We start from the raw sequence: 72,089 nt of genomic DNA on the forward strand, positions 1-72,089 counted from the left end.
GCGTAAAAACAACCCTTTTTTGGTACTAATGTTGGAAAAAACTTGTTTCTTTGTTCCTTTTTTATTTCAGGGTCAAAAGAGCTTAAACGCACAAAAGGAGCAAAATAACATAAAAAACCAACATAAAATACAAAAAAGGAGGATTGGCGCAACTCGCCAAGCCCTCATCCACACCCAAACCAAGAAAATGGCAAGATCAGAATATCTGACACGGGGCCGTGCCCACCAGACACAGGCCGTGTCCAAGACTGGATTCTCTACAAAAGAAAAGACAACAGCAAATGACAAAACAGACATCCAACACGGTGCCGTGCTAAGGCAACACGGGGCATGCTCAACTCTAAGATTCGTAGAATCTGAGATAGTATAGCAAGTACATTGGCCATGGGCTGTGCCGTTGACACACGGGGTCGTGTTAGTACAAGACCTTACACAGCAGTTAATGAGGAAGAGAGAGAGAGATGGCCACAGGATCATGCCAGGCTGGCACGGTCCGTGTTGAGCGTCTTTCTTCGACTATAAATAGGGGTGCTTGGTTCCATTCCAATCTATCCCTTGGCAAACCACTTCTCTCACACTTGCCACCACTCCACCACCACTAAAACACCATCACCCACCACCATCATCCATCTTCCATCATTTAGAGTGTGTAGTAGTCTCATGATCCAAGATCGATTGTAAGAGTTCTTGTAAAACAAAGTCCATGCTTGGCTAAACTCTTACATCACTTGGTGAAGACAAATCTTTATGTATTTCTTTTTTATTTAAAATCTTTGGCCCCTTTTTATTTGAGTATGTATTAATGACTTTAATAACTAGTTTTTTTTATATTGAAGGCGAATTTATCTAACCATTCTTCATATGTTGTTGATTCATATATTCGTGTCTTTACGGTCTATATAAAGCGCGTTAACTACTTGGAAGAGAGTTAGAAGGGTGGTTGGGTAATTCTATGTCTCGTTCATTGTATAGATCATGTGAGAACCTGGTTCAAGCTTAGTACTACTCCATGGATTGGCTAGGAATGACTGGGCCGAATGACAGTAAGAAACCGCTTGAATCCCTTATTTATAAACTACTATTAAAACATTAAACCAACCCTGCGAGGACTGTATCCCTACTATTATATTTTATTTTTGCTTTTTAATTTATCTTTTTATAGCTTTAAAACCTTTTCTATCAAATTTTGATTAGATTAGACGTTAACGATAAGCCGCTATTAAAAGCTCTTGTGTCCTTGGACGACCTCGGTATCTTGCCATTACTATACTACATCCGCGGTGGGTGCACTTGCCCTAACGTGTGTAGAGTGATAGTAGTATATCGTGTTTTATAAATTTAAAACTTGAATTTGCGAGTAAAAGGAGCTAAAATATATCTTAAAAATATAACCACACGCACGCACGTCAGTCGGGTTGATGTCAATAACGCTTTCTTACATGGGGATCTTTCTGAGACTATGTATATGACACAACCCCCAAATTTTGTTGACGCATCCAAACCTCATTATGTATGTCGTCTGCGGAAGGCTCTTTATGGCCTGAAGCAGGCTCATAGAGCTTGGTTTTCCAAGCTATCCACCACTCTGCTTGCTGGTGGTTTCTCTCATTGCCTTTTAGACGTATCCCTCTTTGTTTACAGTCAGGATTCGATACTCTGTTATGTCTTAATGTATATTGATGACATCATTATTACTGGAAGCTATTCTAATTTCTTTACTAATTGATTGGGTGCTTACATTCTCAGTTAGCGCTCAAGGATTTGGGACAGTTATCATATTTTTTGGGTATTCACGCTACATTTTCTGAGGATGTGTTGCACTTATCTTAGCAACAGTACTTAATGTATCTATTACAACGTACTGGTCTTGCCAATTGTCGGTCTTTATCTACTCTTGTCTCTTCAAGTAGACAGTTTTCTCGGCACACTAGTGATCCGTTATCTGATCCTACTGTGTATCCGAAATCTGTTGGTATATCACAGTATCTTGTGTTGACAATTATCTCAGCAACTCTATTTATTTATGCGGTTAGTAGGGTGTCATTGTTTCTTTAGACACCTACTGATCGACACTGGGTTGCTGTCAAACGGATTTTGCGGTCTCTTAAGGGTACCATTTCTCATGGGTTATATATATGCTGGTCTACTTGTGTTGATTTGCATGCTTATAGTGATGTGGACTGGTCTGGGTGTCTCGATGATCGACATTCTACCACAGGTTATTGTGTTTTTCTTGGGCCCAACCTCATTAGTTGGAGTTCCAAGAAACAACATACAGTTGTTATGTTGAATACTGAGGCTGAGTATCGATCTCTTGTTCGTACATTTGCTGAGTTACGATGGATTATATCTGTATTGCATGAGTTGCAGATTACGATGACTTCTCCACCATCTCTTTTGTGTGACAATATTGGAGCTACATATCTTGCGGTCAACCCGATGTTTCATCAGTGCACCAAACACTTAGAGAATGATTTGTATTTTATGGTTTTGGCAGGTTTTTACATGTTTGGTATGTTTCTACTACACTTCATATTACAGATCTTTTAACCAAAGGCTTGTCTGGTGCTCCTTTTGACAGCCTGCAGTCTAAGCTCCACGTGGATGCTCCCATTCAGTTTGAAGGGGCATATTTGTAAGTATTTATATATATGAGAGTTGTATATATAGTTAGTTATGCCAGTTGTATTAGTTAGTCATTATTGTAAAGAGTTGATTTGGGTTGTTCATGAGTCGAACTGAACTGATCGGACCTTTGCTCGTGCTTAGTTCATTTACAAACCGAACATAATCGAACCAAGTGGTTTTTCAATCGAGCCAACGTCGAACGAGCGCCTTTCGATCCGAGTATTTTTGGAACGAAAGTCGAGCGGGTATCGAGCGTCGCATAACAAATGGAAAATTGACAATGGGGTTGTTAGTTTTTGGAGCAATATGCAGTTTTTGTCCCTAAGGTTTCGTCCAATTAGAACACAGATATATATATATTTACGAAATAACAAGGAATAGAAAAAACATTCAACCGGTTCTACAGATATCATCTGAGTGGAAAGATGAATCGTCAATCAACTGAAGCAGGCCTTTGATCTATGACAAGTCTGAAATCGAATGAATCAATTGAAGCAAAGCCTTAGGGAGTTGGTGTCTTGGCGACGGAGAATTCGAATAATGATGGTGGATGCGGGGTTTTAATTAGGATTATGTAGTCCTGAAGTGAATGGCGGGTTGACACTAGTATCGATCGACGGTTCACATTTTGGTATTTTGACATGTTTACTCAACTACTTAGGATTATTAGACAATTTACTATTGGTATCGGCCTTCAATTCTATAATTAAATGGGCTCTAGTTAGATCTTGGGCCAAACATTATTAATATGCGCCTCTAGTTATTTTATTAATATATATATATATATATATCTATACAATATTAATAAGCATATCCAAAGCACTTCTTAAGGTCATATAAATTCCCTTAAAACACCCCTAAAGCATGATGTACAAGTCTTTTAAGCATCAGAAATATTCACTTTCCACTTATACCCTTCCCCTGAACTAAACACGCGGACACACACAAACTAGGGTTTCAGATTTCAAAACATTTCAAAACGCCGCTTCCCTGCTCCTCTCTCTCTCTCTCTGGCGATTCAACGATTTCACCAGATCTGCTCCTCTCTTTCTGGCGATTCAGGAACGATTTCACCAGATCTATGAAGTTTCAATAGATCGATAAAGATTCTGACCTCCTGGTTCCGTTTTCCAGCTTTTATTGGCGTTTTGCAACATTCGTCAAGGGTAACTGACACCATCCTTTTGATTCTGAACACTATTTCTTCATGTATTCACTGGATTTTACTTACGTTTGTGTTTTAAGATGGATTTTCGTTTTTTGTAGGCCATGGTTTGAAGACTAGATCTGGTGAAGAATAATAAGAATACTCAGAAGGAGACAACAAAATCATGGAGAAGAATCAGATCTCGGTGGTTGGAGTTCCAGATGCGATTCCCGTCAAGTATATTGAGGTGACCGAGGTTTTCGACTACTGATCTATTTCTGCACGTATGTTCTTCAGACAATCAAGGTAAGGTTCTTTCATTTTGAGTTCGTATTTCTGGTGATTTTGTGGTTTGGGGCACAGATCTAGCAAAGGCAGATTCATGTTATTTGGGTTTTAAGGTTGTTGAGGACTAATGAGGCGATTCCATGTGATGGTATGGTAGAGAAGTAATACATCTGCTACAGGTACAGTTTCTGATTTTAGTTAGGGCATTTTAATTAATTTTTATCTTCTTCATGTGGTTTTTTTGTTTGTACACTTTTTACAGGGTATGGAAAGGCTACTTTGTTAAGAAGGGTCTTAATTATGCCCCAAAAAGAAGGAAGCCTGCCACCGGTTTAAGAAGAGAAAATCTGCAAAGGTATTATAATGTCTTATTTTAATCAATTAAGTGATTGATGCTCTTATTATTGAAGGAAAAACAAGATGCTCAAATGCTTATGATACTTGCATTTTCTATTTTGTTTTTCAAGTGGCGAGTTGAAGATCCTGTGTTATCCTTACTTCTGATTGTTGTGATGCTGTGTGGGGTTCTCCTAATTCATTTAGTGACATGTTAATCACTACTTTATGTTCTTTTCAGTTAACCTTTGTGGTATTGGAGGCATTATACGTTTGATGTAGTCCACAATTAATTTTGCTTAGTTTTTTTCGAGTTTTTTTTTGTTTTGGTAATGGATTTGTCCTCTGTTGATTGAGTTTTAAGTGTCCACTCAGCAATCGACCTGCTACAAGTGGATTAATATCACCACTTCTGGTGAGTTTAATGACCTTTCCTGTTTTCATGTCATTTGATGATTAAATTTTATTCGTTATGATTTACATGTGGTTTATCATTTGTTGTTCTTGTATTTATTTGTTTTGCAATGATCTGGTAATCTCATGATTCATGTTTTACCTTTGTCCCAATTTTGGTGGTTTCTGGACCTGATCATGTCTTGACTTGGTCCCATATGACCTTCCCTTCACTGAATTTTGTTCCCCAGTTTACCATACCTGTTACCTTGATTCCATGGTTCAGTATGTTCATATTATCATTGTATGTATGGTAGTTTCTGGTGTAGCCTATGGCTAGAAAGATAGTCGCCTTTTTCTTCCTGTGCTATCGCCTAATTTTGGATTCTGGAATTACATACAAGAATGGGTTGACAAGCTAGGAAAAGATATTTCTAGCTTTTTTGTGCTATCTGTTAATAACTCTTTTCACCATCTGTTCTTTTTTAGAAGCTAATTTGGAGTTTTATTGCATTGTTCAGTTTTGTTTATTTTTAATCTTCTTGTTTAGATTGTGGAGATTCTTAAAGATCGTACATCTTGGTTCGAGACTGCCAGAATCTTGAAGTTTTGACGATGTTACCTGCTGGAAATGGTGGAACTATTGAACTTGTTTATATGCAGGTGAATTTCCATCGTTTCTACATTTATTTTATTTTTCGGTTAAAACGGATTAACTGATCTTCGAATTTGCATTCAGGTCTATGCTCCAACCACACTGGCTCCAGCACGGGATTTCTGGACTCTCAGATATACTACAAGTTTAGAAAACGGTAGTCTTGTGGTAAGTTTATTCAACCATTCGGCATTCACTGTAATCATCTTTTAGAATCTAATTCTAATGCATAAGTTGTTCTTTAAGGTGTGTGAGAGGTCCCTTTCTGGCTCTCTTTGGTCCGGTTAACAGTTTGAATGTCGATGGGAATCTTGGAGGTGATCAGAATCAACGAATTGGATGTGTGGCACTTTTTGGGTGTGTTTGGTTGCAGGCTTTTGTAGTCACATTAGAAACTAAGTAAGTCACCACCACATTTTGTGCTCATTTCAACTTTTTTTATTCTAATTATCTGTTTTTGCATGCTGCATAATGATGTCACCACTTGTCTAATGTGATGTGTGCAGCTCATTTACAATATTGCAACACATTGCCATATGGGGGAATTTAGTAGTTTACAATTGGATTGTGAGCGCATTGCCACGGTCTGGGATGTACACCATCATGTATCGCCTGTGTAGACAGCCGGCTTACTGGAACACCATGTTTGTAAGTAATCCACCCTTTATTATTTGTTATATTGTTTGGTAATCATTATTTTTTTATTAACATATTTTCGACATCTACATTGCGTGAGACGCTGCCAAATCATGAATCCGTATGCAAAAAACCAAGTGAATTCAAGAAAAACTGCAATTCTGCTGACGTGTCGCATCTGAAGCTGACCTGGCGTAACTCGATGACATGGAAACAAACTGGAAGTAGACTCAAATGCAGGGTACTAGATGTTAAAAACACCGATGCTTTCTTGAAAGGGCGATTGTTTTAGCTTGATGATGTGATTGAAGCACAACAGTTTGATAGAGAGATCTTGAATGCTATATTCGAAGTGGCACGTGAAATGGAAACGATTGAGAAAAAGTCATGTGGGAATCAAATCTTAAAAGTCTTTTTAATGGCTACTCTTTTTTACGAGCCTTCGACGAGAACCAGGCTTTCGTTTGAGTCAGCGATGAAGCAGTTGGGTGGTGAAGTTTTGACAACAGAAAATGCGCGTGAATTTTCATCTGCTGCAAAAGGAGACACTTGAAGGTAATTATTAGTGGTGTTTGGGTCGGGTGATGGGTCAAAACAGGTTTGGGTTGTAATGGGTCATTTTTAGTACGGGTCAAAACATGTTGGGTTGACTGGTACACAGCTTTTCTTCATTCTTTGGTGTTTTTTATAAATAATTAGTGCGCGTAAATCAACCCACTAGTGAGTAAATGGGACGAAATTGCCACCTTCATATCATTAGTAAATGGGACTAAATCAACACACTAATGAGTAAATGGTTTGTGGGTTGGGCTGGCCCGGCCCGTTTTGACGAGCAATGTGATTTTGGTGCAGTTTTGATGGATATAGAGCAATGGTTGAAACGTTTATAGATGTGGAGGTAACGGGCTTGGACTGATACGGTCAGCCTATAAAGGTGAGTGGTTCGGGCTGGCAGGCCTGAATATTACAGCACGAGTGTGATCATCTAGCAGGGACTTTGTATGTTGACAAGATGGTTAAACAGACGTTTATGACTACAGTTGCCTTTAGCTAATGGTTGCCCTAAGCCTGACGTTCGATAGCATTATAGTTGGATGTTCTTGCCCGATGTACTGCAATTTATGCAGATTTTGTAGAGGATGAATTGTATTTCTTCTGGATCGTTATTTTAATTGTGTCTAAGATCATATCTATAAGATTATTAATTTAGTTAATTCCAAGTAAAGGAAAATACATGTTCATGTGTATTCAATCCGACAACCCGACCCAACCAGTTTCACCCGTCCTAAAAATCACTCGTGCTGATTTGCTAGAAATAAATAACAATCTTTTTAAATGGTCGTAGATTGCTGTTGATGTATTTTCAAAAATTAAAATAATGAACTATTTAAAAAATCAATGCTATAAAATATGCTTCAAACAAGAAGACTAACAGAAATGCTATAAAATACATTACGAGTAATTTGTTATCGCCGCCGCATCGTGCGGGTTTTCTACTAGAAAATACCTACTGGGGGCACACTGTTCAGCACTAGAATACATCCTTTTAAAACTCTTTAAATCCCCATGATCGGTTTTGAAATTACTTAACTGAAAATTTAGATTTTAGTTATGACCCAACTGAACTGAACCTTCTCATGCACACCCTTAGAATTACTAACAAGAGAATTAGCGATGCAAAGGAAAATACAACCTTGTTAGTAATTCTAAGGGTGTGCATGGGAAGGTTCAGTTCAGTTTCAGTTGGGTCATAACTAAAATCTAAATTTTCAGTTAAGTAATTTCAAAACCGATCATGGGGATTTAAAGAGTTTTAAAAGGATGTATTCTAGTGCTGAACAGTGTGCCCCCAGTAGGTATTTTCTAGTAGAAAACCCGTACGATGCGGCGGCGATAACAACTTACTCGTAATGTATTTTATAGCATTTCTGTTAGTCTTCTTGTTTGAAGCATATTTTATAGCACTGATTTTTTAAATAGTTCATTATTTTAATTTTTGAAAATACATCAACAGCAATCTACGACCATTTAAAAAGATTGTTATTTATTTCTAGCAAATCAACACGAGTGATTTTTAGGACGGGTGAAACTGGTTGGGTCGGGTTGTCGGATTGAAAACACATGAACATGTATTTTCCTTTACTTGGAATTAACTAAATTAATAATCTTATAGATATGATTTTAGACACAATTAAAATAACGATCCAGAAGAAATACAATTCATCCTACAAAATCTGCATAAATTGCAGTACATCGGGCAAGAACATCCAACTATAATGCTATCAAACGTCAGGCTTAGGGCAGCCATTAGCTAAAGGCAACTGTAGTCATAAACGTCTGTTTAACCATCTTGTCAACATACAAAGTCCCTGCTAGATGATCACACTCGTGCTATAATATTCAGGCCTGCCAGCCCGAACCACTCACCTTTATAGGCTGACCGTATCAGTCCAAGCCCGTTACCTCCACATCTAGAAACGTTTCAACCATTGCTCTATATCCATCAAAACTGCACCAAAATCACATTGCTCGTCAAAACGGGCCGGACCAGCCCAACCCACAAACCATTTACTCATTAGTGTGTTGATTTAGTCCCATTTACTAATGATATGAAGGTGGCAATTTCGTCCCATTTACTCACTAGTGGGTTGATTTACGCGCATTAATTATTTATAAAAAACACCAAAGAATGAAGAAAAGTTGTGTACCAGTCAACCCAACATGTTTTGACCCGTACTAAAAATGACCCATTACAACCCAAACCTGTTTTGACTCATCACCCGACCCAAACACCACTAATAATTACCTTCTAGTGTCTCCTTTTGCAGCAGATGAAAATTCACGCGCATTTTCTGTTGTCAAAACTTCACCACCCAACTGCTTCATCGCTGACTCAAACGAAAGCCTGGTTCTCGTCGAAGGCTCGTAAAAAAGAGTAGCCATTAAAAAGACTTTTAAGATTTGATTCCCACATGACTTTTTCTCAATCGTTTCCATTTCACGTGCCACTTCGAATATAGCATTCAAGATCTCTCTATCAAACTGTTGTGCTTCAATCACATCATCAAGCTAAAACAATCGCCATTTCAAGAAAGCATCGGTGTTTTTAACATCTAGTACCCTGCATTTGAGTCTACTTCCAGTTTGTTTCCATGTCATCGAGTTACGCCAGGTCAGCTTCAGATGCGACACGTCAGCAGAATTGCAGTTTTTCTTGAATTCACTTGGTTTTTTGCATACGGATTCATGATTTGGCAGCGTCTCACGCAATGTAGATGTCGAAAATATGTTAATAAAAAAATAATGATTACCAAACAATATAACAAATAATAAAGGGTGGATTACTTACAAACATGGTGTTCCAGTAAGTCGGCTGTCTACACAGGCGATACATGATGGTGTACATCCCAGACCGTGGCAATGCGCTCACAATCCAGTTGTAAACTACTAAATTCCCCCATATGGCAATGTGTTGCAATATTGTAAATGAGCTGCACACATCACATTAGACAAGTGGTGACATCATTATGCAGCATGCAAAAACAGATAATTAGAATAAAAAAAGTTGAAATGAGCACAAAATGTGGTGGTGACTTACTTGGTTTCTAATGTGACTACAAAAGCCTGCAACCAAACACACCCAAAAAGTGCCACACATCCAATTCGTTGATTCTGATCACCTCCAAGATTCCCATCGACATTCAAACTGTTAACCGGACCAAAGAGAGCCAGAAAGGGACCTCTCTCACACCTTAAAGAACAACTTATGCATTAGAATTAGATTCTAAAAGATGATTACAGTGAATGCCGAATGGTTGAATAAACTTACCACAAGACTACCGTTTTCTAAACTTGTAGTATATCTGAGAGTCCAGAAATCCCGTGCTGGAGCCAGTGTGGTTGGAGCATAGACCTGAATGCAAATTCGAAGATCAATTAATCCGTTTTAACCGAAAAATAAAATAAATGTAGAAACGATGGAAATTCACCTGCATATAAACAAGTTCAATAGTTCCACCATTTCCAGCAGGTAACATCGTCAAAACTTCAAGATTCTGGCAGTCTCGAAACCAAGATGTATGATCTTTAAGAATCTCCACAATCTAAACAAGAAGATTAAAAATAAACAAAACTGAACAATGCAATAAAACTCCAAATTAGCTTCTAAAAAAGAACAGATGGTGAAAAGAGTTATTAACAGATAGCACAAAAAAAAAGCTAGAAATATCTTTTCCTAGCTTGTCAACCCATTCTTGTATGTAATTCCAGAATCCAAAATTAGGCGATAGCACAGGAAGAAAAAGGCGACTATCTTTCTAGCCATAGGCTACACCAGAAACTACCATACATACAATGATAATATGAACATACTGAACCATGGAATCAAGGTAACAGGTATGGTAAACTGGGGAACAAAATTCAGTGAAGGGAAGGTCATATGGGACCAAGTCAAGACATGATCAGGTCCAGAAACCACCAAAATTGGGACAAAGGTAAAACATGAATCATGAGATTACCAGATCATTGCAAAACAAATAAATACAAGAACAGCAAATGATAAACCACATGTAAATCATAACGAATAAAATTTAATCATCAAATGACATGAAAACAGGAAAGGTCATTAAACTCGCCAGAAGTGGTGATATTAATCCACTTGTAGCAGGCCGATTGCTGAGTGGACACTTAAAACTCAATCAACAGAGGACAAATCCATTACCAAAACAAAAAAACTCGAAAAAAACTAAGCAAAATTGATTGTGGACTACATCAAACGTATAATGCCTCCAATACCACAAAGGTTAACTGAAAAGAACATAAAGTAGTGATTAACATGTCACTAAATGAATTAGGAGAACCCCACACAGCATCACAACAATCAGAAGTAAGGATAACACAGGATCTTCAACTCGCCACTTGAAAAACAAAATAGAAAATGCAAGTATCATAAGCATTTGAGCATCTTGTTTTTCCTTCAATAATAAGAGCATCAATCACTTAATTGATTAAAATAAGACATTATAATACCTTTGCAGATTTTCTCTTCTTAAACCGGTGGCAGGCTTCCTTCTTTTTGGGGCATAATTAAGACCCTTCTTAACAAAGTAGCCTTTCCATACCCTGTAAAAAGTGTACAAACAAAAAAACCACATGAAGAAGATAAAAATTAATTAAAATGCCCTAACTAAAATCAAAAACTGTACCTGTAGCAGATGTATTACTTCTCTACCATACCATCACATGGAATCGCCTCATTAGTCCTCAACAACCTTAAAACCCAAATAACATGAATCTGCCTTTGCTAGATCTGTGCCCCAAACCACAAAATCACCAGAAATACGAACTCAAAATGAAAGAACCTTACCTTGATTGTCTGAAGAACATACGTGCAGAAATAGATCAGTAGTCGAAAACCTCGGTCACCTCAATATACTTGACGGGAATCGCATCTGGAACTCCAACCACCGAGATCTGATTCTTCTCCATGATTTTGTTGTCTCCTTCCGAGTATTCTTATTATTCTTCACCAGATCTAGTCTTCAAACCATGACCTACAAAAAACGAAAATCCATCTTAAAACACAAACGTAAGTAAAATCCAGTGAATACATGAAGAAATAGTGTTCAGAATCAAAAGGACGGTGTCAGTTACCCTTGACGAATGTTGCAAAACGCCAATAAAAGCTGGAAAACGGAACCAGGAGGTCAGAATCTTTATCGATCTGTTGAAACTTCATAGATCTGGTGAAATCGTTCCTGAATCGCCAGAAAGAGAGGAGCAGATCTGGTGAAATCGTTGAATCGCCAGAGAGAGAGAGAGAGGAGTAGGGAAGCGGCGTTTTGAAATGTTTTGAAATCTGAAACCCTAGTTTGTGTGTGTCCGCGTGTTTAGTTCAGGGGAAAGGGTATAAGTGGAAAGTGAATATTTCTGATGCTTAAAAGACTTGTACATCATGCTTTAGGGGTGTTTTAAGGGAATTTATATGACCTTAAGAAGTGCTTTGGATATGCTTATTAATATAGTATAGATATATATATATATATATATATATATATATATATATATATTAAAAAATAATTCGAGCCAATCGAGTCGAACCGAACTGAGCGGACCTTTGCTCATGCTTGGATCGTTTCAAACCGAACCGAGCGCCTTTTCAATCGAGCAGAATCGAACGAGCAAATTCCGAACATTTTTCGATCGAGCATCGAACGAGTCTCTACCGTCGAGCAATTTGAACATCCCTAGAGTTGATTGGGACTATATATAGAGGACTGATGTATACCTTCATGTTGTGTTATGAGATTGAGATTAGTGAGCCAGATATTAACCTTTATTCGTAATGGGAGTTTTTTATCAACTATGAAAGAGTGTGTGAGCTAACACCTGACGGTTATTTTAACGCCAATATTGACAATTGATGCCCGAGTTTAAATCAGTTAATGTTAAATATTAGACATGTTACATATATATATATATATATATATATATATATATATATATATATATATATATGGGGCTGCTAGAATGAAAACCACCTCGAGTTGTAAGAACCGCGAGAACTACACCCCACGGGTGGGCGTTCACCACGATTTTTTTTTTACAACTAGATGTGTAAATTATAAACACAGCCGTAAAAAAAAATTTAAACGCCGCGGCCGGGGGGTAGTTTTTTACACCACAAGTTTGGTGTTTTTAATTTTTTTTTCTTTTTTCTTTTTTTTTTCACCAAACTTGTGGTGTAAAAAACTACCCCCCCCCCCGGCCGCGGCGTTTAAAATTTTTTTTTTACGGCTGTGTTTATAATTTACACATCTAGTTGTAAAAAAAAATCGTGGTGAACGCCCACCCGTGGGGTGTAGTTCTCGCGGTTCTTACAACTCGAGTTGGTTTTCATTCTAGCGGCTCCCTATATATATATATATATATAGGATTAGGATCAAGAGTGAACAACTTCTTGAGAGTGAACAAAGTGAACTTATCTTGGCCCTTGATCATTTTTTAGATTAAAAGGGTAAGATTGACATTACCCAAGTATATTTAATTAAAATCCCTTAATTTTCTCATCTCTTAACTCTATTTCTCTCTCTCTCATATTTAATTATTTCTCCATTATTTCTTTATCCATAGATTTTGTTTTAATTTTAACTTGAATATTGTTTTTCTTTTATTATTCGTATATATAGATATCATAATACGTTGTTTTTAACTTTTTATAATTTTCAATAAACATTAAGAAATTTCTCTGAGATTGAAATTGTAATTATTTTTGGGCATTATTTTTTTTTGAATGTGTTGAAGTTATTTATTTTTGCATACATGTGATGTGTTTCATTTTCATTAATTTCATATTTTTTATATGAATCTACTCGTGTGCATGCCTAATATAACATATGTTGTTAACATACACATATGTAACCGTTTCTGAATATAATACACAGATGTATAAAAGACTGTACACATGTGTATAAACTAATAGCTGTGTATATTGTATAAACTGATACTAGCCAGACTGTACACAGGTGTATAAATTAACAGCTGTGTATATTGTATAAACTGATACAAGCAAGACTATACACATGTGTATACACTAACAACTATGTATATTATATATACGGAAACTAGCGAGATTTTAGGGATTTTGATTATATTGTTTAATAAATGCAATTTACAAAAGACACAAATATCCTTCTGTCATTTATTTTAAAGGGGAGTTACAACATTATAATTACAATCTTTCCATTGTTTAAAAATCTCTAGATGATGTAATCCAATGGCCCAGATTAGTTCACACAGTTCACTCTCAACCTAGTGTTCACTCTAGAACCCTACCCTATATATATATATATATATATATATATATAGTGTGAGGTTCATTAGGGAACACCAAAAAAGTGGGGAACCAGGGAACCCATCTCTTAACCTTTGGATCAAAAAAATCAACGGGTGTGATTTAATTGATATCTCATAGTTTAAAAACACACGGAAGGGTATAATCGGAATAAAAAAGTCTGATTTGTTTTAACTGTCCATTCCTCCATTCTAGACACCGGCGAATCATGACAATATAACCGTCGCACGTCACCGTCGCCGGAAAGTGACGGTACGGACTTGTCTACACCGTTTTGGTTGTCAATTGCACCTTTCCGTTTCCCGTTGGAGGCAACGGAACCAGTAGACGATTCGTCATTCATGTGTCCACCTCCGGCAGTGGCGAATCTGACCTAGAAATCACCGTCACCGTGTTGTTTACGGTTTCCGATTACATATTCCAGATTATGAAGAAGGTGCACATATCAATTTGTTGAAGATGCAACAGGACTGGTACGATCGAAGTTTTTATATAGTTTTTACAAGTTAAACCTAATTGTAATTTGAACTATTGCTGAATGCAAAATTGACCTCCAAATCGACTAGAACTTTTGTTTAGTAACATGTTTCTACAACAATAACAATTTGTTTTTTTTTTATGATGTATTGTTTGTGAAATGTGTTTTTTACATCTAAAACAAATTAGTTTTACATGATTTACAAAATTTAAATTGTCTGAAACAAAGCAGGTTAGGTTTACATAACTTTAAATCCAAAATATAAAAGTTTTACATGTTAAACAAATAATTTTACAAGTTTTAAATAAATTAGTGGCTGCAATCGAAAACACTATCTATAGAGGTTCCATATTACAGGTTACATAACTTTACATCCAAAACATATTAGTTTTGCATGTTAAACAAATAATTCTACAAGTTTTAAACAAACCAGTGTCTACAATCGAAAACTATCTATGGAGGTTCCATGTTACTGTTTTGACCTCCATTGTGGTTAGTTAAAATTTTGAAGGTTTGTAGGTTTCACGAAAATATAACGTACTTTTGATGTAGAAAATTTCCAGAGACATGGTATTGATGTGAATTACTAAGATTGGAAATGAGAAAAGAAATGTGGTTGTAATTGTTTATTATGTGGTTCCTTTATGTACTTGATAATCACTATCGGTTCAAAGAGATCATTCAGTTGTCATGTTCACATTTAGGTACTTACCAGCTTTTGATTGGTGTTCTTGAATTCAAATAGAAGGTAACCTATTTATTTCTGCCAATACATTCTGAACTACGTATGTTCTAAATGTGAAAACTCAACCATACCGTTTAACAGCCTTTATTTTTGAGACTTAACGAATTTGCCCGTAATCTGTGTTTAACACCCAACAGACCCAGACGTGCCGCCGTACTATATCTCCGGGGACTCTGCAATACATTGACCAACTCTCTTTCTTGACACCAGCTCCATCGCGGTGTTGTATCAGAAAAGTTTTTATTTCAACTATGCACCTGGCAAAATGGTAAGGTCGGGTTGGGCGGTGTGTCGGTCAGAATGTATTTGGGTCAGTATTTATCGTGTTAATAAGTGGTCGTTTTGGTTCAGGTCAAAATGAGTTCTAACCAAACTAGGTTTGGCTCAAAATGGCTTCTGGCCGAAATCGGTTTGGGTCAGAACAAGTCGATTTGAAGAAGATTCAATTTTAAAAACTAGCCGGGCCGAGCCCGAGCCCGAGCCCGACTAGGCTTGAGCTCGGCTCGCCATGTTTTTCTGAAGCTTGAGCTCGACTCAGTTCGAGCCAACTTATTTGAGCTCGAGCTCGGCTCGCGAGTAAAACCCAAAGCTCGAGCTCGGCTCAAGCTATTTTGAAAACAACCTAAAACGAGCTAAAAGCTTGGTTCGAGCTCGCTTCAATATCGCTTAAATGTGCCAAAACTGGGCCCGAGCTCGGCCCGTCACTGTTATCATCAATATCGCTTCAAAAATAAAATTTTGTTTGGGCTCGTTTAGGCTCGCGAGCCTAAACGAGCTTTGTATTCCAGGCTCGAGCTCAGGCTCAATAACTCAACGAGCTCTATTTCAGGCTTGGGCTTGGGCTCATTAAAGCTCGGCTCATTCGAGCTTTTAACTGAGCCAATGACGAGTAGCTCTCGAGCCTTTGGACTTGTTTACACCCCTATTTGTAACAGTAGTTAAATATCTAGTTGTTCAAAAGCCATATTAACCCAGGAATAGTATATACAACTGAGCGTACTTGTATAAATCTGCAAGAAATATGGTGTATTCTTATCCAGACGAGCAAAAGTACTAACCAACCAAAGTATAGATCTGTAAGATAACTCTCAAGTGCAGTATTGCTCTTATACATCAAACATTACAGCCAAGTGTTTGTATTTCCTTGAGAAAATATTTGTTATCCAGTTCAATAAATCATTCAATAGGTTGCTTTATAAGCTTTATACATTTCAAAAGTACTATGCATTTCAAAACATGTATGTATATAAAAAAGGGAAATGGGATATATATACATTTCAAAATAGCCCCTTTTAATGAACGGACTACTTTTTTGAACTGATGATAATAGTACTATGACAATTTTTGTAAAATTAGTTTCCGATATGATGAACAATATTATAGAATATTACTGAGGTAGCCCTTCACTAAATTGCCAAATAGACCAGCTATTGCAAAAAAAATGACCAGTTTAGGACATTTGAGCATAATTACAAAATAGACCAGCTAGCTATCCTGTGATAGTTGCCCAATTAAATTTAGATTAAGAACTGTTTTGGCCCAATCTAACCCGAACCTTTTGACCCATTACCCATCCCATTTGACCCGTCCATTTTTCCACATCTACCATTTTCTTTTAAATGGGAATGTGATGCATTGCTGGTGGAGGATGTGTTGGAAGTTGGATCTGATATAGTTGTTGTGCATGATGCTGCAGCCTCCCGGGTACAACGATTAACTAAGGTAATAACACAATAAAGGCTTTTGTATGATTGTTATATTTAGGGGAGTACTTTTGACCCGTTGACGTATAAACGGGTCAATTTGGATTATGTTATAATATGATGGATTGATGGGTCAAACAGGTAAGCTAACTAATTTTAGTTAAATTAAAAACGGGTTTAGCATGTCAAACAGGCTGAAATTCATCCAAGGTGTATTCAAACACATTAAACCTCTTAAATCTTTTCACTAAAACACCTCATGAACCTTCTATAGTCAAGAAAGTTGTCAACCATTTCATATAGGTATGCTTTAAATGGTCTTGTGATTCTTGGTGTCCTGATTGGTGTACGCGATTATGATGAGTGTTATCAAAGCAAACTGTATTTTGATTTTTGTTTTAATGTAGTTTCTGATTTGTGACCAACATATACAGGTGTCAAGTGCGGTTGATCATGTGCAAAGTGCGAACATATCCCTTAAAAAGACAAGCCGAGTCAAGCCCAAGCCAAGGCTGGCTTGCTCGTTAGCTCGGCTTGGTTTGGCTCAAATAAATTTAAAGTGAAAGTAAATATATTTGAGGCAAACTAAGTGGAGCTAACGAAGATGCTGATGTTGAAGAACAAGTGTTTGCTGAGCAGGACAACGAAGATGAAGATGAAGTTGATGACGGTGTTGCTAATCTGGAGGACAGAAGGGTGTGTCTCGTTGATCAACGCGAATTGTGTAGTTTTAATTGGTAACTAATTGTAATATTTTTTTAGGTTGAAAATTTGATTGGTGTAGTTTTGGTTGAGTTCTTTGCACCATGGTGAGGTCATTGTAAAGTTAATCAATGCAAATTTAATTATTTTGAACCTGTATAGACTCTATTTATTACTACACAAATGCCCAAAACCCTACAAAAATACATCCTCACACAAAACATTATTTTAACATTTTGAACCCTAATTCGAAATTGAATATACAATTTGGTAAAAAAAAAAAGTCCAATTGAATCTAGTTAATCAATGCAAAATCTCATTTAACATGTTAAAAGTATTTGTTTTAATATTTTGAACCAGCATAGACACAATTTTCTTCATGTTGCACAAATGCCCATCCTCACACAACTTTATTTTAACATTTCGAACTCTAATCCGAAATTCACTATAAAATTTGGTCAAATAGAGCCGAATTAAATCAAGTTAATCAATGCAAAATCTTATTTGACATGTTAAATTTATTTATTTTAATATTTTGAGCCGGCATAGACACCATTTTCTTCTTCATGCTACGCAAATGCCCTAAACTCTACCAATCCATTCTCACACAAAACTAACTTTTAAATGTTTTGAACTCTAAACCGAAATTTAATATACAATTTGGTCAAATAAAGTTGAATCGAACTTAGAACCTAGTTGATCAATGCAAAATTTCATTTAACATGTTAAAGTTAATATTAAAAAACTTATTTTAACATATTTGATCAAATAAAGTCAATTCGAGTTTAGTTGTTCAATGGAAACGCTCATTTAACATTTTAAATTTATTTAATTTACTATTTTTAGGCCCCATAAACTTCACACAAATCTTTGTTTTAATATTTTGAACTACAATCCGAAATTCAATGTTCAATTTGGCCAAATAAAGTTGAATCGAACCTAGTTGATCAACACAAAATTTCATTTAACAAGTTAAAGTTTATCGTAAAAAACTTATTTTAACGTGTTTGGTCAAATAAAGTCAGTTCAAGTTTAGTTGTATAATGCAAACGCTCATTTAACATGTTAAATTTATTTAATTTAATATTTTGAGGCCCCATAGACTCCATACAAAACTTTGTTTTAATATTTTGAACTACAATCCGAAAGTCAATGTCCAATTTGGTCAAATAAAGTTGAATCGAACCAAGTTAATCAATGCAAAATTTCATTTAACATGTTAAAGTTTATCGTAAAAAATTTATTGTAACATGTTTGGTCAAATAAAGTCAGTTCGAGTTTAGTTGTTCAATGTAAACGCTCATTTAACATGTTAAATTTATTTATTTTAATATTTTGAGGTCGCCTATACTCCACACAAAACTTTGTTTTAATATTTTGAACTAGAATCCGAAAGTCAATGTATAATTTGGTCAAATAAAGGTGAATCGAATCTAGTTGATCAATGCAAAATTTCATTTAACATGTTAAAGTTTATCGTAAAACACTTATTTTAACATGTTTGGTCAAGTAAAGTCAATTCGAGTTTAGTTGTTCAAACATTTAACATGTTAAATTTATTTAATTTAATATTTTGAGGCCTCCTAGACTCCATATAATACTTTATTTTAATATTTTGAACTACAATATAAAATTCAATATATTATTTGTCAAATAAAGTTAAATCGAACCTAATTGATCAATGCAAAATTTCATTTAACATGTTAAAGTTAATATTAAAAAACTTATTTTAACATATTTGATCAAATAAAGTCAATTCGAGTTTAGTTGTTCAATGGAAACGCTCATTTAACATTTTAAATTTATTTAATTTACTATTTTTAGGCCCCATAGACTTCACACAAAACATTAATACTTAAAAACATTTTAAAAAGGCAACAATTTCTTTTTTAACATTAATAGTTTTTTTTTAATGGCTTCAACACATCTCCATATGCAAAAACTTAGAAAAATTAAAAAAAAAACTTTTAAAATAGTGAACGAGGGCTGAGTTCAGTGGGGAACACAAAAAAAGTTGAAAACCGAGGAATCATTTATTTAACATGTGAAATATACCATAATTTTTTTTAACAAGTTAAAAAAATTAAAATTTTCAGATCTTTTGCATATAAATTTTCAGATCTTTAGTTGATCAATGAAAACGCTCATTTAACATGTTAGATTTATTTATTTTAATATTTTTAGCCAGCCTAAACTCTACACAAAACTTTATTTTAGTATTTTAAACTCTAAGCCAAATTTTAATTTATAATTTGGTCAAATAAAGTTAAATTGAACCTTGTATATCAAGGCAAACTCTCATTTAACGTGTAAAAGTTTATTGTACAAAACTTATTTTAATATGTTTGGTCAAATAAAGTCTAATCAAGTTTAGTTGATCAATGCAAACTTTTCTTTAACATGATAAATTAATTTATTTTAATATTTTGACCTCGCATAAACTCCGTACAAAACTTTATTTTAGTATTTTTAAACTCTTATCTAGAATTTAATATATAATTTGGCCAAATAATTTAAATCGAACCTAGTAGAACAAGTCAACCTTTCATCATGTTAAAATTTATTGTACAAAATTTATCTTAATATGTTTGTTCAAATAAATTCAAATCAAGTTTAACTGATCAATGCAAACGTTTTTTTTAACATGTTAAATTAATTTATTTTATTATTTTGAGCCCCGTATAAACTACACACAAAACTTTATTTAAGTATTTTGAACTTTAGGCCGAAATTCAATATATAATTTGGTAAAATAAAGTTGAATCGCACCTAGTTGATCAACGTAAACTCTCATTTAACATTTTAAAGTTGATCAAACAAAACTTATCTTAACAAGTTTGGTCAAATAAATTCGAATCGAGTTTAGTTGATCAATGTAGATGCTCATTTAACATGTTAGATTTATTTATTTTAAAATTTTTAGCCAGCATAAACTCTACACAAAACTTTATTTTAGTATTCTAAACTCTAATCCAAAATTTAATTTATAATTTGGTCAAATAAAGTTAAATCAAACCTTGTAGATTAACGAAAACTCTCATTTAACGTGTTAAAGTTTATTGTACAAAACTTATTTTAACAAGTTTGGTCAAATAAAGTTGAATCAAGTTTAGTTGATCAAAGCAAACTTTTCTTTAACATGTTAAATTAATTTATTTTAATATTTTGAGCCCGCAAAAACTACAAACAAAACTTTATTTTAATATTTTGGATTCTACGCCGAAATTCAATATATAATTTGGTTAAATAAAGTTGAATCGCACCTAATTGATCATTGCAAACTCTTATTTAACATTTTAAAGTTTATCGTACAAAACTTATCTTAACATGTTTGGTAAAATAGATTCGAATCGAGTTTAGTTGATCAATGTAAACGCTCATTTAACTTGTTAAGTTTATTTATTTTAATATTTTAAGCCTGCATAAACTCCACACAAAACTTTATTTTAGTATTTTAAACTCTAATCCAAATTTTAATTTATAATTTGGTTAAAACTTATTTTAACATGTTTGGTCAAATAAAGTCGAATCAAGTTTAGTTGATCAATGCAAACTTTTCTTTAACATGTTAAATTAATTTATTTTAATATTTTGAGCCCGCTTAAACTACACACAAAAGTTTATTTTAATATTTTGGACTCTACGCCAAAATTCAATATATAATTTGTTTAAATAAAGTTGAATCACACCTAGTTGATCAATTTAAACTCTCATTTAACATGTTAATGTTTATCGTACAAAATTTATCTTAAAATGTTTGGTCAAATAAATTCGAATCGAGTTTAGTTGATTAATGTAAATGCTCATTTAACATATTAGATTTATTTATTTTAATATTTTTAGCTAGCATATACTCTACACAAAACTTTATTTTAGTATTTTAAACTCTAATCCAAAGTTTAATTTATAATTTGGTCAAATAAAGTTAAATTGAACCTTGTAGATCAATGCAAACTCTTATTTAACGTGTTAAAGTTTATTGTACAAAACTTATTTTAACATGTTTTGTCAAATAAAGTCGAATCAAGTTTAGTTGATCAAAGCAAACTTTTTTTAACATGTTAAATTAATTTATTTTAATATTTTGAGCCCGCATAAACTCCATACAAAACTTTATTCTAGTATATTAAACTCTTATCCAGAATTTAATATATAATTTGGTCAAATAAATTTAAATCAAACCTAGTAGAACAAGTCAACCTTTCATCTTGTTAATGTTTATTGTATAAAACTTATTTTAATATGTTTGTTCAAATAAAGTCAAATCAAGTTTAGTTGATTAATTGAAACTTTTTTTAACATGTTAAATTAATTTATTTTATTATTTTGGGCCTGCATAGACTACACACAAAACTTTATTTAAGTATTTTGAACTCTAGGCCGAAATTCAATATGTAATTTGGTTAAATAAAATTGAATCGCACCTAGTTGATCAACGCAAACTCTCATTTAACATGTTAAAGTTTATCGTACAAAAATTATTTTAACATGTTTGATCAAAACATACACCCACCAGAACAGAGTTATCTGCCAATTTACATCACATGAGCCAAACTAGACCAAAGAACGAAGAACAAAAAAAAAAGCGCGCAGCCTCCATCATCCAGCATCAAACACATTAAATGTTTTCCATCGATCCCACGTAATTGAATGCTTCTTAGATCTGTTTCTCACCCCTCTGAAGCCCATGGCCTTTACCTCTTCAACAAACTTCTTTAATGAAACCTCCCCGGCTTGATTGAAAACAATATCGTTTCTCAATTGGCAAACACACCATATTCCTGTTAAAATAACAGCATAGAAAGCTTTCTTTTTTTTTTTCTTTGTGCCTTGGATAAATTCGTGCAGCCGCAATAGATCTCGGAAACGAAATGCATAGATGGATTGAACCTTTGCACCACTGAGAGATGATTTGCCACAAACTTTGCACGAAAGAGCACGACACAAATATGTGTTCACACGATTCAATTGCATCCGCACATAAGACACATAAATCCTAAATCACGAAAATATTCCTTTTTGCGAGTGCTTCCACTGTAGGTAACCTGCCCTTTATACCTTCCTCCTAGTGACTTTTGAGACTTTTTTAGGACCCACTACTGAACACATAATCCGGAGGTCTGTATTTCAGTGACTACAACCTGTTTTTGAGACTGCACACCGAAAACAGCCCAATATCCTGCAGCCCCCACGCCCATCCATCCGCGTTATCAGAACGAAGAACCAAGTGACACATAGAGGCAAGCTGAGACAGTTTCGTTAGCTCCGTTGATCACTTTTTCTGTGTGTTCAACTTTTGGAGAACACGAGCTACCTCTATGAACACCCTTTCTTTTCCTGATTTTCAATTTTAGCATAAATAAGACAGTAAATAATGACGGTATCCTATTAATGGAAATGAAAGATATGCAGGTTGGATAAAGGGCTAAAATTACTTCAGTCTTTGAGTCATTGCGGTAAACACTCACCGCTTCTTTACTCAATCACCGGGGTGGTGAGGGTCGGCAGCAGTGTTACCACGCGGCAAACCTGTTCACCGATGCCTTCCCTACACCCACCCCATTGACCCTTACAATCCTTTGCTCTAGCTTGCCAAAATTGTAAATTCTTCTCATCACTATGCAAACTGAAGAAAATATGCTCCAATATGTCTCCTAGAACCTCAAATGCTCTAGACACATCAGGTGTCAGCCTGGATCAAGGAGTATCTGCAAATTACAAAATTATCATGTTATAATACATCTTCAACTGTTCAGGTATAGTTCAACTTCAAATTATTAGAAGAATGTGAAGCAACAACCAGGTATAAGACAACCCTAATTTACCAACCGAATAAAATATGCTCCAATATTTCCTCCTAGAACCTCATACACTCAAGATGCATCAGATATTAGTTTCGATCATGGAGCATATGCTAGATTCAACAATATTGTTCAAATACAAAGGCCAATTAACCAAAAACCAATCAGTTTAGAGACTACAATAACCAAAAAAAGCTACAAAACAGAAACATAAATCTACTAACAGAAACAATGAAAAGAATCAGGTTAAATTAAATAAAACAATTAAAAATTATTAACATGTTAAAACAATTTTTTTTCTAAAAAAAGCTACAAAACAATAACATAAATCTACATATAATCATAATTTCATATAAACAGGTTAAATTAAATAAAACTTAATTGATAATCGCAAATAAATGATACCTTAAAGTGCAAAGAATCAATGAAAAGAATGAAACGCACATAGAATGTTATATATAACACATCTCTATATAAATCAAATTTAATTAAAAATTATTAACATGTTAAAACATTTTTTTTTCTAAAAAAGCTACAAAACAGAAACATAAATCGACATAATCATAATTTCATATAATCAGGTTAAGTTAAATAAAACTTAATTGATAATCACAAATAAATGGTACCTTAAACTGAGATTTAAGATCTGAAACCCTAGAAACTAATACTGCATAGATCTCAGTCAAAATCGGCACCAGCTAAAGTTTTGTAATAGTTTTCCGCAAGCAGATCTGAATAATATGTAGATTATTAATGTAGATTCGAAAAATCTCAGCCGAAATCTGAAAAATCGTACATGGATGGTGCTAGACCTTCTATTAAATCGTAGTGGTTGTTGCTGGTGGTGTTTAATGTTTGCGTTCGCTGATGCTGGTGGCGTATTGTGGTGGTGATGGTGGTGGTGTATGGTGGTGATGGTGGCGGTGTATGACGGTGACTCAGAGAGAAGCTAGGGTTTCAACGTGTGGATGGATTTTGTTTGTAAAGCTGGAAGTAATTAGAGGGTTTCAAAGTGTGGATGGATTTTGTTTGTAAAGCTGGAAGTAATTAGATATTATTTTTGGACAAAAATGCCCTTGTTCCCTTGTTCCCCACTTTTTTAGTGTTCCCCAATGAACCTTCCCCTATATATATATATATATATATATATATATATATATATATATATATATATATATATATATTTTGAACAGCAACAAAACACTTTTATTTCCACCATGTGAAGAGGTTAAAAACGACATATAGCAAGATGCTAGATATCGCCACCCGACATTCTCAAGAACAATCAAGCATAAATTCAAGCACACAAAATACATCAAGTATCATCGAGACTACTACTAGTACATCATTAGACATGTTATATGAAAAGACTTGTTAACAAAACATATCTTAATAAATATTTTGTTACATTTCCCCAAACTTTGACCAATCTAGCGATTAAAAGCAACGGACAATGTGACGGATAAAATGATCCAGGTGAGTAGAAAGTATCCCACAAGTCTTGTTGGCTCAACATTTTCAGGCTCCTGTAACATGAGTACAACCAGTTGAGCACAAGTTACAAGTTATTTTCTACATTTCACCCTTCATCAAATGGGCTATTTTGGATCCAAGATCACGGGCTAAAGTGATATTTTCCAAAGAATCTGGTGTGGTATAACAGGCTAAAATACGTTTATGTCAATGAATTAATGATAGGCGTAACGGGTTAAAATGCGTTCAGGTCAGATTGGATGGGTTGACTCACAAGTATGTTTTTTTTTTCACTTTAAAAAGTTAATTATGATTAAAAACGAACTCTTTTTCTACAATTTACATGTTTGAATAAAAAGATATACAAAGTTGTATCCATTAAAACTACACTTTACACCTTAGACGTAATTCAACCCGTTTAGCCCACAAACCCTATTGGACCCGTTTAGCCTGATGAAACCAGTTTGACTATAGGTAACATATTTTCTTTGACCAATTCGACCCGTTTGAGTTAAAACAACACTCTCAACAAACCATTCTTAAGTATTAAGTAAACACGTTGAAATAAAACGACAGACGGGTTCATAGATTACCTGTTGTGGAGGATCGTTAGGTGAAAATACGGTTTTGGTTTCATTAGTATCAACCTCGAAAGGCCAAGCATATCGATCCACGTTTTCATTCCTAGCTAGGCTCCAGTCATAGAGTCTTCTTTCTTCCACGGATGACAAGATTGAGTATGACTCCTGAGATGCAATAGAAACATAAAAAAGACATTTTATCAAACAATTGGTGTGCATTAACCGAAACTTCTTATAATCATACAAACTTTTAATTGATCAAGCTTCTTGGTTATCTCCTCTTGTTCCAGTCCTTGGTTCATTAGCTCTTCAAGCTTTACATCATATGCTGGTTTAACCTGGAACATATACCAGAAATTCAATAAGCAGTGAATGTGTGTTTGAAGTTAGAAGAGGGTCAACAATGGAGTGAAATCGAGGGATGTGATCAACCCAAGGCAAGTAGTTCGTGAACTACTCGAGATCGGCTTCGCTAAAAGCTTGAATAGAGCTGCTCTTAAGCGAGCTTGAGCCTTTAATTTGAGGCTGAAAAATAAGCCCGTTTAATATATGAGCCCGAGCAGTGGCGAAGCTTGAAGTTTTCGTCGGGGGGAGGGGGGGGGGGTCGAAAACGTATATACCCAAAATTTTCTATAGAATCGGGAGGTCGAAAACGTATATACCAAAAAATTTCTATACGAAAACTACATGTACAACACTACTGAGCGAAAAGTTCAGGGGGTCGGGCGCCCCTCCCAGCCCCTTAAATGCTGAGCCCGAGCCCCGGCTCGAGCCTAAAAAATAAGCCCATATCGAGTCCGAGCTTTATGTATGGAGCTTGAGTAAACTCATAAGCCTAAACTTACCCCTTTTTAAATAATGTTATGTATCAAATATACATTTACATACATAATAATGATTCTTTATAGAAAATTATAATAAAATACTAAATGATATATTTTATATATAAAGGGGTTGGTTAATGTACAATTTGTGTTAACGTACGAGATTGAATTACTTACAACATGCGAGTTTTTCTTTATAACGTACGATTTTTTTACACAACATGCGATTTTAATATTGTCAACATGCGATTTTTTTGTAATACAACATGCGATTTCTGTTTTCATACAACATGTGACGTTTTTTGTAACATGCGATTGAAGTTTATTACGTGTGAACTTCAAATCTCGTACGATAAAGCATATTGTACATTACACTTTTCACTATATATAAGTATATTACAAATTCTAACTATAATTATATATAAAATAATTACAAATGCATTTAAATTAATTAATAATATTAACAAGTACTAAATGAGTGGAGCCAACTCAAGCTTCAAAAACTACTAAAGCGAGCTGGTTAACCCTGTAATGGAAATCAAAATCAAAGTGGCATAACCGCATAAGTGAAGATGTTAACTAACCTTGTCATCTGAACATCCCTTTTTCAGACCTAGAATGCCATAGTGATCTACATCTGTAATGGCTGCACTCTAAATAGAATCTTCATTAGGGTGTAAGGAGTGGCAAACTAAAAAATCAACCAATGAGAGTGTGCCATGTCAAAGTGGTAAACGATGCTTAAAAGTGTTGGCAATGGTTAGACAGTTGGTGAAATGGTAAACTATTTAAAAAAAAGGAAAAAAATGTGATTAGTTGAGATTGGAATGGACCCCACCCCACATTACCCTCTCTCTCTCATACCTCCCTTCACCACTTCGGCAAGCCTACACCGAGCGTCAATGAGACCGCGCGGCAAAGGGTGTCGGCGGCGGTCTTGCCGCACGGCAAAACCCTTTGCCACACCCCTTTGCCGCACCACTCCGGACACCCTTAATCATCTGCTAAACTTTTAATGTCTCAAAAACTGATTAAATGTCAATTCATAATGTTTTAAATGATTGATTTGACCATTCACCATGTTATACAGCTTACTCACCTAGTGCCAGACAATAGGTGGCACTAGGTGAGTAATTACTAGGCTGTATGACATTGCGAATACATACTATGTATAGCATCAGCGGCGTATCTATTCTACATGTTTGATAAACTAACGTGAACGTAATCGATTATGAAACCGAAACTAATAAGAAATCAAACAAAACCAAAAGGAGTACCAATTCCTCTAAGAGCTTTTTCAACATTAAGAGCAGAGATCAACGAAGGAGGTCCCTTTGGTACTTCAATCGAGCTCTCTTCCGTCGACTCTACTTCTGGGGCAGCTGCCAGAGATGATGATGCATCATCGGCCGAACTCCGGACACTAAACTTAACCACTGGTTTGGTACCAAAACTGATGCAATTGCTCGAAAAAGTTGTTACGACAGCCGGATGATGGCGGCCGAGGTATGTAGTGGTAGTGGCAAAAGCGGTGGCGGTCGCCATGGCAATGAACTGGTGGGAACTTTTCTGTTATGGTGGTTCATGAGTGTTATGCAAGGAGATAACGCAAGAGCGTATGACCACCAGTCGTTTTACGAAATTGTTTGGTGTGTATAATTAACATAATCAAGAAGTATAAGCGAAAGTTGTCGTTGTAGTATAGTGGTAAGTATTCCCGCCTGTCACGCGGGTGACCCGGGTTCGATCCCCGGCAACGGCGTTTTTTTTTTTTAACAGTTTGGTTTTTTTCATGTTAGAACAAACCGTATTTGACATTATGATCAAACTTAGAATCAGGGTCTTGAACACTCCACATTTTCACTAAAGCTTGAATCAATCTCAACTTCGTATTGGAATCAGGGTCTTGAACACTCCACATTTTCACTAAAGCTTGAATCAATCTCAACTTCGTATCGATGGTGTACAGTGACGGAACTACATGAGGGTCAATGGAGGCATGTTCTTGAAGTTTGAGTCTTGCAGTGTAAGTAAAGAGAATGAGGAGAGAACTCGTAAAAAAAAACTAAAAATAGAAACATCATGGTGCTTATTACTTGCCTGAAACACTATGTATCGTTTAGGGTTTTAAGGAAGAAGGCGATTAATATTGAATATTTTAACTAAAGTATCTAGGGGTCTATATGAAAAGTTAAAACCTATATTTTTTTAAATATTTATTACTTTTTCTTTTTCTGTTGCATTATTGAAATGACAACACCTACTTATCTTGTATGATTTCTAACTTTTATTAGGAAAATGTAAGCCGTTCAAAGTTCATTATGTTAATTACGGTATACATTGTTAAATTTATTCATAATTTTATCTAAAAATTAAAAATAAACCTAACCCAATCTAATACTTAAAAACTTATTGCTAATATTAATTCATAAAACTCAGCATAAATGTGAAATGCTCAATATTAACTCGTTAACTTAAATACTAATAACATGAAAAAAAAAAAAAAACTAGTTTATAAAATTTAATTAGGTAAGGCCTAAGGGTTTTTTTTTTTTTTTTTTTTTTGCTCGCCCGGGGCACTTAAATTTTCAGGTTCGGCATTGCCCCATAATATAGGTAAAAAAATTTCATTCTATAAATGTACAGTAAAAGAATTTAGAATACCTCTGGATATTTCTTCTAGTTCCGCCATTGTTCATTGGATGGCGTTTGGAATTTGGGTTGGATTGTTGGAATGACAACAAAACCAAACGGGGTTACAAATGAAAAATAAAAATGGACTTTTGTGTCTAAAGTGGTAAAAGTCACCGAATCTCAGGGACCGTGTTGACAATTTGCTAAATAAAAAATTAAAAGTAATATCATCAGACTGTCGTCTGCCGCCATGATCGATGCTCAACACATTTGAAGTACGAGAACAATAGCAGCAATAACGCCAAAAATCAAACAATCGAATATTATGATTATCTGAACAATTTACGACGCAGGTGAAGTAACCGCCAAACGGTTTCACCATTGGTACGGAACACAGCTACCTTTAACTTTCCTTCAAATTTCGTAAATTAAAGCCGTCTTTATCATCGTTCATGTTACCCACTAAGTCGAATTTGGGTAAATTGATTTAATCTTTCTTTGATTTGCATTGATTATGCGGGTTAATGGTAATAAATTCCGGGTTTCTTCTCTGCGCACCAAGTGTTCGATGAAATTCCCCTGAGAGTATTAACAAAAAACGCTGGAATTCATTGATTAAAACCAGGTGGGTATTGAACTATTGATCATACGAAGATATTCTAGTATCATACTTTGATATATGCAGATTGATTTCTTATTCGATCGACAATGTTAGTAAGAAAACTCAGATATGGGAACCTAAAGGTTCCGTATGCTCGTCAAGCCGTGTTTTCTTGCAGTAATCTTGATGCTGCTAGAGTACCAAGATGCAAGATTACATGGTGTCAAACGGTTGATTTGCCACCCAAAATTATCCATCCATGGCAATCTTTTTCAACGGTGGCAAGCACGATCCTCGTTCAAGCTAGAGATCCGGCTAAGCTAAGCGAAGAACTGCAAAACGCACTCGATGAACAAAGACTAACGGATGCTTGGAACTTACACGAACAGCACATGAACATGGAAGGCTTTCCCAGAAAATCTGTGGTCAACAAGGTTCTTGCAACTTTTGCGCAAAGTCTCGAGCGTCAATGGCTTGATCGGGCGTATGATCTAGTAATCAAAGCCATTAACGAGCACAAGCAAAACTTGTTAGAGAAGGAGACTTTAATATATCTATCACTATGTCTAGCAAGATATGGTTTGCCTGTGAATGCAGCAACGGTTTTGCGGAAACTGGTTGAAACCGAACAGTTTCCTCCGGTGACTGCTTGGGCTGCGATATTAGCGTACATGTCACAAACTTCTGCTGGTGCTTACCTGGCTGCTGAGTTGGTTCTCGAGATTGGTTTCATGTTCCAAGATGGGAGGGTGGACCCGCGTAAAAAGATTAACGAACATTTGATTGCTATGAAGCCGAATACAACCGCTGTAAACATTGCACTGGCGGGTTGTCTTCTTTTTGAGAAAAATCGGAAAGCAGAGCAGATTTTGGATATGATACCTCGAATCAGTGTGAAAACTGACGTTACGATGTTGATCATTATGGGTCATTTATATGAACGGAATGGAAGAAGAAACGAGCTTAAAAAACTTAAGCGATACATCGATGAAGCGCATGATTTGACGGATAGTCAGTTTCGAGAGTTTTACAACTGTTTGCTTTCTTGCCACTTGAAATTCGGGGATTTAGAATCGGCATCACACATGGTTCTTGAAATGCTCCGAAAGGCGAAAAAAGCTCGAAATTCTCTTGGTATGTCCACCTTTACATTTGATGTCACGACGATCGATGAGATAGATTCTCAAGAGAATTTGACCCATGAAAAGTCAACTCATGCAGAGGCTAAAGAACAACTGGTATTGACTTACGAAGACTTTTGTGCGGACCGGAAGTTTTCAAGACTTGAAGCCGAGGCTAAAGAACAACTTAAGACGTTAATTATGAAGTTTCAAACTCGATTACAACTTATCACAACCGAACGTGGCATTCTCCAACCGACGGAAACAATATTTGTGAAATTAGTGAAAGCGTTCTTGGAGTCTAACAAAATAAACGAGCTTGTTCAGTTTCTAGTTAACGTAGAAAAAGAAGATTCTCCGGTTTCACCCGATAGCTCGCCGTTGATTCAAGTAATCAATACATGCATTTCTCTTGGATGGTTGGATCAGGCGCATGATCTTCTCGATGAAATGCGCGTGTGCGGTGTTAAAACGGAATCTTCGGTGTATTCATCTCTTCTAAAAGCATACTGCAAAGAGAACAGGTCAACAGAAGTCAAATCACTTCTTAAAGATGCGCGTAAAGCCGGAGTCCAGTTAGACGCAAGCTCCTACGAAGCAATGATCGAGTCGCGTGTAGTCGGTAACGATACTCAAGGAGCTTTAAATCTGTTTAAAGAAATGAAAGAAAATAAACTAGTGAAATCCGGTCAACAAGAGTTTGAGAATCTGGTCAACGGGTGTGTAGGAAGCGGTGAAGCGAAACTAATGGCAAAACTTTTACAGGAAATCAAAGACGGTCAAACCATTGACTGCGGCGTTCACGATTGGAACAACGTGATCCACTTTTTTTGTAGGAAAAGGTTAATGCAAGATGCGGAAAAAGCTCTTAAAAAGATGAAAAGTTTAGGGCATGCTCCAAACGCTCAAACGTTTCATTCGTTAGTAACGGGTTATGCTGCAGTTGGTGGGAAGTATACAGAGGTAACGGAACTTTGGGGCGAGATGAAGGTTCTTGGTTTCTATCATGGAATGAAGTTTGATCAAGAATTGTTGGATTCGGTTCTTTATACGTTTGTGAGGGGCGGGTTTTTTATTCGGGCTAATGAAGTTGTGGAGATGATGGAAAAGGGGAAAATGTTTGTCGATAAGTATAAGTATCGTACGCTTTTTTTAAAGTATCATAAAACGTTTTGTAAAGGGAAGGCTCCCAAGTTTCAGACAGAGTCACAGTTAAACAGGAGGGAAGCTGCATTGACTTTTAAGAAATGGGTCGGGCTGTTTTGAAGAATATTTATACTTATCTGTTCGACCCGTGGGTCGTCTGTTCTACCCATGCGTGACTCCTTTAGCTTGTTCTGAACTTAATTGTTAAATTCATTCCTATCCTTTATAACAAAGCATGATTCTGTTTGTCTAGTTTATCTATTTCATCATTTTGTTTATATATTGTTTGTTTGTATGTTAAATAAAAGCTATATTAAAAATAGGCCCGTTAGGCCCGCAAGCCTTGTTGAGCTATATGAGGCTTGGGCTTGACTCTTAAGCTCATTTGTTAAATGAGCTCCAATATAGGCTCGAGTTCGTTTAAGCTTGACTTGATTCAAGCTTTTAGTGAGACAATCTCGCGAGTAGCTCGTCTCGTTTAAACCCTTGATTGGTATTGGTGTGTCACTTGGTAATCCAATATGTAGAGGTGGCAAAACTAGCGGGCCAAGCGGGTTGATAAAACGGGTCAAGCCTGGTAATTTTTGAAGCGAGCTGGCTTTCTTATTTGTCGAATCTAACATTATATCATCTATGCTATTACAACATAACTATTGTTTTCCTAATGAAAACCGAATCAAACACAAGTATGAAAATTTTGAAAGCACAATTTAAATTCCTACAGGGCAGATTAATGAGAAGTTCTATGGAGAATTAGCAAGTCTATTGTAAATTAATTTCAGACCACGAGTAATCGTAGCGAAAGATGGTCTGTATTCCGGGTCTTCGTCCCACGAGAGTTGAATCAGTTCGATAAGATCTTCAATGTTCTCTTCATGCTTTGGTAGTGCTGGCCTTATCTTGCCCTCCCCTACTTCTAACGCAATCTGCTCATCGTCAAACATAAATGCACAACTGTTAGTTAAAAGTCGTAAATGAATAACAAAACTAGTTTGTAATATGGTTTAGTTTGTTAACCTTGGAGGGACCATGGTCGGTCTCAATGTACGGGTATTGGCCTGTTAGAAGCTCGTTAAGAATTACCCCGAAACTGTAAACGTCACATTTTTCATCATATGGCTCACTTCGGATCACTTCGGGGGCCATGTACACGTACGTGCCTGTTTCACCCGTAAACGCCTTTTCTTCATTAGTTAAGAACCGGGCGTGCCCAAAATCCGCAACTCTCACATGAAACGCGTCATCCAAAAAGATGTTACTCGGTTTCAAGTCCCGATGTATGATCATAGGCTTGTGTTCATGTAAATACTGCATCCCTTGAGAAATCTCTAATGCCTTGGCTAATCGGTCCTCAAAAGGTGGGAGTGCGGTGACACGTTCTTTCTTCCTCTTACCCGGGCCATGTAGCCAGTCCTTCAAAGTCATGTTTAGGAACTCGGTAATGATCCAACCGTGGTTAGGTGGGTCAAGACACGCGCCCATTAGCTGGAGTACGTAGCTGTGACGTTGTCTTGATAATGTTTCGACCTCTTGAGCGAAGAAGTTGACTCCGCAATCGTTTAGGTTAAAGTAGTCAGGAAATATGCACTTCACTGCAACATCTAGACCTCTCCATGTTGCTTGGTATATTTCTGCTGTGCTTCCTTGAGCTATTTTCTTGTGGAGTTCAATCTATGTATAACATGTAATGATGTCACAAAAGTTTTGATAATAGGGAAACGGGTCAAATAGTTGAACAGAACAGGTTAAGAGTAGGGGTGCTAAATGGGCCATGCTCGTTTGATGGCATTTCAAACCCGACACGAACCCGAATATCGTGTCAGGCGCATCAACCCCAACACGAGACCCATATTCACAGGTCGACATGAACATAGCCCGTTTTTATATTTTTGATATTAATACCCAAATTAAAAAATTATTAACAGGATTCTCATTTCTCCTGTAACTTTTTTATATTTTATGTTAGATTTGTGTCATGTCAGAAATGCACACCCGTAGGGTAGATGGGTTATACTTATGCACATACGTACCTCGTGTGGATCAATGTACCATCCATTTCTCTTGGCTTGTTCAATGAGAGCTGAAAGATCGGTATTTTGTTGAACAGCCGGTGGTGTTTGAGGATCCGTAGAAGCTTGAATGATGACAGATGAGGGACTCGGAGATGATAACGAAGCCGCTGAAGATTCTTGAGCGTTATCCTTTTTGTTAAGAATAAGGTTCAAGAATCCATTGTCTTGTGCTGTCTGCAGACAGTATTTAAGATAATCTTGTGTTCTTTCCAACCTCATCTTGTACACAGACTTTAGATCTTTCTCTTTCTTCACTTCTTTATGCAACTCTTCCACCTTCAATATAAAAGTTTCATAATTTTTTCTTTGATCTTGTGCATACAACAAAAACCGGAGTTTTGTGATCAATAAACCCATGTTGAGAACTATAATAACCAATCTAAACCGTTCACTTATTATTTTAAAATTAATAAAAAAACAATATGATTATAAACGTTGTAAAAAATTGTAAACAAGTTTCCTACAGTAGATTAGGGTTTTCTATTCATAAGGGGATGGCGGCGCAATTTGTCGCCCGTCTACCTGCTATTCTTATTCTTATGTAATTTGCCCTGATGATTGGAATGAAATATTATAATTCGATTTAAAAAAAAAAAAAAATAGTGAATCTACACGTATGTACATGTTATAATATGTGAATGCACATGTTTAAGTACGTTTGCATTATTAGCAAGACAAATCCATTTGGGTTAAAATGAATTTTGATATAATTGTGAACCAACTAATTTATTGAAAGTAAATCGGTTTGGCTTAAAAGTTAAAACTAATCTCGTCGAATGGGTTCGTTTTAAAGTACCTGAAAATGACACGTGTAATATTAATATTTAGTAGGGTCGACAAAAAAATGTTTCATTATCATAGTTAGACGTTGTAACTAATATTTTTCTTAACGCGATCTTGAAGCAGCAATATACCTGAAGCTCGAGTCTGGGACTCGAGTGACGAGGTGGTGAAGCAGCAATGGTTGGTTTAGTCATGCAATCACCAAACGCGCGGCAAAATCTTTTTTGAGAGCTTCTTGTAGTGCGGGTGGAAGACATGTTAGCGGTAACTGGGATGCTCTTAGGTTCTTGTTGTCGACTCATGATATCTTTTTTTGTTGAAACTAACTGATTAAGTCAGTCCGGTGGTGGTTAATTATATGATCAAGTGAAGGTTTGGACAAAAGTGGTTCTTTCAGAAAGCCAGCAATGGGCGGAGGTTGTTATGAAGATGGTTTTGTTTTTAGCATTAACCTTTGATCACAATGTCTATGTGAGTTTCTTAACGGTCAAGCCGGGTTGTGTTCATTGTTGCTTCAAGATTATCACTAGATGTTAAAAAATTAAATAAAATAAAATATTGGTTTAGTAACGGCTGAAAACATATTGGCTCAAGCGTGACTCTACGGAAATATAAGACACTAAGCCGAAGCTTGAGGCCCCCAAAGTATTGCTATTTACCTTTGTGTTCTTTCGTTAAAACAAATTGAATGTGAATAGGTGATTTAAGGTTTATTTCCTTTAGTTTTTAGGTTTTGATAAGAAATGCAAAGAATCAACATATTTGGGTACAACTTCAAGTCACGAAGATCACTCTGCAGTAGTTGATCATGACGATTGTAATAAAACGGAACATAATCCAAATTGTCTAAAAAAGCGTTTTTATCATGTGTCATATGTTGGACGGAACATATGGATGGAAAACCCGCATAGATGGTAGCATTCATTGCCCACCAAAAGATATTGGTGGTTGTAATGATGGGACCCTTGATTTGAAACGCATAATGTGCGTTGACTGGATTGTAGATATTCTAGAGAAAGCAAACCGGGTATACAAAATCGTCAATAGTTGGATGGAATATAGTTCAACTAGAGTAGTTCTTCCAGATCAAAAACGGTTTGTATTTCCCATAGCCATCGTTCCTATAGTCAAAAATGATTGCGGTTTAGCCACCGTTCCCATAGTCAAAAACGATTTCAACAGCTGCATTTGGAACAAAAAGTCCAACAATTCGTTCATTATCTGTTGTTGTCTTAACAATATGAATGCACGCAACCATAACTATTGTCGATTTTGTATACCCGGTTTGCTTTCTCTAGAATATCTACAATCCAATCAACGCTCATTATGCAATTGGAATTGATCTTGGAACAACATACTCTTGTGTGGCAGGCTAATTTGATAAGCACAATCGATTTCGGAGAACGTGTATAAGATCCGTGGGCCCTATTGTCGGAATATGTGATTAAGGCCATCGTGTTTACTGTGGAATGCATCCTTATTTGTGTAAATCGCACAAACAAGGATGCCTTGAACGAGTCTAGAACACTCGTAATCCTCAACCGGCAGTGAAACCGGATGGAATCTTTGAAGAAACTGTTCGATTTCACGGTGAGTGAAGAAATTAGCGACAGAGAAACTGTTCGATTTCATGTGTCGTGCTCTTGGTGGGCATATGATCTGTGGGCCCTATTGTCGGATCTTTGACTCCATGGGATATGTGATTAAGGTAAGCGTGCTGTAAAGTTGCATCTGATTTTTAAAACATTTCCCACTAACATAATATTTTAGAAATGGCGACAACTAGGAAAGCGCCTCAAACCCACCAACATCGTATCTCTTCGGCACCAGCAATGCGACTCTTCTACTTTCAAACAAAAACGGTCCACTTTGCAGCAACATCTCTCCGACACCGACATGCATCAGGAAAGAAGCATATAAAGAACCTTCAAAAGTTAGAGAATATACAGAACCTTATTGTCGGATCTGTGACTCCATGGAAGATGTGATTAAGGTAAGCGTGTCATAAAGTTGCATCTCATTTTTAAAACATTTCACACTGACATAATATTTTACAAATTGGGAACACCATATTCGTGTAACGCCCAGCGTCCCTAAACTTTAGGCTTTTGTCCGATTTAGCCCCTGAAATTTATTTATTGGCAAGTCTGGCCCCTCTACTATTTTATGTGTGATACTTGATAACTTGGAATGTCTAAATCTATATGCTTGGAATGCCTAACCCTATATTTTGAATGTCTAAATCCATGTTGGAATGCCTAAATCTATGTTGGAATGCCTAAATCTATGTTGGAATGTCTAAATCTATTTGGTGCTTGACTCTTGAGACTCGTGAAACTTGATTCTTGGTTAAACGAGAGACTAGAGCCTTGTCACTGGCGGAATCTATTAATCTTGGGAACTTTTGGTGTTTATGATGTAATCTAGTTATTCTATTACTCAATAATACGCAACGCTTAATCTAATTCGCAAAACGAATCAAAGACGGGAACGCGGAAAGGATGGGATTGACCAAGTGGCAATCCAATCGGATGACCATCCGATCGGACAGCCATCTGATCGGATGACCACCCGATCGGATGGCCACTCGATCGACCGGCCACCCGATCCGTGCACACCGCCCTAGTCTCCCTCACACACTCTAAATAGGCCTGTCACATCACCATATTCCCTGATGTGATAGTCCCACTCGATCAGACGCACGCTTCTCTCATTCTTTCTATTTCTTGGCGATTTTGGTACGTTTTAGGCTAGATTCTTGTACTTCCTTGATCTACAATTCATTCTCTACGTGATTCATCTTTGAAATTACACTTTTCACCGTGAGATCCCCGAGATTTGAGCTCTTGAAGGTGATGACATCATGGCGGTTTGTACAAACTGTTGAATGACGTCATTTCTGCCAAGATCTAGCTCAGATCTAAGGAATTTCATACGTTATTACATGAAATACTAAGCTAAAACTAGACTTTTCATATAAAAACTTGAGTTATCCTTATCTTTTCTTCAAACTTTTACTTTATTCGGTGGAAACCGGGTCTAAACGGACTGTAGACTTGAGGAATAGTCTGAAGTCGGTTTGGATCTAAATTCTTGCCGGAGAAGACGACCATGGAACGAATTCCGACATAAACCGTTGTTAACAGGCGACTGACCGGACAGGGGTGATTCCCATCCGATCAGAACGGCTGTAAGATGATGAGTTTCTGTTGTCTCAATACATACCGTGCCGTCTAGAAACTTAGAAACTTTACAAAATTGCAAACGGGACAAGGATCACTCGATTGAGTGACAATCCGATCGGATGACCATCCGATCGAACAGCCACTCGATCGGGTAACATCTGCCTAGCAAATTTAATACTTGAAACTTTGAAACCTTTCAACACTTAGAAACTTTTTCAGAAACTTAAAATCTTGGAAACCTCGATCGAGTGACCACCCGATCGGATAGCCATCCGATCGAGCAGCCACCCGATCAAGGTAACCAAAACACTAAAACTTGACACTTGGGTAGAGTGACCACCCGATCGGACAACCATCCGATCGGACAACCATCCGATCGGACAGCCACCCGTTCCACTCACACCTTAGTCGCCCAATCGAACGGCAATCCGATCGGATAGCCATCCGATCGGACAGCCATCCGATCGGACAGTCATCCGATCGGACAACCATCCGATCCAGTGACTATTCCGACACTTTGCGCAATCTCGTTATCTGCCTGACTCTTATCTGTTGTAATCTAATCAGGCTAATCCTAAAAGAGCTCCCTTTGATACAATAACAGTCTATACTGTTAAGCAATCACTGTGAGTATACTCGATCCCCTTTTACTTTAAAACTTTGGGGTGTAACATGTATTCTATATAAACTACGAAACTTGTGATTTTACAAGCTAAACTCTATCCTACGTGTATGTGAAAACTTATGCATTCTAGTATTCTATTTTGGGCTATGTGACGTTTAATCCAGGATGTGTAGTTCCGCCTTAACAATATTAGCGCTATAGGGGGTGCACCTCTCCCATTATTCTCAGGGGGTATTATAGGGGGTGCACCTCTCCCATTATTCTCAGGGGGTATTGTTAGGAGGATTCTAGTTTACCTTGAGTCTTGGGTAAACACTAAAGCATCGAGATACTTTGGCTATCACTGCGTGGACTGCGACACTAGCACGGCTGAAACTATGTTATTCTACTTACATTGTGGATATGAGTTGTTTTAATCTATTATGCTATTATCAAACTTGTATACTCGCCAATACTTTTGTATTGATATTTTAATACATGTTGCAGGCTGATAGGTTGCTATGTGAACTCATGGAAATCAAGCTAGGACGATGCCTAGAAACGTCACGTAGCTAATAGAACTTAGAACAATATTTGGTTTTGATGTAATTCAGTACTTGTTGTGTTGGATATTCGTTCTAGACTATTATGCATGAAATCAATTTAAATCCTATTGAAATATCTAGTGTTATGGAACTTCATGAGCAATCTGAACGTTTAGTGCTTGCACCCCGATGTTTCCGCCATCGGTTGGGGTGTGACAATTCGTGTGTAAAAGCTCTAGACAATCTGGAATTATGTTCCGTTTTAGGGTTTCTTCATCACCTATAACAATGTTGATAAACGTTGATCGGAACGCGCCGCTTAAATCTCATTTATGTCTCATTGCATTATGACAATACTGACAAGGGTGCTGGTCTTTTCTCCCATTGTGCAAGCTTGAAGAATCTCACCATAACACATTGTAGACTTGTGTATATTTCATCTTGGACTATCTAGTCTAACACTTGAAAATGGATATGATCGTGTCAAGATCTTTATCTATTATGTCATCGACCAACTGCTCGAAATCCCTTTCGTTTCTCGGGTTCGCATTCGACACAACACACCAAAAAATAAACTTCAAAAGTTCAGCGCCTTGATACGCATCGTATAGGCCTATACAATGCGTATTGAATTGTAAAAGTGTGCGGATAGATGGGTTGGGTGTGCCAACAGATTCTCTGATGCATGAAATGAGGGTCGAAGCGCCGCTTTGGCCAAAGCGCGGCGCTTAGGGTTCAAACGTTCCACTTTCTCCAACACCTTACAGAATATAAAATCCCATCAAGCCTCATCACCCTTTGTCTGCAGGTCGCACCCTAAACACCCCGCTTTGGCCAAAGTGGGGCGCTTCAACTGACATCGTACACCATCACATCACCGGTTGTCTGGAAAGCAGGCCAAAACTCGCTTTGGCCAAAGCGGGGTGCTTTGGGGGTTGTGGTAATAAGGTTTGGGTGTGTGAATATCAAGGTGCTTTAATAATCAACAAAAACAAAATATAAAAAAGGATAAAAAGATATATACTTCGCTATTGATCTTGACTACTATATTGATGCATGAGAGCGTTTGTGTCTAATGTACCGATGCATCACTAGAATGTAGGATATAAACATAAAGTACTTGGATGTACTACTTGTATCCAATGATTGTATTCTTCTTGAACTGGGTTGTGGCAAATTATATAATTTTGTGGACTCATAAAGGTTCTTTAGATAACCATCCTCATCAGGATTTGAAAAACATGATCATGGATTATTAATTAAACTGAAAAAGGTATGTTTGATGGGGCAACTTATGACCCACCACCACAATCTAGCATGTAATCCCCATTACATGAACATGAATGAATGTTACCAAAATTGGGTGAATTTTACCCAAATCAAATTCAACATAAACAATATACCCTTTAAAATGAAATATTATTATCAAGGCATGAGAGCTAATGCAAGCCCCCACTTAGGGGCTACTTGACTTCTCTTGGTGTCATACTCTGCTGAAACGGTTATCAATGACTTTGGTCGCCATTCTCGTTGACACAACATTGCCACCTTCCCATTGTCTGAGAACCTTGTTTTGATCCTGTTGTAGCGGTCGATAGCATGAGCGCTTCCGATTGTAAAACTGTTTTCCAGTGTGGCTAATCCATGTGTCATCTCAGCAACAACCTGGGTGTTGTTTGAAGCATCCACGGCGTGTACATATGATGCCTTCAATGTTTGACCTTTGTCCATCCTGCCATGCCACATAATCAGCAAGTATACCGTTTATAATTTAAAAAAAAAAAGTAATAAGGTCGTTTATACATACAGTATAAGTGCAGCTGAAAGATCGGGCTTGTTAAAACTTATGCCAGCTGTGTATTTAGTGAAAGAAGCGGAAACTGTATCAAAACCGACTTCACAGCCGAGTAGGATATCCTTGTGGGCGACGGCTGCAGCGAGATTCAAAACGGGGGATGGATTCAAGCCTATACTGGAATCAATTGCAATTCGAGGATTCATGTACTGAACATCAAGCTGAGAACAAATAAATAAAAAGTGTCTCACATTAGTATTTATTTTTTGAGGGAATATGACGTCATAATCAAATAGAAAATCACAGACCTTTCCAGACTTGTGATCGGGAACATCGAAGCTCAAAACTGCTTTTGTAGATGGCATTACTTCATTAACGGTTACTTTTGTTGAGACCTTTCAAATGAAGAAAAGCAAATTTCTATCAGAATAAACCTTACTTATATAGATAGATAGATAACTTTGACTTTGAGAGCAAGCAAAGTACTAGGTAGCTTCTTACATTAGAATATGTATCAACTTTTACATCTACAACGGTCCTCCCGCTCTTATACTGTGCACTTACATCTCCGAGAAAAATCTGACCTTTGGTCAAACCCGTCGCAACCAGTCCCTATTTATTTATTTATAAAAAAAAAAGATAGTTATTCAAGAGATGTACCAATACAAACAATCTAAAAGTTAAAGAAGAAGTTTCGTATTACCATGGGAGTTGATCCAGGAAGTGATAATACAAACTTGTAGTCATAGTTGTAATCTTTCGTCAGCAGATCTGTTGTATAAAACATTAGTCAGTTTTGTATTCTGTTAACATAAGCATAAACGCCAAATCAGACATTTATTCTTGTACAAGGATAAACCTTAAAGCAAAAAAATGTGACATTTAAAAGGGAATAGATTGACTATTATATAAAGAAAAAGGGCATCCCTCATAGTTCCATACTATCTGATAATGATAGCTAAACATTAAGCGGGCGGTCTATCACAACGTAGTTAAGAAATGCATCATAAAAACCGAGTAACTCATGGCCAACTCATATAACTCAACACTAACAGACATGATAACATTTAATCTCTTCAAAAACCAATTGAACCCAGATTTTGTAATGGGTTTTTTTACATATATCCCCTTATTAAGACCCTTTATTACATATTTACCCAACAATTAAAATTAATTACATATTTCCCCTTTTCCTTAAGAAAGTACCCATTTAACCTTTTGTATATTCTCTTAAAATAATTACAGTATTTCCCTTTTCTTAACCTTTCTTCCCATTCCTTGGATCTACTCACGGTTTGATTTCTCCCTCCCTAACCCACAACAATATCGTCTAAAATCAAGTGCTAATGATGAGGCTCTCATAAAATTGTGTTTCGGCCTTCAGGTTACCTGGGTCTGTTTAGTTTGAATGACGACTCGCCGGAACTATTCCAATCGGTGGAATGGATAGCGGTGGCGGCAGTTAGTTTCTCTCATGGTTCTGGTTATCTGAAGAGGCAAATCCGGTTCGTGTTGTTGGCAACAATCAGAATTAACGCACTTGAACACAAGAACTTTTGTGGGTAGACTCCCACGACAAGGTTTGGTTTTATTAACTTGAAGAAGAACCGATTAGGAAGAAATAATTCATGTCTGCAATACCATCCCTACCATCTAATTTGACTATAACCTATGAACTATTTGACTTCCGTGACCCGACCCGAACAGAACGTAACATCAGGATTACACTTCAACAAACGCAGGGGGTAGCTGAACCTATCTTGTTCGAATGAAGCTTCTACAAAGGTCACCGGAAAAAAAATGAGATGGCGGCGCTGGTACTGTTTCGATATGGTGTGTATTCGTTATGAATTTAGTTTAATTTTGCTTATTAAATATTTGATTATGATATATGTGAGCTTTGATTTGATTTTGATTGGTGGACATGTATACTATGGCGATTCTTTGTTTCTCAGGTAAAGTGTGTTTGCAAATTGAAAAGTTACAGCAATTGATTTTTTATTTTTTTAATTGATGGTACTGGGAAAGATAATATGCAAATACTTATTAAATAACAATGAAGGGTAAAATAGTAATTAAATGAGTGTAATTTTAATAAAAGGGTATATATGTAATATACATGCTTTAATAAGGGGAAATATGTAATTGACTTTAAGGAATGGGTGAATATGTAACAAATGATCTTAGGAAGGGGATATATGTAAATGACCCTTTTGTAATTTACAAGTTTTTAACATAACTATAACAATGTTAAGCTAGCAGTGTAAAAAAGGCAGGCTTGCCTTTTGCTCGTTTGCCAATATCTGAAAAGGGTGGTGGACCGTTGACCATTGTAGATTCAGCTTACTACTCCCAGCTTCCTTCCGATCACAGCCTGCCTGACACCCAACTCATATGTTAATACAAGTAGAAACTTTAATGGTACAACTTGGCAATGTAACTGTAACTTTTGATGGATCCGATGAAACATACAGGCCAGAAATAATGTGGCCAACTTATGGTGATCCAAAATACATTTGCTAAGTTCGCAAACAGCTAGTTTTGTCTCATAGTTTGCAAGACCAATTCTAAGTTCACATAAACTTGAGCTATAAGTCGTTAACAGTTTGGAAATTATTGTAGCCCCGTACAAATTATCACTCATTAGGTTAGCCCAAAGGGCATAATGACCTTGCTAGGTTCTGAAAACAGTTTACGAATGTCATCATCATGCACCTTAGTTATTTTGATAGCCTGGTTTGGAAATTATTGTAGCCCCGTACAAATTATCAATTTAAAATATAAAAAATACAAATGAAAATAAATAGAAAAAATAAAAACAAGAAAAAAAAGTAAAAATCATTTATACTTGCATTCTAATTTGCCGCCCACATCAAGAAAAATAATTTTGAGAACTGTTATGAGAGTGAAGAGTTTATAATAGGAATGTGGGCTTACACTTTGTAATTGTATGTAATGTAATATATTAGCACGCATAAACTATTAATAGAAACGAACAAAAAAAGTGGTGATATGTAGAACTGACCAGACCCATTTACCTACCTGACAATCCTTCCATTTTATTGCCTCTACATTCCATCAGAACAAAGGGCAAACTTTATTTCATACTATAGGTATAAAAGCGAGCGCCCAGGCGCGCCTAGGCGCAGGGCGGGAAAACGCCGCTTCGGGTTCCGAGGCATTTAATGCGCGTGGGGGGTAAGTAATTATTATTATTTTTATTTGTTTTAAGATTTGTATTTCAGGCTCTATCGATAAGAGACCTTTCAAACTCTCAACAAACATACACAATCACTGGATTTCACATTGATTCTCAACAACAACTGCCAATAATCTTCAGGCTATTGTATTGAAACTTTGGTTTTTTTGGTTGCTGTTTTGAATGTTTGGATTTGAAACTTTTGTTTTTTGGGTTAATGTTTTGAATAATGTTTTCCTTTTATATGATGAATTTGTTACTTTGGTTTTGTTTTAAGATATATTTTTATATAATTATTATGTTACTTGCCCCTTAACACTACACAATATGATACACTATTGGTGATCAGGCCTTGAACAATAACAAAACACAAGGATTGAACAAAAACTATTGCTATTGCTATTATATAAAAGTTTGAGCGTAGAGCAAACAGAGCTATAACTATCAAAACACTTACTCACTGAGACATTTCATCGAACACTTTGTCTAAGTTTGATTCAGACTTATTTACCAGCAGCTACTGTGCATTTATCATCAAAATGGACGGCCAGATGCAATTATTATCGTTTCCCTAATCTAATTATTCACTTTCAAATTAGGAACCGAGCAACTAACTAACAACAGACAATTGAAATTGAAAAATAGCAACTTACGAATTGAAATCAAGTATGATGAACTCACAGAAGCCGGAGTTTGCGAATTTTTTAAAAGATTGGATATGTCGATGATGTAAGGAGAACAGGAGGAGTCGTCAAGAAACCCTAGGTAGAATGAATATTAGGGGGTGTTTGGCCTGGCTTTTATTTTTTGGCTTAGGCTATAGGGTGTAGTCATCACCCTCATGGTCACCATGATCCTCCACATCGACACCATGTCATTCACTTTTGATCCATCATTCAAAACCAATACCCTAAGAGTGTGGTCATAACCCAAACCACTATCTTCCTATTTTAATTTATTTTTGTAGAAAAGGAAAATGAATCATTGAAAAAGGAAAGTAGGCTCATGGTTGCCATGATTTAATCCATGCCAACCATGGTGGATGAATGAAGGGGATGGTGTAACAATCCATTAATGATCCTATGTGGCATTAATGACACAACTCATGCTCCCCATACCCTTTAGCCTTATAGTTGTATTTTAAAGTAGTTTTGTTTATTTTCTTTTATTTGATAACTTATTTTTAAGTGTTTAGATTAATTTATTCTACACTAGATTAGAATCTCGTGTATTACACGAATTAGATAAATATAATTTTATATATTAATAAAAAGTTATATCTTTATGAAACTCACAATACAAATAATAAAAAAGTTATATCTTTAAAAATCATGTGTATTACACAGATTAAATAAATGTAATTTTGTATACTAAATACTAAAAACGTCGTATCTTTAAAAAAACCCGTGTATAACCGGGTTGAATAAATCTACCAAATGATAAAAAAAAAATTACATCCTTAAAACCCTGTATATTACACGTGTTGAATAGATCTAAAAAGAGTTATATCTTTAAAAACTATGTGTATTACATAGATTAAATAAATGTAATTTTGTATATTAAATACTAAAAACGTCGTATCTTTAAAATACTCGTGTATAGTCAGGTTGAAAAATCTACCAAATAATAAAAAATTATATCTTTAAAAATCTTGTGTATTACACGTGTTGAATAAATCTAATTTTACATAGCAAATGATAAAAAAAATATATCTTTAAAAATTTCGTGTATTACACGGGTTATATAAATGTAACTTTGTATAGTAAATAATAAAAGTTTAATTTTTAAAAACATCGCGTCTACACGAGTTGAATAAATATAATTTTGTATACCAAATAATAAAAAAAGTTATATTTTTAATAAATTAGGTTAACATTTAATATTAATTTTATTATTCATATATTAAATATAAGATAAATAAGAAAGAGGGGTATTTGTTTTAAAAATATATTAAATTAACAATTTAGATTTGAGGATAATATTTTATTAAAGTATGATAAGATTTAATATTAATTTATTATTTATTTATTTAGTTAATATAAGATAAGTATATATATATGGGGATGCCTTCAATGAATGACACGTGTCCAAAACTTGGTTTCTTTTATTATAGTAGATAGATATTGATAATTAATAATTAATCTTTAGTTGTTTATTAAGTTATTTTGTATTATGGGAAGGGGTATAATATCATTGTGTGTAATAAGTAAAAACCCATCTTCTTCAAATAAGCTTATTCAAATAAGCTAAAAAACCATGTTCCTATAAGCTTCTTGGAATTAGCTTATATAAGCTAATAAGCATAAGCTTAAAAAGCTAAACCAAACACCCATTAGTGCTTATTTTGTAAAAATAAGCTAAAAAGCTATAAACTTAGATAAAAAAGCTAGGCCAAACACCCCCTTAATAAGTAACCCAAATAAACCCATAGTTTATATTCATACCTAGATTAATCCAAACTTACACATATATGGAATATAAAGTAAAATTAAAATTATATATCTTATATAAAACTAAAGTCTAAAGTCCAAATTCTAAACTCAGATCTTTAAGTCCCTACGTAGTCGAAGGTTATATAACGCCCAGCCCATCTATAGCGTCGTACCGCGCCGGAAAACACGGCCCCGAGGGGCGCTATATCCCTCCAATTTGCCCCGAGGTGATAACCTGTGTTAGGAAAATTTATTTGTAAGTATTGAAGAAAATCTCAATCAACTGGATCTCTGAAGAAGATAACAGTCTTGAAGATCACAGCAAGATGAAGAAAATCAGATAGGACAACTGAAATGCAAAGTATCTACTACAAAGAATCACAAGTTGATCAAGAGTTGATTTGGATTATCAGAGAAGGTCGTTTCTGATGGATCTGATGATATTTCTGATGAAATATCATCAGTTTCTGACAAATTCTGATCATCAAACTTTCTGAAGATTTGTTCACCAGAATTTCTGATGAAGTGGTTTATCAGAAATTCTGATGAAAGACCCACTTGTCTAAAAATCACAACTCTATCCTGCCACCCATGACCGAAGCATGACATTATTGGTTTTCATGATTACAAATGCAACTTGAACGATGGATTCAATGAATATGTCAAATTGCTACTTTACGCAGGACTTATTGCATGAATAAACAATTGTTTATTCATGTCCACAGCCGTCTATAAATAGAAGACTCGAGAGGCAGAAGAAAATTGAGTTTGAAGCTTAGCATTCACATACAAACACCCAAACTCCACTGCTCTTCTCACCCACAGAAATCAAGATTCATTTGTATTAGATAATAATCTTATAATCACCTTGTTAAACTAATTTGTTTCAAAGTGATATAAACTTGATAATTCTGTAGGTCTTGTTTCTTGAAAGTCTGATTTCCATTTCCGCACATCTTTTTCACATATACTGAAATCACTTGCCATATTACGTAAAAAGAAGTTGTTAAGGCCATACTGGGTCCAACAATTGGTATCAGAGCATATTGAATAAATTATTTTCAAATGATCAATCGCTCTTCTTCTTTTTTCTAAATATGGCCAGCTTTCAAACCTGGAATAATGCTTTCAACATTGCTTCTATGTCCAAACCTCCGACTCTGGTCAGGGAGGAATACCCCCAATGGAAAATCAGGATGGTCAATTTCCTTAATGGTCATGACCGAGCTCTGTTTAGATCCATTGAAAGGGGTCCACATATACCAATGACTGAAATACCTGCAATTCCAGCAACTGACCAACTACCTGCTATCCCTGCCTCCCGAGCTCCCAAAAGTGAAATACTTTGGAGTGAGGAAGACAAGAAACTGGTAGCAGGGGATGAAAGAGCAAAATCACTCTTAATAATGGCCATCCCCAATGACATATTTTCACAAATTGATGCTTGTGCATCAGCTAAGGAAATATGGGATCAGTTGGAAAATCTTTGTGAAGGAGGAGAAAGGATGAAAAGAAACAAGAGAACAAACAATGTATCATCCTATGAAAGGTTTAAAAGTTTACCTAATGAAAAGTTAAATGACACATATCAAAGGTTCACAAACTTTTAAACGAGCTAAAGAAATTTGGAATAACTAAATCAAATGATGAAAGAAACATAAAATTTCTTGATGCTTTGCCTAGAGAATGGAGGAGTCTCACAATGACTTTGTCCTCAACCTTAGAACTAGGAAACATGAGTCTTCATGACTTATATAGCATCTTGAAGAAACCATTTAAAGAGGGGGATCTTTAGCTCTTATCTCTAACTCACAGAGACAAATAACTTCCAATGATCCACAACCATCAAATAGCCAGGCCTTTGAAACTTCTGATTCATCATCAGATTTTTCAGCCTTTGCTGATGCAATAGCACTGCTCACCAAAACATTTGAGCAGAGGTTGAGGGGAGGAGGCCAGAGGTACCAGAGGAGTGATAGAAGGAGGATGGATGATAGATCTAAAGAAGAAGTTAGATCTAAGGATAAAGGAAAGGCTGAGGTGGTGTGTTACAAGTGCAAGCAAAAAGGTCATTATGCATCTGAGTGTAAGACCAAGAAGCTGAAAGATGTTGCTTACTATGAAAAGAAGCTTGAGGAAGCTAAGAAGCAACAACAGCACGTCAGCCTAATTGCTGGAACAGATACATGGCTATCTGACGATTCTTCTGATAATGAAGAAGAAGAAATGGCCAACTTCTGTCTCATGGCACTTTCTGATAACATACCAGAGACTTCAGGACAACAGGTAAGTTTAGACAATCTTGATCTTGAACACAAGCTAAATGAGCTCATGTCAGATTTTTTAAACTTGCAAGTTAAACATCAATCAGATGGTAAAAAATCCGATGAGTTGCAAATGACCTTGAATAAAATCATTCTTGAAAACCAATTACTTATAGAACAAAGTTTAGATCAAAGAGCTAAAATTGAGTTCTATAAAAATGAAAGAATAGATCTTTACAAGAAAATCAATGATAAAGAAATTAACGTAAGAGGTTTTCAAAAGGCAAAAGAATTCATAAATTTCATAGAGTCCACTCCAAAGAACAAAGGAGAAGTGTTGGGTTATGTAAGAACAAATAATAACAAACCCACTGTCTTTGTAAAAGCAACTCAACAGACTTCTGATAAATTCTTATCAGAATCTGATTCTGAAACTTGCAAATCAACATGTTCTGAATACTCCTTTGATAAACCAAATTTTAAACCAAAAAGAAGTGAATACAGTCAAGAGTTTGTAAAAACTCCAGAAGCAGTTCACTCATCTTTTCAAAACTATCCCTTCATTCCATCACAAGAAGGAAAATCAGAAATTTCTGATGATTCCTGTATGTGTGTTGAAATACTGAAGCTTGTTCAACACCATCTCCAAAAGAAAAAGAAAAATTCTGTTAATGGCTCAGCATTTAACAGAAATTCTGATGAAAGGTCATCTAGAAGAAATAATAGAACCAGAATATCATCAGAAAGTGTACCCAAGCATGCCTGGGTACCTAAAACCCTCTAATCATTCCATTTCAGGACCATCATGTGCAGCAGATCTGGTACTGCGACTCAGGAAGCTCCAAGCACATGACTGGAGATAGGAGCTTACTTAGCAACTTTGTCTCAAAGCTGGGTAAAATGGTGAACTTTGGAAATGGAGTGAAAGGAAGGATAATGGGATACGGATGTATCAGGTATGGATGTTTGACCATTGAAAGAGTAGCTTATGTTGAAGGCTTAAAGTATAATTTGCTGAACTGTGGTCAATTCTGTGACAAAGGTTTTCAGGTAACATTTTTACCAGAAAAATGCTTGCTAATAGGTATAGATGATAATAAAATATACTTGAGTGGGAAAAGAATAAGACAATCAATCTATTACTTTGACTTCAAAGAAGAAAATGAACATCCTAAACTATGTTTATTTTCAAAAATCAACAAAGGAAGTAGTTGGTTGTGGCATAAAAGATTGGCTCACTTAAATTTCAAAAACCTAAACAAATTAGCAAGTAAAGGTCTGGTAAAAGGGTTACCTTTCATATCCTCTAAAAAGGATAAAATTTGTGATGCTTGTGAGATGGGAAAGTCAAAAAGAAGCTCTCACAAGTCAATTTCTGAATCTTCCATTACACAAAATTTGGAACTTTTACACATGGATTTGTGTGGACCCATAGGTACAAAAAGTTTTTCTGGAAAGAAATATATACTAGTAATAGTTGATGATTTTTCCAGATATACATGAGTTGAATTTTTGAGAAAGAAAAGTGAAACACCTGATTTGATCATTAATTTTATAAAGAAAATTGAAAATCTGTTAAAACTAACAGTAAGAAGGATCAGATCAGACAATGGGACAGAATTCAAAAATTCAAAAATTGAAAGCTTTCTTGTAAACAAAGGAATCACTCATGACTTTTCTGCTCCCAGAACCCCTCAACAAAATGGGGTTGTTGAAAGAAAAAATAGAACCTTAGTAGAAGCTACTAGAACAATGCTTGCATATGCCAAAATGCCCTCTCACTTTTGGGCAGAAGCAATTGCAAATGCATATTTTACTCAAAACAGAACTCTTATCAACAAAAGGCTAAACAAAACACCCTATAACATTATAAATAATGGAATTCCAAGTGTAAAATTTTTACACACATTTGGTTGTAGATGTTTTGTCTTCAATGATTTTGAAAGCCTTGAAAAATTTGAAAGAAAAGCAGAAAAAGGTATTTTTCTTGGATATTCTTTGTCCTCAAAAGCTTATAGAATTTTTATTCTTAATACAAGGACAATCAGAGAAAGTTTATATGTCTCATTTGATGACTCATCAGAGACTGAAGTTTCTGATGAATACATGAAAGAAATAAACTTTTCTGACAAACAGGAAAATTATGAGCATCTCTTTGAAATGATATCAGAAGATTTTCTAGAACATGATAAAGCTTGTATATTTAAATCATCAGAAATATCATGTACTAACCCTGAAGAACAAGTAAATAACACAACAGAAAATCAAAATTCTGGTGCTTTACATGAAACAGAGGTAACTGAACAGGGGGAAACTTCAAATCCATCAGAACCAACAATTGTGTAAAACAGGTTAAGATGGATCAAAGGGCATGTTCATTCTGATATCATTGGCAATCCAGCTGATGGTGTGAGAACAAGATCTGCAACTGCACATGAATGTGCATATGCTGGGTTCTTAAGCACAATAGAACCCAAATCTGCCAAAGAAGCTCTGAATGATCCAGATTGGATACAAGCTATGCAAGAAGAGCTGGATCAATTCGAAAAGAGCAAGGTATGGGATCTGGTACCTAAGCCCAAAGACAAATCTGTCATAGGCTCAAAATGGGTATACAGGAATAAATCTGATGAAAATGGCATAATCACAAGGAACAAAGCAAGGTTAGTAGTCAAAGGTTACTGTCAACAAGAAGGTATTGATTATGATGAAACCTTTGCACCAGTAGCTAGATTAGAAGCTGTAACAATTTTTCTTGCTTATGCTGCATCAAAGGATTTCAAAGTTTATCAAATGGATGTAAAATCAGCTTTCCTAAATGGTAAAATTGAAGAAGAAGTTTATGTGCAACAACCTGAAGACTTTGTTGATCCAAAATTTCAAAATCATGTTTATAGATTAAACAAAGCCTTGTATGGATTGAAGCAAGCTCCTAGAGCCTGGTATGAAACATTATCAAACTTCTTACTCAATTTTGGATTTACCAAAGGTACTATTGACACCTCAAAACACACAAAAGTCATACCTTGTTGGTTCAGATATATGTTGATGACATTATATTTGGATCAACAAATGAAAAATTTTGCAAAAAGTTTCAAAAATTAATGACCAGCCATTTTGAAATGAGCGTGATGGGTGAATTAACCTTTTTCGTAGGGTTATAAGTCAAACAAAGAATTGATGGAATATTTTTGAGTCAATCAAAGTATGTCAAAACAATTCTACAAAAATATTCACTTGAAAACTGCTCTGTTTCAAAAACTCCCATGGCAACAGGGAACAAATTAGATTCTGATAAAGATGGAATAAGTGTAGATATTAAAACCTATAGGGGATGATAGGGTCATTGTTATACTTAACTGCAAGTAGACCAGACATCATGTTTGCTACATGCTTTCTGGCCAGATATCAATGTAACCCTAAAGAATCTCATTTAAAAGCTGTGAAAAGGGTTTTCAAATATCTAAAAGGCACTTCAGAACTTGGTCTCTGGTATCCAAAGGATACAAACCTTGAATTAATTGCATACACAAATGTAGATTATGCAGGGTGTAAGATTGACAGAAAAAGCACATCTGGTGCTTGTCAAATCTTGGGGGAAAATTGGTATGTTGGGCAAGCAAGAAGCAAAACTGTGTTGCCACATCAACAGCAGAGTCAGAATATGTTGCAGCAGCAAGTTGTTGTTCACAAGTGTTGTGGGTGCAAACTCAACTGAAGGACTATGGAGTAAATCTGACAAAAATACCAATTTTGTGTGATTCAAAGAGTGCAATTGCAATAACAGAAAATCCAGTTCATCACTCAAGAACCAAACACATAGATGTCAGATATCACTTCATAAAAGATCATGTGGAGAAAGGTAACATTGAAATGTATTTTGTTCCAACTGAAAACCAAATTGCTGATATATTTACAAAACCTCTTGATGAAAAGAGACATAATTTTTTGATCAGCAAACTTGGCATGGTCAACTTAAGAGATGAAAATGTTTCAGAAATAAAAGCAAGACAAAATGAAAACCAAATTGATAATCACCAAGATACTGAGAATGAAAGGGCAATTAAGCAAAATTCTGATGCAGAAATTCATCTATCTGATGAAAAATCAGAAGATTTAATAAATCATCAATAAAATGTGATGATTTACCAGAAATTCTGATTTACATCTGAAACTTTTGTTTAAATGTACATAATAATTAGTAATCAACAAAAGTCCATATCTTCATACATATCCCATTTGTATAAATTTATAGTTCTTTTTAATTTTTTTTTTAAAAAGGGGGGGGGGGGGAAACATTGATGACATGCATGAAGATAAAATTAAATCCAAAGAATTCAATCGTCACAAATGTATTTTCACAAAAGGAGATTTTTTTGAGCATGCAACGTCATTCGGTTATAAGGAGTTTAACAGAAACACGTAAGCACCAATATCATTAGGAGCTATGAAAGTAGCCGCCCACCTATTGAATGCTTACTCACACAAAAGGCTTAGTAGACTGTCATATTCACTGCAATAGATATCGTCTTAAATGAAGAGAAGAAAATTTTTTTTTGTTAATATGGAACTATCACTTTCACCTATAAATATTAACAATCTGAAAAAGATATTCTTCACAACAAAATCTTCTCTTCAAAATCCTACCATCAGAAAAACCTCTTATTTCAAATGAATCACCCAAAATCAATGGAATCCAACCAATTCCCTCTCAACCTTTACGAACATCATAATCTCAGATTAAGATCCAACTTAGAAGGACCTGCATGGGAGGACTGCAGGTTTGTATACAATATGATCATGCGAAGTCCCTTGGGCTATGCCATGTCTACACATGTCACCATATATCCAGAACTTCTTCAGGAGTTCTGGTGGAATGCTCAAGTCGTTATGAGTGGCACTTCTATGTGGATAAAGAGTGAGGTTATGGGGGTAAAGATCACCCTAAAAGAGGAAACACTTAGAGATGTCCTCAAATTGGGTGATTATCGAAAGATCAGCATATTGGAAAAGGCAGAGGTGCAAAGGACCTTGACTGAAATGGGCTACAATTTAAACAACGTGTCAAGGCAAATTTGCAAATCTGGGTTCATACCACCTTTCAATATTTGGTAACACAGCTAAGTGTTTGCTTTTCGAAAAAGACTGGACACTTTAATGAGCTGTCTCACAGGATGATGGAAGTGGCGCATGCTATTGTACAGGAAAAACCTTACAATTATGCTAAGTTTCTCATGAGAGACTTAGAAGGAAACGTCCATGACCGTAATCCTTTTCTGGTCTACCCTCGTTTCGTAACCAAGGTAATCACAAGTCAGCTTGACTTTGGAGGTGTGAGAAGTTGTTATACAAGAGCTGAACTGGCACTTCAAGAAAACTTAAGAGTTGCTTCCCTAGTTCCATCAACCTTTCATACAGGAAGAATAACCAGTCTCTGGTTATATGTGAAGTGCATGTATAACGTGTTGGATGAAGAGGATGAGTAGTTAGGTCTATCCGTGTTTGCTTTTGCTTGTTTAATTTTTTTTTGTGTGTTCTAACCAACTTTTGTTTAGTAATATATTAATTTTTTCTTAATTAAATGTTAGTTATATATGTCAATAGGTCCAGGGGGAACAAAGAAATCTTGTCTGATGGTAACAAGGAAAATCTGGTAAGAATCAAATAAAATCTGATTGAATATAATGAATCATCAGAATCTGATAAAATTTATCAGAAACTTCATCAAATCATCAGAATTTGATTCAAATTCACCAGATAAAACTGAAAAATTTGATACAAAACATCAAAAGTAATTTTTCTTGACAAACAGGAAGGATCGATTGCTTAAAAAAAGGAAGGTTTTAACCAAGATTGATCAGATACAAAGAAACTAAAAAAAATCTAGATTATTTTTAGATAAGTTTCTTTCATTTTTTTTTCTGAGGATTGGAACAAGCTATATGAAAAAGACTTCCTGATACACCAGAACAAAGGTGTGGAGTTCAAAAGATCAAGGTAAGAAGCTTTCTCAAACTCCACTCATTCCCTCTCATCTCAAAAAAAAAAAAAAAAAAAAGATTCAGACTCCTATAAATGAATCAAATGTCTTCTGATAATATATATAAGAAAATTCAACTCTTCAAGAAACATTTAGAGATTTTTTTATATATATCATTAAAATGATAACATGGGAAAGCACTTAATTGAAGAAAAGGTTTTTGATTGGACCATGTCTAAAATCAAAAAGGGTCCCGCAGAAAAAGGTGCAAGTTGGATACTAGTGTTTATCCTTTTAAAAATCGTTGGAATCTCTAATTATCTTTAATGAGATATACATTAAATTAGAGATAAACAAAGGTTTTTCAAAAACGGTTGCTTCTTTAAAAGATTAAAACATTATTAAGGTGTCATGAAACACCTTGAATACAAACAACCCACGAAAAACACTCAAAAATCTTTGTCTCAACTCACTATAAATATCCCCTCCAAAAAGAGAGACGTCCATCTTCAATCTTCATTCTCAAACCCTAAAAACCCTTCTCAAAAGCAAAAACCCAAATCCTAAATGGCTGACACCAACAACAGTCCACCTCCAGCTGAACACTCTGTTCCCTTAATCACTGAAGCTGAATATCTTCCTTTGAAGAACAACAATGAAGCAATGAACACCAATATCGAACAATATGATGTGAAGTGTCAAATTCTTATTGAATTTCTGATCAGAAGCCCAATAGCTCATGCTCTTACAAAGACCAGAGAGGTACCAGAAAGACTGCTACAACAAGTTGTAAAAACTCTCGAAGCTCATAGTACAAGTATGGAGCTAACAACAAATGTATGGGAAGATATCTTCATCATAATCACACCGGAGAAAATCAGGGAATGTTTGGAACTACCCTTAAATCAAGAGTATGAAGAAGCACCACCAAAAGAAGACATGTTCGAACAACTTGATGCTGTAATGGGATGCAAGGCAAAAATTTCAAAAATCAATGAGTTCAAGAGGAACAAGCTGCCTGCCTTCTGGCAAGTGTTAATGGAAATACTGAATAAGTGTTTATCATCGAAGATTGGAGGTACAGATCAGATAAATATGAATATTCTAACAATCATGTTCAGCCTCATAACTGGGTTGAATATTGATTTTGGAACAGAAATATTTAATCTGATCAAAAGATCAATTCTGACCAAGACTGGAAAAATAGATTCACATCTACTATTCCCCAGATTTCTATCCATCATAATTTTTGATGCTTTTTCTGAAAGGAATCTACAAACTCCAAAATCAAAATATATGTGGAAATCAGAAATTATGAGACCTTGGAGTGCTGCAGGGTCATGGAAGTCAGATTTTGATGTACCTGTTCTGCCAGAAAATATGATAGATCTGATACCAGAAAGCTCATCATACAGAGCAGAATATCTGAGAATGTTAAGTAAGCAAGCAGAAACAAAAGAAGGATTTGAAAAGGTGTCACCCATGGAGCATGATGCAGAAGAATCAAGCACAACAAGAATAGAGCAGCAGGATGAATCTGATCCTCATCAAACTGATAAAGATGTGCATTTGACTCATGCAACAGAAGAACATCATGCTGAAGGCTCACATATGGGAGAAACATGTGCAACAAAATCTAAACTTAATATATTTTATACTTCTGAAAGTGATTCTGATGAATCAATTCAACCAAAATATGAAATATTACAAAGAAGCACTGTTTTTACAAAACAAAATGTGAGTGAAACAAAAGACCCATTTTCTGAGTCAGACTCTGAGGAGGAAAATGTGGTAACAACAGGTGGAGATCAGTTCACTGATCAAGGAAACCTGGATGAGAAAAATAAAAGTTTCTCAACAACTCACGGAGAACCTGAAAGGGTTCAAGGATGTGAGGAAAACCAGGACTTGAATTTGTTTCAAGTTTCTAGTGAGGGAACAGAGAATTTAGATACTTCCAATCCTCTTAACCTCAGAACATCAGAAAATGTGTTTTCTGGTGGTGTTAGAAGAGAAACATCTGTTGTTTCTCCTATTTTCCAAGAACAACCATCTATGTCTCCAAAACAACTTCATAAAGAACTTAAAGATAAAGCTGCTACTGAGAAAACAGTCATGGATGAAAAACTTGATCTGATACTGGAAGAAATCAGAAATCAAAAATCAGAAGTCAAAGCTCTATTAGAAACTGTCAAAGCTATGCAGAAACAAACTGAAGAAAATAATGCAGCTCTCAAAGAAATACAAAAGTCATCAGAAAACAAAGGAAGTTCTTCAGAAATGGAGAAGGCTCTTAAAGAACTACATGATATCAAGAAAAAGATGACTGAGATTGCAACTGCAGGAGAAAGTTCAAGTTCAGGAAGGCTTTTTGAAGAAATACAACTTCTCAGAGCTAACAGCAGCAGTCTGACTGAGGCTTTTGAAAAGTTGATACTGGAATTAAATGAACAAAGAAATAAAGAAAATCAGGAGTTTCAGAAGATAAAGAAGCAAGAAGAAACAAACAGTCAAGCTCTTACTAACATTCACTTGCTAGTAAAAAGACTGCAATACAATGTTGCCACACTGGCAAAAGTTGATCTTCATAAACTAAAGACTCCAATTCCACAAGAAAGACAAGCAACAGAGTCATAAAGTCCCCAACATCAACCAGAAACCATCCAACAAGAACAAATGAAGCAAACAGAAACCGTAACAGCTCAAAAACAAAAGCAGACCATGGGTCCACCACCAGATAAACAAAAGTTACCCATGGGTCCTCCACTAAGCATATTAAAGCCAGACACTTCAAAGATCCAACATAAAGAATATACTTCAGCTCAACCATCAACTACAACCATCACTGGTGAAACAGAATTTAGCATAAGGATGGACACAAAAGAGAAGCGAAGAATGGAACATGAAGTGACCTCTTCAAAAAGGCCAAGAAAGATAATGAGAGTAGATTCAGAAGGCAACATCAAAGAATCAGAAGTGCTAGAAGGTGATCTACACACAATCATGTATCCAGAAGAACATCTGAAGCACTACTATTGGAAAGGTCTAGAAGACAACCCAACGAGGCCACTCTCACCAATGAGTAAAGGTATTTATGAAGAAAGAAATAATGGCATCTGGGTAATATTGCACAACAAATTGACCAATCCAATAGTATCAATTGAAAGAGTTGATACTTTGACTACTGGAGGAGGCATACTAGGGAATGAAAGTCAAAACAAGTACACCCTAGTCAGAAAAGACAAAGATGTTCAAAAGGTTACTGATGCAGACCTGGCTGATAAAATTCATCCAATGGACATAGTCAAGATGAAGAACATCATTGATGAATGGAAAGGTGGTTCAGTAGTGATCAGGAGAGCTCTTGACAGTGTTAAAAGTGCAGGAGCGAAATTATACAAAAGAGCAGCATTAGCAGACTTTGATCTGTGTATCAATTTCGAGTATAACACTAAAGTGTTAATACCTCCACCCAACACAATGATTCCAGCTGAAATCCCTTCAAAATTAGTAAGAACTGGTGCAATCTTTGATACACCAGAAATTTGTGCAGTCTTCAAAGATGCCCATGATGAGAAAGCTCTATTCAGAATTAGTGAAATTTGCAGGTATTCAAACCAAACTTTAAAGTATATAAGAAACTGCATAAATGACAAACAAGAGCAACTCAAGAAGAAAGGAAAGAACAATGAACAACTAAGAAAGAAAATTGAAGATTGCATTGAAGATTGGATGGAAGCAAGAGAATGGTACAAATCAATGTACAAGGCAACTCAAAAGATAATCGATCACAAGAAAAAGCTGAAATCAGGAGACAAACACAGAAGTGGAGTGAAGATAAATTGAATGAATTGATGAGATAGTGTTGTTTTTTTTTGAACAATGTTTAGAATTTGTCTTTCTGTTTCTTTTACAAATGGTTGGATGGTCTATGCTTTAAGTTTTATGTTTTATGCTTTATGTATGTGGGACATAGTCACTTGATCTTTTTTTTCAAGAATTAGTTAAAAATTGTTTACATTTGGACATAGAGATAATTCATTTTCTTACAATACTTAGGGGGAAACTGTTAGGAAACTTTATTTGTAAGTATCGAAGAAAATTTCAATCAACTGGATCTCTGAAGAAGATAACAGTCCTGAAGAACACAGTAAGATGAAGAAAATCAGTTGGGACAACTAAAAAGCAAAGTATCTACTACAAAGAATCACAAGTTGACCAAGAGTTGATTTGGATTATCAGAGAAGGTCGTTTCTGATGGATCTGATGATATTTCTGATGAAATATCATCAGTTTCTGACAAATTCTGATCATCAAACTTTCTGATGATTTGTTCACCGGAATTTCTGATGAAGTGGTTTATCAGAAATTCTGATGAAAGACCCACTTGTCTAAAAATCACAACTCTATCCTGCCACCCATGACCGAAGCATGACATTATTGGTTTTCATGATTACAAATGCAACTTGAACGATGGATTCAATGAATATGTCAAATTGCTACTTTACGCAGGACTTATTGCATGAATAAACAATTGTTTATTCATGTCCACAGCCGTCTATAAATAGAAGGCTCGAGAGGCAGAAGAAAATTGAGTTTGAAGCTTAGCATTCACATACAAACACCCAAACTCCACTGCTCTTCTCATCCACAGAAATCAAGATTCATTTGTATTAGATAATAATCTTACAATCACCTTGTTAAACTAATTTGTTTCAAAGTGATATAAACTTGATAATTCTGTAGGTCTTGTTTCTTGAAAGTCTGATTTCCATTTCCGCACATCTTTTTCACATATACTGAAATCACTTGCCATATTACGTAAAAAGAAGTTGTTAAGGCCATACTGGGTCCAACACATCCACCTCGCATTAAAATTCCTCAATATTTACAAAAGTATACAGAGCATGTTCAAACCACTTTTGGCTAATTTGACCAATCAATTTACAAAATGTGTGCATTTTGTCAATTTGATTAGACTAAGTGTAGTGGGTTGATGCCCGATTCCACATCAGCGGGTAAAGGCGTTAAACACCACCATGTATGGGCGTTAACACGACATGATTTGTGGGGAGGGGGTGACGAGGAGATAGTGATTGGAAAATTGTGATTTCCGAGAAAAAAGTAGTTATTGGCTACAAAATAATAATAATAATAATAATAATAATAAATATCTTAAATTCCATACATAAATCAAATCTTTAACTAGTTTTTACCCACACAATTCTCCATATTTATCTCTTTCCTTCCGATGTCTTCACATTTAAACAACTTTTAATTAAACTTAAACTTTTCAACTATGAATGTCAAGCCAAGATCTACAAAACAACTTGAACAACCACTTTAATGCTAAATACTGACCAATCCTATGTTCATCATCATGTACCCGAAACCCAACCTATAACCAACGCCAACACATTCTACCAAACCCAGTACACAAAAGAAGTTATTCTTGAAATCCAACTGACGACCGAAATGGTTCAACAAACACAACCAATCACCTCTAAAAGAAAAGGTATAAAAACAACTGGATGTTGATCCCTTTAAAAAAATAGTTGAGAAGTGGTTGGCAAAAGAAGAACTCGCTTTGGCACATGCTTGGATCAACGTTTTCGAGGATCCGAAGATGGGTAATATTATTTTGTAGTGATTATAGTTTATTTGTATTATTATTTGGTAAAGTTATTATTTTTCACATTCATAATTTGTGTTACTAATGTTTATTATTATCCATGTACTCATTTGCAAAAATAGTTTGTGTGTTGAAGTTATTGTGGAACTTTTTACAAGTTCTTATAGCTTCATGTAGAACAAGGTGAAGCCAAGGTCATCCTCATCCATTTATCCACGAAAAATGTCCGGATAGTCTTAATGTTTTGCCCATTTTTCACCTTTAGTCCCTAACTTTCTAAAATTACAGCTATAGTCCCCAACTTTTGCAATTTCGTTCCCAGATAGTCCCTAGCGCAGATGGGGATTAGTTTTTGGTGTTAAGTGAATGTGAAATTACTAAAAAGCCCTTGTTATTAAAAAGTAACTTAAATGCAAAAACAAATACATTTAAATCAAGTAGGGCCCACCATTCTCTTCATCATCACCCCCAACCCACCCTCACCCTCACCATCACAATCACCTTCACAGCTACCATCACCTCTCAGCCACCACCACCATCACCTCCACCTCCACCTCCACTTCCACAGCCGCCATCACCTCTCAGCCACCACCACCATCACTACCAAAACCAACACCGCCGCCATCACCACCCCTCGCCACAACCACCACCACCGCCATGATCACTGTCGACATCACCGCCGCCATCACCTTCTCTCTCTCTCTCTATACAAACACATTTCAGTTATTATTCTTCGCCCCTAAAATCCACATTTTTCATTAGATTTTAGGTCAACTCTCTTCATTCTATGCTCGATTTCTGTTCTTACCATTGTTTGATTATTGTTCGGATCAGAAGCTTTAGTTGAATTAGTGTAAGTTAAAAGTAAGATCATAATTAGTAGATTCTGAAACCTAGGATTTACAGGAAGCACTTCACATATATGGAATATAAAGTAAAATTCAAATTATAAGTTAATCCAAATAAACCCATTAGTTTATATTTATACCCTAAATAAATTAATCCAAATTTACACTTCTATATGGAATATAAAGTAAAACTAAAATTACATATAACTTATATATATAAAACTAAAGTCTAAAGTCCAAATTTAGTGGTGCAAAAGTAGACCACTTAATTTGTACTTTGTACTCAAAACCTTGAAATAATGATGTTTAAGAGACTCAGGTTCTCTAAACTCAGATCTTTAAGTCCCTCTGTAGTCGAAGTGCCTGAGGGCCCCACCCCCTGATTCGCATCCTCTCTAGGGCGAGGCGGTATCGGCAATGGTGTATCACCACGCCAGATAGCTGCCTACATGTCTCCCTAGATCGCCCATGTGACAACCCTCATAATTACATGTATCCGTACGATTAATTAATAATAAATTGTGCTTAATGACTGTGCTTAATTACAACTGATGACGTAACTGCTTTATGATTTCTGCATTTTTCAGCATTTTAACATACTAGTCTTGTGCAGAAAATTGACAAAATGGTCCTGTATGTTTTCCTAAGTGTTGGGAATTAATAGTGTCACAAAAAGTTACATAAAAGACACTATACGGAACAACTTAGCACTTTAACGAACCGGTATCTAACCGAACAACGGGACATTACCCGGAACACCAAATTATTGCTAGAAGCATTGTTTAATTTTTTCTGAGCTAGTCATGATCCCCGAACACCGTAACACCTACTAGAATATCTAGTAACTAATGCTAGTAACCTTATACTTGGATTTGAACTATTATTTACATACTTACCATCAAAAGTTTCACTTAACCCCCCCCCCCCCATGCCATTTACGGTCCAAGGAGGACCCCACCAAATCACCACCATATCCCACAAGATTTCTTTCATATCTTATTAAGATCTTTACTTGATCAAGTGAACAAAATATTAGAAAGAGAATGATTATAAGTATGGTTCTTAGATTTCATAGATCACTTCATATCTTCACAAACTTCACACCACCTCCCTCAACATCCCTCTCTCCCTCTCGGCTCACTCTAAGGCCGCCACCACCACCACCTTGTCACCACCATCATTCCATTTTTAAGCCTAATTCAAGTGCAAGAAGGTGATCCATGGAGCTTGGTGTTTGAAGATCTTGAAGAACCTTCATCTTTAGCTTTCATTCACCATCTTCTTCATCATTTTCTCTAGTAATCTTCCCTAGCCTTTGAGCTAGTTGTAAGCTTCTTGTTACTAGCTTTTATTTCTTATTTTGTTGGCTAAAAGATATATATTGTTATGTAACTTAAGAACACTAAAAGAAAATAAACAAGAATCATAAACATAAAGTTACATAAAAATGAAACATGGTGAAACGTTGTTAGTATGATATTGTTTAGTAAATGAATGATGATTGCTTGTTGATTTCTTGGTAAGGTGATGTTAATCACCATATTGAACTTGTTAAAGGATGATTAGAAACATGATTTAACAAGGTTAAGAGATGATTATGTGTTTACATAAAATAATCATCTTCTAATAAAAATATGAACTTGATAAATAGAGATGATTTCTTGAAATATAGTAAAACAAAATGAGTTGGTGATCATGTAGATCCGAGATTTACAAATGACTTTTTTAAACAAACCAAGTTCAAAAGACGGATTTTTGAAGGATCATAACTCTTACATACACTTACACTATTTTTCAAATCAAATAAGTGTAAGGATGCTAGTAAGTCAAGAAGATGTGGTAAATATACATTTTTGAAAAATGTATTCACAAGTTGTGAATATCTAGAAATCCCGAGAATGAGATTTTAACAAAAGTAAATACATTTTGGAGGGTAACTAAACCCACTACACGCTTTACCAAGTTACTACGCGTTTTTGTGAAATATCAAGTTCATGATTATTATATAAAGCATATAGTTTTTGCTCTTGGTGATGTAAAGTGTTTGTTGACGGTTATTGTGATTATTTTGAAAAGAAAATGATATGCTAAATAGCATGGACACCTCCATTTACAAAGGAAACTATGGCGAAATTTTCTAAAAAATTCCAACACATAGAAAATATTTTTCTAACAAGTGTTACAAGTGTATTTTTAACTATGATCTTCCGCAAAAGTCAGGGTGTGACCTTGGTTTGCTCAGTTAGATTAGTTACTCTAATAATCAGGAATCAAGCACGTCCTAATAATGTACAGATAACAATCAGTTTCTCGTGCATGCATAACACGTATCCTACATACGGTTTATCTACTCATTACTTCTATCACATACCACACAATTCTTCCGGTGGTTGGGAATAGGTTAAAGAACTAAAACGGAACCTGCATATCCTCCTTAGGTAGGATATGTACCGCCATCCTCCATGGGTAGGATGCCAATATTAATCCTGCGTATTCTCCTTGGGTAGGATACGTACGTTCGTCCTCCTTGGGTAGGACAACAACCTTAAACTCACTAGCCAAAACTCTATCATTTAAGTCCCTCATTTTTGTATCGACTTAATCGCCGAGGCCAATGGCGAGCGGGTCATTAGTTAATAGCGCTATTAGGTTTGACAAACCTCACACTGTGCCGGTCGGACGGGCGTGTACTAATGGAGCATGGCAAACAGTCAATGATAATAGACATTGACTTAGGGCACAACTTACTTTCGTCAGTAGTCGATATGGTAACGGTCTAGTGGTTCACATAGGGAAGCCCCCACTGGTTATGGTTTGGGAAAGAAGGAATTGGTTAATCATAGTTTCAACTATGGGGTAACTCCCATGACAAGTAAGCCAGCTAAAGACAAACTATGTTTTCGAAACAACAACTTAAAACAGACACCCAACTGTGAACTTGCTTAACCTTGTGTTGACTCCTTGTTACATGCCTTGCAGGCCGTTAGGTACCTAGATGGAGCTTGCACGAGAAGGAGTGGTTGTTGTGGGACATGGACTGTAGAGTTCTTGTTAAACATTTAAACTTTATGAACTTATTACTTATGTTTGGGTTTCACGTTTTATGCTTCCGTTGTTAACTTAAAGTTGTTTGCCTTCTTTTGGACACCAATTATATTGTGGTTGGTTTTATGTACTTAATTACATTGTTCAATATGATTGGTGGCTTGATCCTGGTCATGTCACGCCTCCATGCGGTGATACTCCGCTTGTGGATTTTGGGGGTGTGACAGATTGGTATCAGAGCCATTGGTTATAGTGAACTTGGTTTTAAAAAGGAGAAAAGCTTTTTGATAAAACCAAATTATAACCTGTACAGTGCTCAACGATCCACAACGACACTTCGCTGCACGTGTAAGACTTAACACACAATAGGTGGTATGATTTATGTTTATATTGTCTGTCTGATAGTTCACATAGTGGATTAGTTAACGTGATAACTGCTATTTGAACGTTGTGTGCTTACTCTCTTCTGTCATCCCACGCTTACGCACTTTCACGACACTTTTCTCACTTACGTTGCTTCGTTGTGAAGATCATGAGTAGACGTTTGAACTTGACTCAAGCCCAGCTGACGGCTCTAATCAACGAACGAGTGGCTGAGGCACTCGTAGCTGTCCCTGCAGGAGGTATAACCTGCCATATCAACCTATCTTAGGACGTTTAGATCCTACCCTCGCGAACCAACTCTTATGCTTAACCTTGTCTTTTATTCTCGTGCCACAGGTCAACATGCTCCGCCTCCCGTATGTACGTTCAAAACGTTCATGGATTGCCGACCTAGTACTTTCAGCGGCACAGAAGGAGCTGTAGGTCTTCTTCACTGGTTCAAGAAGATTGAGTCTATTTTTGAGATGTGTGAATGCCCTGAAGATCGTAGGGTGAAATTTGCTACTGGAACACTCGAAGGTGCTGCGTTAACCTGGTGGAAAGCACAGGTCCAACTGCTAGGGCTGGCGGTTGCTAATGCCACCCCATGGAACGACATCAAGGATTTGATCAAAGAAGAGTACTGTAGTCGTGACGACATCCACAAGCTAGAGGTGGAATTTTTCAATTTGAAGATGACGGGGTCTGAAATCGAGGCATACACATAGAGATCGATCGAATTAGCTATCTTGTGTCCTACTATGGTGGATCCTCCTATCAAGCGTATTGAGCTGTACCTTAAGGGTTTAGTGCCAGAAATTCAGAGCCACGTGACCTCAGCTAATCTTGGCACCATTCAGCAAATCATCCGGTTGGCTCATCGTCTCACTGATCAGGCAGTTGAGCAGAACAAACTGCCCAAGCGTATTAGCGCTACTACTACTACTAATGCCCCTAGTGGTAACAAGCGCAAGTGGGATGGAAATTCGGGCAAGGGCTCTACTTCAGTTCAGTCACAGGCCCAGAACTTGTAGTAGATACAACAGAGAGGAGTGCTCAGATACGACAACGAATGACGGTAGCTCGTGACCGTCAGAAAAGCTATGCTGATAAGCGAAGAAAACCACTCGAGTTCCAAGTTGGGGATCGAGTGCTACTTAAGGTCTCACCTTGGAAAGGTGTAGTTTGTTTTGGCAAACGAGGCAAACTCAACCCGCAATATGTTGGACCCTTCGAAATCATTGAGAAAATTGGCAAGGTGGCCTACAAACTGAATCTACCGACAGAACTCAGCGGAGTTCACAATGTTTTCCATGTGTCGAATCTGAAAAAGTGTCTGTCAGATGAGACCCTCATAGTTCCTCTCAAGGAGCTCACTATCGACGATCAGCTGCGATTCGTCGAGGAACTAGTAGAGATTACTGATCGAGATGTTAAGATTCTCAAGCGTACCAGAATACCTCTTGTTCGAGTTCGTTGGAACTCCCATCGTGGCCCAGAGTATACCTGGGAACAAGAAGACCAAATGAAACTCAAGTATCCCCAGTTGTTTAAGAAAAGTGCAACCACTACTGAGGTTGAAGCTACTGTAGAATTTCGGGACGAAATTCCAAACCAACGGGGGATGATGTGACACCCCAGGAAAACCAGGAAACCACACAACTTAACTAGTGTTGGTGCATACATCTGTCGACTTCGTCTTGTATCGAGTCTTAGATTGCATGGTATAGATTAGGGCACGTTTTACGAGAAAATAGGAAAGTGTATGTGTATAAGATGCTGATTTCGCTCCTAGGGTTGTCTTGGAAGTGATTTCGCCCCAATGTGTCAGTTAGGAGGTTTCGGGCGAAATCACATTGTCTGATTTCGCTCCTGTTGCACAGATGTCACTTCAGGCGAAATCACAACACTATATATAGGTGTCTCTCGGGCGAAATCAGTATGCATGACCTTGTATTCCACGCCGAAGTGCTGCCGGTGTGAAGACTGACTGTAATTGCGTTCCAATCAATACAATCAGTAGTTTAAGTGAAGAATCAGCTGTTTCTAGCTTTGTTTCTTGTTTTCCGCACCTGAACAGAGTAAAACTCCTCTGAACGACTCATTCGGGTCAGATCACGATCCTACAAGTGGTATCAGAGCTCAGGAGGAAGAGTTCTTACCGTTTAGCTCGTTTTCGCTGGAAAATTCTGATTTCTACACTTTCTTTCTTCAACAGAACGAGTTTTACTGGTCAAAACCTGCTCAAAATTTCACAGATTATAGGAAATTGGACATAGATGAACCCTTGAAAGTTTCACACCTAAATTCGGATTAAAAATGGACTAAAATTGACTCCGAGCTAATTTCGCTCGAAATGGACACTTCTGATTTCGCTCGAAGTTGTCTAGTTTCGCTCCAAAGTTGCATCTGATTTCGCTCCTGATACATTGTTTGGGATTTCGCTCCAGAACATTACCTAATTTCACTCCAGAGTGCAACTTCAGAGATTCCGCTCGAGTGTATTGTTAATTTCGCTCAGAGTTTGCTGTTGATTTCGCTCGAGGTTGTCAAACTATTGATCCCGCTCCAAATTTAGTTTCTGATTTCGCCCCAGTTTGCAAAATCAGTAATTTCGCTCCTGTGCAAGTTTTGATTTCGCTCCAAGGGTGCTTATTTCGCTCGAAACATTATTTGTGTAAGAATTGTCCGGACAATTAAAAGATGGAAACGGTCTTTGATGAAAAAGAAAACAATGATCTTGAAAGGTTAAATGATTGGTATCGAGGATATTTCAGTAGTTATTATCAAGGTTTGCCCAAAAATGTTTGGAGTATCCGGTTCAAATGTTTTCTGTGTAAGAAAGATGAAAAATTGGATGATTTGGAGAAGCGATTTGATCGTTTGATTGACTATTTGAAAGAAAATCAGATAGTAATATCAGAAGCTGAAATGGTATCAAAGTTTGCTAATGGATTACCAGCTGAATGGGATGATTTTTTGAAAAATCTAAAAGAAAATTCTAGTTTTTCAAAATTATCTTTGAGTAAATTCATCAGTAAACTTAAAAATCACAGTTATGAAATTTATAAAAAGAAGAGAGTAGTCTTGTTTCCGACGGCGAAGCTCCGTCGAGGTGTCTCCGCATCTGTAACAGCTTTCTAATCAATACAAGAGACAATTAATAGTGAAATCAAGCTAAACAAAGACTGAATCAATGAATTCCGCCTCTGATTCAGTCTGAGCACTCTTCTGATTGACTCGTTAGGTCGTCTCGCGATCCTACAACTAGCTTCCTCAGTAACCACGTGCTATATTTCGGGACGAAATTTTCTTAACAGGGGGAGAATGTGACAACCCTCATAATTAGAGTTGATCAGAAGAGTTTTTGCTCAATACGAGAGGCGGAAAAAAAACGTATTGAGGTAATTCAGCTTGTAATTCCCTTTAAACTGTCTTTTGATTGATTTGACAAAGATTTACAATGAGTAGACACTTCGGCAGCAGTTCGGCACTGAAACCGGAAAGTTACAAATGACAAGACATCATGGGTATTTATAGGGCTAGCTATTTCGTGCGAATCAGCCCATACGAAATACCATTTTGTGCGAAATGACCCAAGGTGCTATTTCGTACGAAATGACAAGGTCATTTTGTGCGAAATAGGCACTGGTTCATTTCATGCGAAATCACCATTACACCTATATTTGACATTTTTCTCGTACAACGTGTCTTGTCCTATCTATTCTAATACAAGACTCGATACAAGACGAAGTCGACAGACGTATGCACCAACAGACTCCCCCTCGGATGTTGACGAAGTCTTCAGTGTCGAGTCTTCAATCTTCAGTCTTTATCAGTCTTCTCGATCTCTCCCAAAGTATCTGACAATGTAAACTTCTTCAATCTCTGTCTCTTCTCTTCATTTCCAGGATCTCGACCTGGCTCTTACTTCACTCTAATTCTCTTGATTAGATCTCTTGATTCCTTAAGTTCATCAGTATCATCAGTTTGCGCAATCCCACAGATCCATGATCAGAATCTGGCTCTATACAACTTCAGACTCCTCTTTGCTAGCAGACTCCCCCTTAAGTTGTGCTTGGGATCGTAGTCTGACTTTCACATGTTTAGGATCGAAATCTGGCTCTCCCAAATCACAGCCTCCTCAGGAATTCAAACCTGGCTTACCTGCACATTCTCTACCTCAAAATAAATTTCACAAATTTAAAATTTGACAAATTTATACAACATTTGCAGGTATTAAACAATTAATAAATGATTTTACAATGTTAATCTCTGATGAACCATTGGTAACAATAACATTGTTCTTTTTCAAACAAATTCTCCCAAACCTTTTGTTCATCATGTTTAGCACTTGGAATTTTGAAAATTAGCTTTTCAACATCAGTTGTCGGAAATAAAATAAAATAAAATCTTTTTGGATTTTCAAAACTTTATGCTAAAACACACTAAAATCTTTTTGGATTTTTGATTACAAAGAACGCATCAACGAAATATTTTCATACAATATTTTTGTGAGTTTGTGTAAGAGGATCATATCAGTTTATAAGACAAATCACTAACATCGTTAAGCTTTAAACATTTTAAGTTCTAAACAATTCACTTAGATTGTCAGTATACTGATCCACTTAAATTTTCACACAAAGTTCAACTGTTTCGAGATACGAGATTAGTGTTTTAGGCACTTAAACTTATTCGCGTCTCCCACCTTAGAATATACTCCTGTATCCAGACTTCTATATTCAGTCTTACAGGTGAATGTACACTAATGATATCTGTAAACGGGTAATGCGAGACCGTGAGAGCTCAGGCTAGAACTTCCGTTCGTACAAAGAGATGACGGCTCGTCTTTAGGTGTGTCCCGTTTGGGGATCTTTTCTTCAACAGCACATGATTAGAATTTTGCAATGTTTCATCATTTTTGTACTGAGGGCTGGCTTTAAGATTAAAGCTATGCAAAGCATTATACGAGTACTAGGCTATTGCTCCCGTAAAATCAGAAGTGCTGGTATAATACCCAAATATCATTACGCACAAAGACCTAGTATGTCAGAAATAGAAAATCTTTCAAACAAGATTTCGGGGGTTACCCATATATCCGAGAGATGTTCCCCACGATATAAGTAAGTTTGATTTTATGTTTATATCTCGAAAAGAATCTACGGAATGTATAAAAACCTACTGGCACATCCACAGTGAGATTGTTTATCACATTTTTTATTTTCTAATTCTTTTACGTGTTGTGATAGTCCACTGATGTACTATCATTTCCTCTTTTTTCAACAAAACTCTTTTTCATTTTATCATGTTTTTGGATTTTTCAAATTTTCTAATGTTTTTGGATTTTCTGAAATTTCTTACTCCCCCTAAAATTCAAAACCATTTAAAGACAATTTGAAAATAAACTGTACAACAAAATGACAACTGTTGTGAATTGCTTCAATTCGCCATCCTCTTGGCATAAACAATCAGAACTCCCCCTGACAACAAACTATTTTCCCATTATGATTTCAAAACACTTAAGTTTGTTTTAATCAAAATGGTTTTTCCGAAAAATAAGTTTTGTTGATTTTCTCAAACCATTTGTAGGTTAGGGGATTACTCATCACTTTGTTCTCTTCATCCTCTTAGAAAAATTTAACAATTTTTGATTCTACCAACAATTACCACTTGTAGGAAATCAAGTACAACTTAATGTCCCTGATTAACCACTTGTAGATCGAAATATCATAGTTATCAACCTGTGAATTTCTCAAGAAAGATGCTGATTCATACTCCCCAATTACCAACCTGGGAGTTCCGGTAAGTCAGGTTTTTCAGTTAAAGAGATTCTCCCAAGCCTGACAGACCTTGGGAGATTCCGAGTTATCAACACTCGGCTTCTTTCCTTTCATTTTCTTCTCATAAAATTCTTTAACCCCTTTTTCCTTCCCATTAATCATTTTTCCAAAAATATGTTTCACTTTGGAGTTAAAGGTTTTTCAACATCAAATTCTTTCCTTTTAGAAAATAATTGATTTGAAATCTCAACTTTGCCAACTTTTTGTTTAAAATTTTCAGCCCTCAGTGGTGGAATGTTTTCATCATCCATTAGAGGATCTGATTTTTCACCTTTTGATTCAACTTGTGGCTCCTCTGATTTTGTGGAATTAGATTCATTGCCCGGAAATAGCTCCTCTGATTTTATCGAATCAGAATCATCGCTAGAACTATCATCAGATTTCTTAACAACCCATTTTTGGTTGTCAATATTTGCTTTTCTCTTGTAAAACCTTTTTGAACATTCACCAACTTCAAACTTTGAGTCTTTGAAAACTATAAATGGTTTAGTTGGTGGTTCATTTTCAACCATCTTTTCTTTCATTTTAAGAGACACTCCCTGTTTTGATTGGATTGCCTTAGGACAATTCTTGGCAATATGCCCAACTGTTTTGCATTGAAAACAAGTTCTTGTCTCTTTCTGTTGAACAGCTTCATTCTTCATTCCTTCTTGCTTCTTCGCAAGGAATTCTCTGTTGGTCTGCTTCCAGAATGAACTTTTCTCCTCTTCTTCTGAGCTTGCTCCTGAAACAAATAAAGTATTTGTTTTAGAAATTTTCTCATTTTTATAATTTTCAGGTGGAATAAAACCAAGACCTTTCTTTTTGAAATTAACGTTATGGTTTGGTTTCTTTCGATAACCTGAACCAGAACTGTAACCCTTTTTCTTGTTTTCTCTTTGTTAAACTCTTGAGGTGTATTTTTTAGGTTTATCAGTAAGATTTACATCTTTTATTTCTGAAATATTAATTTCTGTTAGTTTGAAAACCTTTTTAATCATTTCAGTTTTGACACCTCTTATTGGAAATTCTTCATCAGAATATAATTTGTCAGAATCATTCAAAGTATAGACTACTTTGTATGCTTCATCATTCAAATTAGATTTTGATAACAAAAATTCTTTATTATAAACTCTTTTGCCCTGTTTGACTTTTGAACTTGACGTGTCGAATTCAGACTTTGACTCTGATTTTGACTCCGACTTTGACTCCTTGGTTTCATCGTTATCCAACACCTGATCGACCACTTTCTTTATTAATTCTGACTCATGATCAGTGTCAGATGATGTGAAAGTAACATCAATGTTGTCTGGCAAATTTTCTGAAGACTCAGACTCCCATTGTAAATTTGTTGCCTTTTTGACTCTTTCTGAATTTGGATTTCGTGGAGAATATCCATTTTCAAGCGGGGGTGGACACTTGTTGTAATTGACACTTTGTTTCTTACCAGAGTCTTTCACTTCAGTTTCTTCTTTTGTTTCAGAAATCTTTTCTTCAGATGTAACTTCTTCAAATGCTTTCATGCCTTCAACTGTTGGATAAATCCTGTCAATAACATAAGAAGTACATGAGTAACTTTTTAACAACCTATTAACTCTTTCTGTTTCAATTCTTTGTGTTTCCAGTTTCGGTTCCAGAACAGCACACTTCTCAATGTAATTGTTGATGACTTTCTGCTTTGTCATGAAAGCTCCTTGAAGTGTTTTCATGGTTGTTGCTTGTTCACTACTTGATTGGTTGTACTGATTCATTGCTTTATTCAGAACATCATACGATTCT

At 36.0% G+C, this 72,089-nt stretch overlaps 4 protein-coding genes, 2 long non-coding RNA genes and 1 other non-coding gene across 12 annotated transcripts; 3 read left to right on the forward strand and 4 right to left on the reverse strand.

Moving 5' to 3' along the window:
- The first annotated feature begins 3,574 nt into the window (after nt 1–3,574).
- LOC110935721 lies at nt 3,575–7,303 on the forward strand. The gene is made up of 9 exons (XR_002589357.2): nt 3,575–3,794; nt 3,895–4,081; nt 4,177–4,242; nt 4,326–4,418; nt 5,343–5,455; nt 5,532–5,615; nt 5,694–5,846; nt 5,954–6,638; nt 6,936–7,303. It is a non-coding gene; the product is annotated as an uncharacterized LOC110935721 (long non-coding RNA).
- Nucleotides 7,304–8,201: 898 nt separating this feature from the next.
- On the reverse strand, nt 8,202–11,996 carry LOC110934361. Its single transcript, XR_002588268.2, has 9 exons — nt 11,736–11,996; nt 11,449–11,635; nt 11,288–11,353; nt 11,112–11,204; nt 10,073–10,186; nt 9,913–9,996; nt 9,682–9,834; nt 8,890–9,574; nt 8,202–8,592 (listed from the first exon to the last, which is right to left on the reverse strand). It is a non-coding gene; the product is annotated as an uncharacterized LOC110934361 (long non-coding RNA).
- Nucleotides 11,997–12,477: 481 nt separating this feature from the next.
- Nucleotides 12,478–27,872, reverse strand: LOC110935719 (NAD(P)H-quinone oxidoreductase subunit U, chloroplastic). 2 transcript variants are annotated; one of them, XR_002589354.2, is made up of 6 exons: nt 27,520–27,872; nt 26,827–26,888; nt 25,667–25,756; nt 25,431–25,583; nt 24,721–24,890; nt 12,478–12,544 (listed from the first exon to the last, which is right to left on the reverse strand). XR_002589354.2 is itself a non-coding variant. In XM_022178074.2 (5 exons), exons 1-5 carry the CDS (start codon nt 27,785–27,787, stop codon nt 24,795–24,797), a joined length of 669 nt encoding a protein of 222 aa, XP_022033766.1. In that variant the 5' UTR covers nt 27,788–27,872; the 3' UTR covers nt 24,637–24,794. The 2 variants fall into 2 exon arrangements, 1 of the variants encoding a protein (XP_022033766.1); XM_022178074.2 differs by lacking the exon at nt 12,478–12,544 and having other exon boundaries at nt 24,637–24,890.
- Nucleotides 27,873–27,932: 60 nt separating this feature from the next.
- On the forward strand, nt 27,933–28,004 carry TRNAD-GUC. The gene has a single exon. It is a non-coding gene; the product is annotated as a tRNA-Asp (tRNA).
- Nucleotides 28,005–29,123: 1,119 nt separating this feature from the next.
- LOC110935718 (pentatricopeptide repeat-containing protein At1g03100, mitochondrial) lies at nt 29,124–31,996 on the forward strand. 2 transcript variants are annotated; one of them, XM_035987542.1, is made up of 2 exons: nt 29,124–30,611; nt 30,699–31,996. In XM_035987542.1, the coding sequence occupies exons 1-2, from the start codon at nt 29,585–29,587 to the stop codon at nt 31,862–31,864; spliced, it is 2,193 nt and encodes a 730-aa protein (XP_035843435.1). In that variant the 5' UTR covers nt 29,124–29,584; the 3' UTR covers nt 31,865–31,996. The 2 variants fall into 2 exon arrangements, with proteins under 2 accessions (XP_035843435.1, XP_022033765.1); XM_022178073.2 differs by having other exon boundaries at nt 29,124–31,996.
- A 437-nt stretch (nt 31,997–32,433) lies between these two features.
- Nucleotides 32,434–34,877, reverse strand: LOC110932892 (serine/threonine-protein kinase STY17). Its single transcript, XM_035987543.1, has 4 exons — nt 34,731–34,877; nt 33,775–34,092; nt 32,762–33,415; nt 32,434–32,670 (listed from the first exon to the last, which is right to left on the reverse strand). Exons 1-4 carry the CDS (start codon nt 34,854–34,856, stop codon nt 32,488–32,490), a joined length of 1,281 nt encoding a protein of 426 aa, XP_035843436.1. The 5' UTR covers nt 34,857–34,877; the 3' UTR covers nt 32,434–32,487.
- Nucleotides 34,878–40,183: 5,306 nt separating this feature from the next.
- Nucleotides 40,184–44,723, reverse strand: LOC110935716 (mitochondrial outer membrane protein porin 4). Of its 4 annotated transcripts, none has more exons than XM_022178071.2 (7): nt 44,581–44,723; nt 43,011–43,102; nt 41,432–41,499; nt 41,230–41,340; nt 41,037–41,123; nt 40,741–40,949; nt 40,184–40,665 (listed from the first exon to the last, which is right to left on the reverse strand). In XM_022178071.2, the coding sequence occupies exons 2-7, from the start codon at nt 43,057–43,059 to the stop codon at nt 40,359–40,361; spliced, it is 831 nt and encodes a 276-aa protein (XP_022033763.1). In that variant the 5' UTR covers nt 43,060–43,102; nt 44,581–44,723; the 3' UTR covers nt 40,184–40,358. The 4 variants fall into 4 exon arrangements, with proteins under 4 accessions (XP_022033763.1, XP_022033762.1, XP_022033761.1 ...); XM_022178070.2 differs by having other exon boundaries at nt 43,011–43,106; XM_022178069.2 differs by having other exon boundaries at nt 43,011–43,109; nt 44,580–44,723.
- Between the last annotated feature and the right edge of the window lie 27,366 nt (nt 44,724–72,089).

The sequence above is a fragment of the Helianthus annuus genome, chromosome 3 (assembly GCF_002127325.2).
Source record: "Helianthus annuus cultivar XRQ/B chromosome 3, HanXRQr2.0-SUNRISE, whole genome shotgun sequence".
Taxonomy (NCBI): Eukaryota; Viridiplantae; Streptophyta; class Magnoliopsida; order Asterales; family Asteraceae; genus Helianthus; species Helianthus annuus.

Excerpts from the sequence above, each read along its gene's own strand:
- LOC110935716 (XM_022178071.2), bottom strand. The coding sequence starts at position 43,059 with ATGGTCAACGGTCCACCACCCTTTTCAGATATTGGCAAACGAGCAAAA. Across the intron at positions 41,500-43,010 it reads TATTGGCAAACGAGCAAAAG|ATCTGCTGACGAAAGATTAC; the intron begins GCAAGCCTGCCT and ends TTTATACAACAG. Across the intron at positions 40,950-41,036 it reads CCGATCACAAGTCTGGAAAG|CTTGATGTTCAGTACATGAA; the intron begins GTCTGTGATTTT and ends ATTTGTTCTCAG.
- LOC110935718 (XM_022178073.2), top strand. The coding sequence starts at position 29,585 with ATGTTAGTAAGAAAACTCAGATATGGGAACCTAAAGGTTCCGTATGCT.
- LOC110935719 (XM_022178074.2), bottom strand. The coding sequence starts at position 27,787 with ATGGCGACCGCCACCGCTTTTGCCACTACCACTACATACCTCGGCCGC. Across the intron at positions 25,757-26,826 it reads AGGGATGTTCAGATGACAAG|GTTAAACCAGCATATGATGT; the intron begins GTTAGTTAACAT and ends TATATGTTCCAG. Across the intron at positions 24,891-25,430 it reads CTAACGATCCTCCACAACAG|GAGCCTGAAAATGTTGAGCC; the intron begins GTAATCTATGAA and ends CTCATGTTACAG.
- LOC110932892 (XM_035987543.1), bottom strand. The coding sequence starts at position 34,856 with ATGTCTTCCACCCGCACTACAAGAAGCTCTCAAAAAAGATTTTGCCGC. Across the intron at positions 34,093-34,730 it reads GTCCCAGACTCGAGCTTCAG|GTGGAAGAGTTGCATAAAGA; the intron begins GTATATTGCTGC and ends TTTATATTGAAG. Across the intron at positions 33,416-33,774 it reads GGTACATTGATCCACACGAG|ATTGAACTCCACAAGAAAAT; the intron begins GTACGTATGTGC and ends TGTTATACATAG.